The sequence below is a fragment of the Littorina saxatilis genome, linkage group LG8 (assembly GCF_037325665.1).
Source record: "Littorina saxatilis isolate snail1 linkage group LG8, US_GU_Lsax_2.0, whole genome shotgun sequence".
NCBI lineage: Eukaryota > Metazoa > Mollusca > Gastropoda > Littorinimorpha > Littorinidae > Littorina > Littorina saxatilis.
In genome coordinates, this window is record NC_090252.1 from 67,181,255 (window position 1) to 67,253,343 (window position 72,089).

The window sequence follows — 72,089 nt, forward strand, 5'->3', positions numbered from 1 at the left end:
GTGTGTGTGTGTTTGTGTGTGTGTTTATGTGTGTGTGTGTGTGTGTATGCGTGTGTGTGTGTGTGTGTGTGTGTGTGTGTGTGTGTGTGTGTGTGTGTGTGTGTGTGTGTGTTTGTTGGGTACTGTTTTTCGTTGGTTTGCATGTTTGTGCTTTTGGTTTGTTTGGTTGTTGAATGTATGATGTTTTTGATTTGTTTATGTTGCTGCAGTGTTGCAGCTCGACCAAAACTGCGGGAGTTTGACTCCAACAAGAAAATGTGCAGATGACCTAGCGTGCCACGAAAGAGTTTGTAGTATGTATACGACTTGATTCCTGTGATCTGAAAATGTTTGTTTATTTCATTCTCTCTTTCTTGTTTTCCTTCTTTCTTTCTTTGTGTTTATGTCTGTCATCGAGTTGCAGCCAAACACCCATTGTCCAATATGATACAAACTGTGAAAATGCACTACACAACCTGTTTATATATTTCCAACAGTGTTCTGCTTTTTTCTGATCCCAGAGTCAAGGTCGAACCGATAAGAAATGACACAAGTAATGAATTGACACGAACTTACTGAGGTAGTCTTTGCTTAAAGGCATATGTACTCGATGACTATACACGCTAATTGCTTTACCAACAGCTGGAGACATGCTAAATTAAGTTCCCTGCAAAATATTGTGGTCTAGGACCCCTTCAATGTTGAGATATGTTAATTTTCATTTTGATCTGGATCGTCCTATTTATAGATTTGGCAACACATGTAACGTTGATGCAAGGGAGCTAACACCGCGGCTTTGTTGACATCCTCACTTTTTCAGAGGCTAGAACAAGCTGTAATGCATGTATTATGGTCCGCGCATGGTGACATATCGTCATTATATGGTCTTATGGTGCGTTTGACATCGATTATGGGCAAACTACACTTTGTAAACACGGGAGCACGTACATATGCCTTTAAATCTTGCTGAATTTGAACTCTCAATATTGGAGATAGCTTGTCATCTATTGGCGAGGAACCCTAACTGATTAGTAAGGTGAACAATCACAGGGCTTTTTATTCAAGGGCACGTTAAAGGTGCCGTGCTTGTCAGTCCCTTGTGTACGGAGGCTCTAGGGCGTTCACTCATGCCTTAGGTATCTATCCATTTATCTTATACCACATTCCGTTGACCTTTTTGTAAGGAGTTGAACCCTGCATTTTTGTGTGCACATTAATTGTCACTATTGTTGTTACGGGCAAGAACTACTCCAAAACCCTACATGGAAGTATATTCGTCTCAACAAAAGAGTTTACTTCAAGATATTGTGTTTGATAATGGAATAACAATGTAAAACATGGTATTTGGCTCCATTTCGGCATACCCCACACATACTTTTGCCCTAGAATGTGATCGCGGTAATCTTCATTACAATTTAAACGTATGTGTAGTATAATCTGTGGGATAGCTGTGTAAATGTTTTGGTTGTTTATATCGTAACCTGCGACAAAAAAGATAATTCGTTGTTTGAACAGTGTTTTGACCGGGAGCAAGAATGAGAGTGCCCTTATTTCGTACATGTTGATACACACAGCAACCGTTGTTGTGTTTCTTGGCAAAACACCACGGTTGAAAGTTAAACAATGTTTAAGCAATGCTTGTGTTGGCCGCCTCAAATTGACACTGACACAAAATGTAAGGGGTACCCTTTGACATTATGGGGGGGGGGGGGGGGGGGTGAGGCGGAGGGATGAGGAAGGGGGTGTTGGTGGGAGGGAGAATGGGGATGGGGGTGAAATGTCGCGGTTGCGTGAACGAGCAAATGCTACAAATGCATTGTAGACCTTAAAAGACGAATTTCGAAAATAACTCTGTCGGTTTGAATGGGTTGTGAAAGAGAAACACTAAGTGAGCCAAACTGTCAACATGTGCTCCTGTCCACGTGTTCAGACACGCCCCTCGCGAGTGGCTGGCTCTTAATGTCACATATAAAAGTTTGACTAACTAAAAGCTCGAGTACACAAACTATACAAACCTGACAGATGTATTTCAACCGCTTACTTCCCTTTGGTTATTTGAGATGTATGGGCACGTTGAAGAGATGACAGTCGCTTGTTCAGTTCAATGCTTGTTGTTATCTCATGTGCCAGGAGATTGGTTCCGTATAACTCTCGCTTACTCCATTACACTTGCTTCCCTTTGGTTATTTGATATGTATGGGTACTTTTCAGAGATGTATCTCTATGTACCGTTCCAGAGTATAGCATAGATGGACAGATGACTATGTATGGGTACTTTTCAGAGATGTAGGCAGGTTTCACAATCTTCAATCACAGACTTCCTTTTTTTTCAACAAAATCAATCTTGACAGAGACCTTTGAAATAATGTTTTTATTAAAGCCTTACATCCTCCTGGATGGAATCAAGACAAAAACTTGTATGCAGACGCATTCTTGTCGACATAATGTGATATCTTGTTACAGTACTCTATCAAACAAAGGGATAGACTTAAACAGAATTGGATAACCATTTATTCAAAGAATATTGTCCAGAGGCTTTAATAAATTAAGCAATAACAATGCAAGCAAAATATCATTTCCGAGCTCAGTGAAAAAAGCAGCAAATAAGGACTAATTATGGGAATTCCGTTCTTCTGAACTGCTATTTCGCTGTGATGCACGTCATGAGCATACCTTCAAAAAGTAACAATGTTAATTGCACTCCATTTCTCTTTTTTTTTTTTAAAGTAGAATCATTGACCAATGAAAATAAAACGATCTTGGAAAAAAAGTTGCATATTCTTAGAAATAAATACCTGAAAATGTAACCCTACCCTCTAAATGGTGACATCATGACAGCGAAAAAAATACCGAACAAGTCATGTGAAGCGATAATAAAACATTAAGTTGATTTGAAACTAAAAGATCAACATTGGAACCAGGGACGAGTCATTAACAATGCTAGTGAGATTTGGCTAGCCGAAAGCAGAAGACCGAGACGGGTTGCCTCTGTGATGCATATGAACAAAAAAGGCGATTTTTCTCATTTGAGCAGATTTTCACACTAAGCATGACATATCTGTTTATACATTGGGATCCAGGAAATCGAAAGGATACAATGCAATGACTTTTGAATCTGTAATCAAAAGTGTTATTATTATTTGCAATTTTTAGAATGTTATGTAACAAATTTAATAATACAATTCTGAACTTACATAACTTGACGAAATGTAAAACAAGTCGCGTGAAGCGATATATAAACCTGTAGTCAATCTATAGGCATCAAATTGAAGGATAAACTCAAAAAAACAGTCATCGGCGAGACTAAATTCAGATAGTCTTGGTTAACCATACCCGAAAACCGTCACGGGTCACACTCATCTCCGCGAAGCATACTCCACCTGTTTTCTTTAATTCTGAACGCGTTTTTAAAGTAAACATTACATATGTATATATATTTTAAATCAGAAAAAGATAAGAAGTACAATGCAGTAATGTTTGAATCTGTAATGAAATATTTGTTATTGATGACAATTTAATGAGCGAACTTATTCGCTTATTTTCAAGCTACATAGCTCTAATGCAATATCAAAGTCCCGACTGAGTCAAAGATTACTTGACAGTTCCGCCCCAACTATCACAAAAACAGAAAAGATGTCCTCAAAGACTGTGGCAGAGTACCTTAACGCAGTCCTAGTATATCCACTACAGACTGAACTGTGGCATAGTACCTGGACGCAGTCCCAGTATATCCACTACAAACTGAACTGTGACATAGTACTATAGTACCTGGACGCTGTCCCAGTATATATCCACTACAGGCTGAACTGTGGCATAGTAATTGGACGCTGTGTCAGTATATCTACTACAGACTGAACTGTGGCATAGTACCTGGACGCTGTCCCAGCCCACTGCAGACTGAACCTTAACCCCTTTTTGCCGAGATTTTTTTTTTCTTTTTTTTTTTCGTTTTTTAATAGCAAATAAAATTCTAAGACACAATATGTATTTCTTTTCTGATTTTTTTACTTTTTCTTGTGTCTACAGCATTTTTTTCAAGCGTCCTTTAAAAAGGACGCTAGGATCGAGAGGGTAGAGGTTTATCAAACATATACAATAGTGAAAGGAACAAGTTTCTAAAAGTTTTCAATGAAATTTATTAACACAAACACTTGTTTTCAAAAAAGTTTTTAACTTTCGGTTTATAAACAATACAAAGTAACGGATTAACTGTCCATTATTCTAAAAAAATAAACAAACAAAAAAACAAAAACAACCTCTGAACATGGTGCAAGTCACTCTCCTGTTACCCTGCCAATGTGAATAATCTGTGCAAACAAAATTGCTTTCAACGATTTTTGTACAGCTTGTCAGAGCTTTTCACTTTCATTGTGAGTGGTCAAGTGGTCAGTTACCGATTACACAGGAGTATGAAATGCCACAAAACAGTACTTTCGGTGCAGAGGGACATTGCACTTCAGGCAGATTTGTTTGACCTTTTTGCCACATTGTGCGCATCTTCTCTGCTTGGAGATGTGCTCCACCAGGTGATCCAACCCATCACATCTGATTGCTGGTGGAACTCTTCTGTCCAGCTTTGCCACACGTCCGACAGGATGGTTAGGGAGCTCCAGGCGGGCAGCAGTGTGTGACCTCTTGAGGTAGATGTCCGCGATGGCACGCCGAACTGCCAGAAGATCCATGGGAATGTACTCTGAGGCAGGTGTTGCCCTGTACATGTGCCATGTTTGCTGCACACACAGGTCAAGACAGAAGCTGAAAATGGCCCACCACCATTTCTTGGATCGTATGGAGACTCGGTATTTGGCAATGTTCTGGTCCATTCTGTCGCACCCGCCCATTGTCTTGTTATAGTGTTTGATCAGGAAGGGCTGCGAGATCTTGACTCGTTTTTTTCTCTGCCTTGGAGCACCGGGAGGCTGACTGCAGAGGGTTGACTCCTGCTGCATTGGAGACAGCGTTGACGATGTTGTTGTCGTTCCATCGAACCACTATCACTCCTGTGTTTTCGGCCTGTTGAAAGTCGTAAGTGCCTCTCTTGGTATTCTTCATTTCATTGATTGACTTCAGTGGGCACTGCTCGGTCCTGTTGGCACGAACTGTTCCTGTACATCCAATCTTCTTGCTCATGAGGACGTCAACAAGCTTCAGACTTGTAAACAGGTTATCAAAGGTCAGATGGTAACAATCTTCCGGCTCCTCTTCCTCCAGCTCAGAGATGAGGTCAACCACCACGGCTCCACCCATTCCAATGCCTGGATACGCATCTGCATTAGCTTGCCTGCCATTTGCTCCTTGGTAGGGTTCAAACTGGACGCAGTACCCAAGGGGTGTGGCCAGCACCCACATCTTGTATCCGAAGCGTATAGGCTTCCCTCTAATGAATTGCTTTGCACCGTGTCCCCCATAGTATGGGATCATGCTCTCGTCGATACTCAAATGTTGTTGCTTCATGATTTTTTTGAAGTACATGAGGCATCTCTCATTGAGCATGGTAATCAATGGCCTGATTTTGGCCATATCCATCACCACCAATGTTCTCCTCTCCCAATGTAGTTCTGCCACTGAGTCCCACAATAGTAGCTGTGGCACTGGCAGTTAGTTGTCGTCCGGACAAGTTGTGGACAGCACACTCCCCATCTTCTTCACCACTATCTTCATCAGTCAACTCATCAACTTCAGGAGGGTCGAGAAAGATGTCAGCTCTTTGAAATAAGTCATCATCTTCAAGCATATCTATTACCTCGTTCACAGTGAATCTGAAACAAACCCAACCCGTACATGAAAAAACCTCTGGCCATTTAGCCCTAGCGTCCTTTTTAAAGGACACCAGATCGAAACTGCCTATAACACAAACTATGGACTATATTCACAAAAAGAAAAATATGTTTCTAGATTATGCCTTTGTCTTCAAATTACCTTCAGTAATGATATTAAAAATGTTGATAATTACACAAATATAGCCTTACCTTCTTTTGGAACTCATCTTGATCTGCTCAGCATGTGGATTTTGAATGATGTCCACCAAGAGAGATAACTTTCTCCAACTCAGCTTCTGAAACGTTGTTACCTCCCTAACACCAATCAGTGACTTAGACCTTTCTCAGAGTCTGTGTTGTAAATCAGGTGGGGAAAATGTAAGCGTCCTTTTTAAAGGACGCCAGGCTTAAATGGGATAATTGGCACAAGAATCAGAGACGAAGAGGTAACCTTAGCCAATGGTGAAAAAGTGGTTAACAACAACCAAGGGCTGTTCTCTGATTCGAGTCTTGCCATTTCCACTTGAACATCAGCGCACACTTTGATCTTTTTTTTTAAATCCAAGTTGAGGAAATGCAGACCATCGAGAGTGTTGGCCCTACTTAGAGCAAGATGAGATCATTACACCCTAAAAGTGTGCACAGTTTTAGAGGTCTAGCTTGAAAAACATCAGAGATAACCCCAACGTTAAGGTTTTTTGTCTACGTACATGGGGATGGATACATGTGAATCCTAATACTCACCATTACATAGGTGAGTCAAAACCACTGCCCTAAAGTTTGGCATTTGGAAAGTTAAAACAAGTCGCGTAAGGCGAAATTACTACATTTAGTCAAGCTGTGGAACTCACAGAATGAAACTGAACGCACTGCATTATTTCACAATGACCGTAGTCCACCGCTCGTGCAAAAGGCAGTGAAATTAACGAGCCTGTTTAGTGCGGTAGTGGTTGCGCTGTGCTACATAGCACGCTTTTCTGTACGCTTCATTTTAACTTTCTGAGCGTGTTTTTAATCCAAACATATCATCTATATCTATACAGGGCTTGTGTCTGTCTGTCTGTCTGTCTGTCTGTCTGTCTGTCTGTCTGTCTGTCTGTCTGTCACTTCGCGATGCACGGCCAAAGTTCTCGATGGATCTGCTTCAAATTTGGTGGGCATATTCAGGCAGACCCCGGACACAATCTGGTCGATGAAAATTTTCAACACGTGCTCTAAGCGCGGCGCGGTGAACCGATTTTGGTTTTTCTGTAGATCCATTTCCAGTAACTCTTCCTTATCTTCTCCAGTGTTTTGCGCATTTATCGTCCTTCCTTCGTGTGGCGTCAATCACGTCAACATGTGCTCTAAGCTGGCTAAGCCGGCGAACCGCCACGCCTGCATACTCCGTCTCGCGATCATTCCGGCGAAGCAGGTGCGAACCGCAACGCTGCATACTCCGTCTCGCGATTCACCCGACGAAGCGGGTAATCCTCTAGTATCTATATGTTTTTGGAATCAGGAACCGACAAGAAATAAGATGAAAGTGTTTTTAACTTGATTTCGTAAATTTTATTTTAATCATAATTTTTATATTTTTAAATTTCAGAGCTTGTTTTTAATCCAAATATAACGGTCTTCAGAGTCGGGTATGTCCCTGACTTTGATATTAAATAAAACGTTTCGTTTTGCGTATGTAAAGCCGAGCGGTCTTAGCTTCACATTAACTCTAACTGTCTGTGTCTGTGTCTTAGATGTTATACGTGTTTGAAGGTCATTTGTCAGGATGGCAATCACACGACAGGACAAACAGACACACAGAATATAAACTCAAGAAGAGGCAGGTAAAGTTCAAAATTGTATTGAATCAAAACAAATCATAAAAACAACTCAATACAAGGCGTAGTTCTTTTCAGAAAGTATATCTGTACATTGGTTCACTCTATTCCTGTAATTTTCCTACTACTTAAAAATATATTCTAAGTCCTAAAATGGCTGAAAATTTGGGCATGACCCGTAGGTACCCTTAGCAAAATACGCTACTGAAAGCAATATCCTATGTCCTAAAATGGCTGAAAATTTGGGAAGAGGTTCGGGGCCTGAGTGAAAAATAAAGTAAAAGAGTAAAGCGACGCCACTTTACTCGCCGTGTGGTAACCTGGGACTGCGGAACGTTTGTTTTTAACCCTGTCAGTTCAGTCCACAGGGCGGAGTCCGGTATACCGTTTAGACACAAAGTCAGGTTGGTTGCTCAGACCCCGGAGGACAGTTTAGAGATGACAACAAATACTTCTCAGTACTCAGGTTGGAACTCATCCACAACCATTCCCAAAGAAGCAATGCTGTAACCCTAAGTGGTGGTGGGGAGTCCGGTATACCATTTAGACACTTAAGCCAGGTTGGTTGCCAAGACTCCCGCCGAACCTTGAAAACTAGCAGCTTATATACCTTCCATGACTGTCCCTGACGTCAGTCCACGTGCAAAAACAAATTCGTGGCAAGTGACAGGAGCGTGACTTTGGGTTCACAACCCCGCCAGTCAAGCCGGCGCGATCGTATCAACGTCATAGAACAAAATGGGGAGGGAGGGGGGGGGGGGGGGTAGAGTCTCGAGGCTGCTGTCAGCCTCCATAGAAGCTACAGTTAAAATCCCTCAAAAATACACAAAAACTTCTGTACAAAGAAAACTACATCAAAAACGCTATAAAGATATACATCAATAAAATGGAGATTCTATGACGCATCATTTGATACCAAACACTCATAGGTTATCAACACTGTGAACAAAGTGCAAAACCTCTGACTATTATCTCGCAAAATAGTCATGTCACACCAAAAACGTATGCAGTTACAAGTTAACCACAATCAAACACAGTGTATATTGAACAGGCTTCTCATATGTAGATGATAAACATAAAATCTACATTCTACTAAACAAATGAATACAGAATACATGTTTATATTGAATACATGGGTAAAAGAAAGAATGATATAAAAGCTACAGAAAAGAAAAGAGAGAGAGAGTAGAGAGAGTGTGTCTGTATGTGTATGTGTGTCTATGTATGTGTGTTCGTCTGTGTGAAACAAGTATTATCATAGACCTGTATTAGAAATAAAGAATCAGGTCAAAAAAAGAAAGGGGGTTGGGAAGGGAGGTGAATATAGCAAAACAATGCCCTCAGTCGTTAACGGCCCACGTGCATAAACATTCGTGACAGGAGAAACGACCTAGGGGTCATATCCCGTCAGTTCTGTCGGCGCCATCGTGTCAAAACCAATTAACCAATTAATTCTACCGCAAGAGAACAATAGAAAACGGGACCGTATCATACCTTAATCTCCGAACAATTTACTAGGGGAAAGAACAAATATGATTTTAGAGTGTGAATCTTAATTCCACACAGTTTCAATACTAACCTAGATAATATATTCTGCTCTCTACACTTTCTCTTCTTCCTCACTCTATAAACTTTAAGAAGAAAATTGCATATGGAGAAAAGACAAAAATATTCCTGAAGTCGCTTTTCTCCACAATGCCCCCCTCCACAAAAACAGTTTGCCCTCAAACTGAAAATGACCGAGGGTATTGAAACTTCCTGAAGCAGAAGCAAAAATATAGTCCTGCTGCTAAGTATACATCAAACACTATAAGTACTCATCCTTTTACACAAAGCAAAACTCATATTTACAGAAAACCAGTGAAACACCAATATCCTCTCTTTCTTTTGCTTCTGACACCAAATGTAAAAAAACGAGCGGAAGAATAAGATATGCGTTAGAAACACCATCAGTAACGCCGAACCAACAACCTCTGTTCGTTCTTATTGGATTCCAACTCAAAATAAAATGAATTCGGCCCAAACCAAATAAAAACACCTCTCTCAGCTTCTCAGTTCTACAGTCTACTTCGTTTATAACATCGCCGGATATAACGTCACCCCGTTATATCGTCACCCAAACACCGGTCCCGGCTCAATTCCTTCTTTCCAAGACTATTTTAACCTCGGATATAACGTCACCGGATATAACGTCACCCAGTTATAACGTCACTCATCCATGTCGGTTATAACGTCATATCAATCCCCATACGCAGCACTGAGTTTGCAAAATCATCGATTACAGCGCTTCACAGAGAAGATGGCTATAGTAGGGACATACCTGTTCCTTATACAGAGTCAGCTCTTGTAGCATTGGAAGAAATAGGGAGATACAACTTGGAGTTAGCGTCTCTTTCAGAAACACTTCTCAGGTCCCGCGACCATTTTCTGCCTACTTAGGGCGCGACCTACAGGAATACCTGGTGGGAGGTGGCTCTCCATTGCAGCCCATGACATGGGGCACTGACGTGGAAATTCTGGCTGCAGCCACCCTCCTTCAGACCCCTTTGGTCGTGTATTCAGCATGAAGACGGTGGTTGACATACAAACCACTGTTCGCACTGACTGACAGCAGGCTTGAATCACTCTCTCAGAGTGCGCGAAATGAAAAAGTCTATTTGAGAAATTTCTGCGCACATTTTGAGAGAGTGATTCGAGTGTGCTGAAGAGCAAAAACTGGCAACCACCCTCTACATGCTGCTCACTTAGTCCACCCTGTTATAGTGAAGTCAAGTTGAGCCACATAAGTCCAAGCGATGCTAAGATCCAAGTCGACAGAAGAACGCGCGGTTTTTAATGTTTTATTTCATTTCGTTTTGTGAGTTCCTGTTCTATGTTTTTAGTCAGTAATGAAAAATGTTTCATTTCATTTCGTTTTGTGAGTTCCTTACTTAGGTTCCTCAGTGTTCTAGGTTTTTAATTAAAAGAAAAATGTTGCATTTCATTCTTTTTGTGAGTTCCTGTCTTGGTTTTTAATTAATTTTTTTATTTTTCAAAGTTTCATATTGAGCATACATGGTTACTCCTGCGCGAGCGCGTGCGAATGGCCCTGTCTACTTCTGTCCTTCAATCACACGTACAAAAAAAACCACCTCGATTATTGAAATGACGGTAGGAGAAGGTCGAGAGGATGAGAACAGACAACGACGTTTGTTTGTTTGTTGGTCCGTAGTATACTGACTACAACTGCCCCCGACGAGGAGGCTGAGCTTCACTTTCAACTGGTCGTTGTCGACAGGTTGAGTAGGTCGGTCAGGCTAAATTGTAAAGGTAAACACTAAGTGCAATGAACCGACAAATTGAGAAAAGTGATACTGCACTCTTAAAGCACTATTTTGACTCTACTTGGAAAGCCTAGGACGTTATATCAAGTGACGTTATAATGATAATAATAATACAGTAGTAGTCTAACGAGTAAAACGTCTCGCTCACTAGATGTGGTGGATATGGGGGAAAGGGGGTAACTATGAACCCAAAGTTGTTACCACCAGAACGATTGTGCGTAAAGGTGGGAAGCCACTTTGCTGTTGACGAGAAACTTCTTCGTTAATAATAATAATATAAGTCAAATAGACAGTAATTACGTATAAGGACCCATGAAGTTCTCGTCATTTTTATTTCTTCGGACATCAAGGACAGGTCAAGATCTAGCAGACTATGAATGAACGACAGCCATGTGCGTGCGTGCGTGCGTGCGTGCGTGCGTGCGCGTGTGCGTGTGTGTCCTGAAAGCTAATAACGTCGGACACTATAAAGACTGAGATTGTCGATGGAACCAGACGGAGCTTGACACTCCAACACTAGCAATCTGTCTCAGAATCAGCATGTCGCCTACAATACTGTACGTTGATACGATTGCCGAATTTCGGGGAAAATTTTGTGTATACAATTTTGTATTCATGGCCTAGACAGGTTTTAGAAACACGCAAAGAAGAGAATAGTCCACAATTCTATATATGAGGAAGTGAATTAAAGATTATTGTAATAAGTTAGTTTAAAACTTACAATATGTTGTTGTGATTTTTAAACAACACTAATGCTGCACTTTCCATTTCTGCACAGTTTTATTAAAACAGTCAGTACTTTAGAAAGGGACTCCGGATATAACATCACCCGCGCGTAAAAGTGACGTTATAACCGATGAAACGGATACAGCGTCACCGCGTATAACGTCGCTCAAAAACATCCCCCGAGGGGTGACGTAATATCCGGAGTCGACTGTATTATGATTATAAATTTCAAGCAGAAAAAGAAAAAAATATATTGTTACAAAAAAATATTAGAATTATGCGATTATAATTTCTTTCACCGACAACAAAAGGAGGGAAGTTATGAGAAAAAAACTTGGAATGATTTGGTTCTTCGCGACCTTCCCAATGACATAAGTGATGTATTTTACAGTTTACACGGACAAAGATATAAAAATGAAGGGTATAAAAACTTCTGCAGCTATAGTCCAACTTTTTTTTTCTCACAAAAGAACGTTAGACTTTCCACTCTAGTCTTCTGTTCCATTTAAAAAAAACAACCACACACCGATTTACTTCGCCATGGTTACTCAGCATTGAAATCAAAAACATGTGTAAACGAAATTCCCAGCAACATTCAAAAGAGATAACAACCGGTCAAACCTATTTCTGTTCAACATTTCAACAAATACAAGAAACAATGAACAGAATAAAAAGACAAAATGTGTATTCTTACCGGTCGTAAGTGTACACTCACATCTGCCCCCATTATCTTTAAAACACACACACGGCGCAATAACTCATCTAATGTCTGTCTCTTTCTTCTTTTAAAAACAATCCTACATGACTCATGTAACTAATTAACTCAATGTCTTTGATGCTCTAAATAATAAAACCTTCGATCGTTGACGTCATCGTTGTTGGAGTTGTGGCGACATCACGGATGCGGCGTTGACGAAGATGATGTTACGTCGCTCTGACGTCATCTCGTCACAGCATCGGCGTCGACATCGGCTGGCGCGTCCTCGCGGCGCCAGACAGCTCCCTCCGTCACAGCAACGACATCAACCTCGACTGGCGCGTCCTCGCGGCGCCAGACAGCTTCCTCTGTCGTTTCTGTCACTACAAAAGCGTCGACCTCGGTGAAACATCCGCCCCCGGACGACCCCCAGCTGGAGCATCGTTTAACGCTGAGACGCAGCTGGCATCCCAGGTCGACCGCCGTGTCTTCACCGGGACAGAGGTAGTGGTGTCGTTGACTGCCACCGTAGATTCTGATAATGATTTTCGAAGAGATTTGAGGTTCTGTGTTCTTCTCTTTGACAACCTTCTCGGTTTCTGCAATAAATTCATGGACTGGTGACCGATGCGTGTCTTCGAGACCCCTCGTTGTAATCTAAGTCCCCTTCCGAGAAGTCCATCTCTCAGGCTCCCTCGCTGCTGGATGCACTTAGCTCTCCAGTTGATCAGCCCACCCGACCTATGTGGCCGCATAGGTCCAGCACACGCCGCTCAAACCGCTCTTTCGGTTATGCTTGCCTTGCCTGTCCTCTGGTAGGTCTTCTGTACCATACCCGCCAGTGCCACCTAGTGTGACACCAGGTCAAGACGGTTCCCAATCCAATTCCCCGCAGGTTGTTGGACTACACCCATGGCAGAGTGTATATGACTCTTCTGTAGTAAGTTGTTGCAACAAGAAAAAAACCAAATGTTTCATCAGCTCTGGCCAGACGCTGTCTACTCCATCGTGAACCCCTCAGTCTCCTCTAATGGTCAAATCTCAGTCTCTCCAGCAGGCGATGACGTCTGTCTCTCCTTTTGTTATCTGCATCTCTTTCGTCGTTGGTTATGCTAATCTATGCTTTTTAACAAAAATCAGAACAAAAACATCTATCGAGCTCCCTACCCTTATCGATCACGAAGTCACTGGTGCCTATTTCCTGGGTGCTTACGTCTGACGCTTGAGTTGTCGCTGATGTAGCCTCGCTCCGCGGATTCCGGGAGAGTGGTACCTTGCCGACATCAGGCGCGTCCTCGCGGCGCCGGACAGCAACAAAGGACCAGATGACACCCGGCGCGTCCTCGCGGCGCCGGAGAGGAACGCAGGAACGGGTGACCTCTGTGACGACTTCTGTGGCGGTGATAGGACTCGAGACGCACCAGCTGCAGCGTCAGACAGGTTCCCCTGTCTCGTCAGACAGAGGCAGGAATCGCGGCCTCGTGGCAGCGCGCCGTAAAGCTCGCTCGCCGACCGGATCCCCTGCAGCGCACTGGTCAGCTGGGTTGTCCTTGTCAGGTCGATGTACGGTGTTGTTGGTATCGGCTGCGTTTCGTGATGACGTGGTTCTTCCCTGCCGTCGCTGGAATCTTGTGGGCCGAGATGTCCGACGGTGTAGTTGTTGGGACGTACACAGAATCCCTCTGTATCTTGCATGCAGTGTCCCACACTGCACACGGAAGCAACCTTCAGCAGGTTTTGTCCCCTCCTTGTCTGTCTTCTCTTCAAAGATGCGCTGATCTTCGGAAAATTTGTTGCCTGACGTAACTCCTGACGTCAGTACAACCCCAACCACCTGTGCAGCCGTCACAGGTGTAAGAAGACCAAAACATCTCCCTCCTCGATGGCCCGTCTCCAGCTACTGTCTTCTCTTCTAGCTGCCGGATAGACTATCTGTACCAGGCGCCTGACGTCTTCCGCTAACGCAGGCAGACTTTCATCTTGCTGACGCGTTCTGTTCTGAAGGTTCGTCCGTAAAAGTTCTTTCTCGTGTATCTGTATGCTGAATCTCGCTTCAAGGGCCCGAACAAGCGAGCCATATTCCCGTCTGTCTTCGGGTCTCACGAGTTTCAGCGTTGCCAGAGCTGACCCTCGTAGACAAACAGCAAGCTGAAAACCCATGTCTGCCTCTGTCCATCTGTTCGGCTCTGCAAACATTTCGAACTGAACTCGGAACGCCACCCAATCCGCCTTTCCGTTGAATGTTGGCGGACATCTGTTGAACTCGCTTCCGCCGGTCAGCGAAGCGACGTTCCTTCCCTCGAGTTCCAGACAGTGTCCCTGTCTGTCCAGAACTCGACATCTATGCCAGCAGGAAAGGTTTTCCCCGCCCGGCATCTGTTGCTTTCCCAGGTTACACACGTTAGGATGACCGCGTGTCACCGAGGCTGCAGCGTCAGAAAAGCTCGATCGTCCTTGGACCCCAGTGACAAGCTTCGTGTCACCTCTGTCGCTGTCTCGTCGCCTCTCTCGCTCTTCTTCTGCAGTTGTAGTTGTCTCGCCAGCTGGCTGCTCGTCCCCCCCTGCCGTTGTTCTGTGCGCGCTGTGATCCGGGGAGACAGAGACTGACTCCAAGACCGCTGTCAGTCCCCGAATATTCTCCTTCGGCGTTGTCGCCTCGTGACGCAGAGCGCTGCATTCCTGGCGTTGGCTGCTCTGCTTCTCTTGCCAGCAACACGTGTATCGTGTCGCCGACAGTATGCAGCTCTGGCTTCCCAGTCCAGGTCTCGAGTTGGAGAGACGGACCGGAAAGCCACTCTGTACTGCTCCCGTGTGCAGTTGACTGAAGACGACCCCTGCTGTGTTGTCCGGATGGTTCCTTGCTTTTCCTCCAAGCGCCGTGTAGACCGTGTTCCTCGTTGCCAAGACAAAGTGCCGTGTTGTCCCTGCATGCCCTCTGGAACACTGCCTCATTGTCCGCTTCGGTCCGCAGCCATCAGCAGGAAGGGTGATTTTCAGGGAGCAGACGAAAAAAAAAGTTTGCCCAGCAAAAGGAAAAACCAGCCTAAAGCTTTGAACACTAACAGCCCCATCTCTTTAAAGTACACAGAGAAAAAGACCTAACTCTGATAGCAAAAAAATATGCTAGTGTTTGCATTATGCTGTTTCAAGGGAGGTAGGCGACGACCCTTGTCAGTACCGCCTGACGCCCGCAGGTCTTCTTGTGAACCAAGGTCAGACATCTTGTTTTGCAGCAGTCCAGAAAAATAAACAGTCACTGACTAAGTGACTGAGAAAAATAAAATAAAAACAAAGGGATGGGAGGGGATCTTCTCTCTCTAAGTAAAAATAAATCGGAAGCTACCAAAACTACAGTGAACCAATCTTTATCCCACTTCTGACACCATTTGTAAAGCCGAGCGGTCTTAGCTTCACATTAACTCTAACTGTCTGTGTCTGTGTCTTAGATGTTATACGTGTTTGAAGGTCATTTGTCAGGATGGCAATCACACGACAGGACAAACAGACACACAGAATAGAAACTCAAGAAGAGGCAGGTAAAGTTCAAAATTGTATTGAATCAAAACAAATCATAAAAACAACTCAATACAAGGCGTAGGTTCTTTTCAGAAAGTATATCTGTACATTGGTTCACTCTATTCCTGTAATTGTCCTACTACTTAAAAATATATTCTAAGTCCTAAAATGGCTGAAAATTTGGGCATGACCCGTAGGTACCCTTAGCAAAATACGCTTCTGAAAGCAATATCCTATGTCCTAAAATGGCTGAAAATTTGGGAAGAGGTTCGGGGCCTGAGTGAAAAATAAAGTAAAAGAGTAAAGCGACGCCACTTTACTCGCCGTGTGGTAACCTGGGACTGCGGAACGTTTGTTTTTAACCCCGTCAGTTCAGTTCACAGGGCGGAGTCCGGTATACCGTTTAGACACAAAGTCAGGTTGGTTGCTCGGACCCCGGAGGACAGTTTAGAGATAACAACAAATACTTCTCAGTACTCAGGTTGGACTCATCCACAACCATTCCCAAAGAAGCAATGCTGTAACCCTAAGTGGTGGTGGGGAGTCCGGTATACCATTTAGACACTTAAGCCAGGTTGGTTGCCAAGACACCCGCCGAACCTTGAAAACTAGCAGCTTATATACCTTCCATGACTGTCCCTGACGTCAGTCCACGTGCAAAAACAAATTCGTGGCAAGTGACAGGAGCGTGACTTTGGGTTCACAACCCCGCCAGTCAAGCCGGCGCGATCGTATCAACGTCATAGAACAAAATGGGGAGGGAGGGGGGGGGGGGGGTAGAGTCTCGAGGCTGCTGTCAGCCTCCATAGAAGCTACAGTTAAAATCCCTCAAAAATACACAAAAACTTCTGTACAAAGAAAACTACATCAAAAACGCTATAAAGATATACATCAATAAAATGGAGATTCTATGACGCATCATTTGATACCAAACACTCATAGGTTATCAACACTGTGAACAAAGTGCAAAACCTCTGACTATTATCTCGCAAAATAGTCATGTCACACCAAAAACGTATGCAGTTACAAGTTAACCACAATCAAACACAGTGTATATTCAACAGGCTTCTCATATGTAGATGATAAACATAAAATCTCTATTCTACTAAACAAATGAATACAGAATACATGTTTATATTGAATACATGGGTAAAAGAAAGAATGATATAAAAGCTACAGAAAAGAAAAGAGAGAGAGAGTAGAGAGAGTGTGTCTGTATGTGTATGTGTGTCTATGTATGTGTGTTCGTCTGTGTGTAACAAGTATTATCATAGACCTGTATTAGAAATAAAGAATCAGGTCAAAAAAAAGAAAGGGGGTTGGGAAGGGAGGTGAATATAGCAAAACAATGCCCTCAGTCGTTAACGGCCCACGTGCATAAACATTCGTGACAGGAGAAACGACCTAGGGGTCATATCCCGTCAGTTCTGTCGGCGCCATCGTGTCAAAACCAATTAACCAATTAATTCTACCGCAAGAGAACAATAGAAAACGGGACCGTATCATACCTTAATCTCCGAACAATTTACTAGGGGAAAGAACAAATATGATTTTAGAGTGTGAATCTTAATTCCACACCGTTTCGATACTAACCTAGATAATATATTCTGCTCTCTACACTTTCTCTTCTTCCTCACTCTATAAACTTTAAGAAGAAAATTGCATATGGAGAAAAGACAAAAATATTCCTGAAGTCGCTTTTCTCCACACTTAGTCGTGAATTTTCACTGGTCTATGTCGAATGTCCTCGGAATTTACATATGAAAAATAAACTTTGATCGAATTCAAGTCAAGTTTGTATTCCCCACCTGCGAAAGAGGTAGGTCGGTCGTGAGAAATGAGACGGACACGATTTCCCTTTTTAGCCACATTGCAATAGACAAAGGCACCAGTACAAAAACTCACAAAGAAATCCAATTAAAAGTACATTAGAAACCAAAGAACAGAGATAGATGAACACACTTAATTAAAAAAAACACAATGAATGTGTTAATATTTATTCGATACAATCGCATGCGAAGTAAACGGTCTTTTTTCTAAATGTGTCCGTCTCAAAAACATTAATTACAAATCTGTTCAGTTTGAATGGCTGTCAAAAGGTTTGGACGTAAAATGCTTTTAAATAAGTAGGAATTTCCATCAAATCACGACATGGTTATTTGATATGTATGGGTACTTTTCAGAGATGTATCTCTATGTACCGTTCCAGAGTATAGCATAGATGGACAGATGACGTGTCCGAGTCGATGGTTCAACAACACGCCAGTGACCTTGAGATGTGAGATCACCAAGTCGAGTCTATCCAGATGCCTCTACAATCAAAACCGGACATTCTTCAATCTGTGAGATATGTTTCATATGGTTTCTGTTTCGGTTTGTGTGTGAATGTAATTTATGTATTGAATGTACTCTAGCCAAGCAACATTCCCATACAGTCCTGTGTCTTATGTCGTGGTTGCCTCAGATGCACACTCCTTCCCAGACGTGTACATGACATACCGTGCTAATTCTGTCATTTGGAGTTTACATGACATACCGTGCTAATTCTGTCATTTGGAGTTTACATGACATACCGTGCTAATTCTGTCATTTGGAGTTTACATGACATACCGTGCTAATTCTGTCATTTGGAGTTTACATGACATACCGTGCTAATTCTGTCATTTGGAGTTTACATGACATACCGTGCTAATTCTGTCATTTGGAGTTTACATGACATACCGTGCTAATTCTGTCATTTGGAGTTTACATGACATACCGTGCTAATTCTGTCATCTGGAGTATACCAACATTAAACAGCCTGATACATCTATGCACACATTGGGATGTATCAGAAGTGGATCAAACTAGAAGTGCTCAACTATCATTACCTGGTACTATCAGTCAACACGCGGTGATACATATGCCCTTTGACCTTTTCTTGGGATTAACCGTACTAAAAATAGAACACAGGATTCTCGGAAAGCTATTTAAGGGGGATCCTAACCCAATTAAAACTCAAAATTCAAAGACAAAGTACGGCTACAAAACAGATCTGTTTTCAACCATGTTTGCCCCCAGTCTTCCTAAATCTAAAGCAAACCTGCAGACATACAGTACTACTTCAAAAACTACACTGCTGCTGTAACGGAATTAACGTTCATAAATTATGAGCTACCAGTACCAAAATGTTTGAAGCGAAGTAAATTCATCTGTATATATACACACAGTACAAAACTCTGATGCCCGATGTGTAAAACGAAAGTCAGTATCTACTGTGGTTTGATCTTGAAAGACTGTGCTTTCGTTTTGTCCGAGGTCATAATGTTCGATGAGAGCAGTTTCTCAAATGCGAGGTGAATAACGCATGATCACGAACAATATAGGACATTTACTGAAAAGGAAACTCGGAACTTTCATACCACTGGCTTCTGGCTACATGAGCGGATAGGTGTTGATGCATAAAAGTAATGATAAATTAAAATAAGTGAACACATTATTTACTTGAAAATTCGCGAACCGTCATTGGGGCCGCCATATTGATTATTAATTCTACGCCAAACAGATGTCTATTAGACTGCTATATCTGATAACCGTGGCAGTGCTTCGGAGTGACAAGAAACTCAATCGGCTTGGGATTGTTTTTGATTCATCTGTTTTTATCAAGTGACTCTTGTATTTTTGTATTATTTCCGGGATTATCTTTTTCGGCGCCGCTTCCGGTGAACATCGAGGTTGTGCTTGGGAATATCCTGTCGCCTGCTAGACCTACAGACAGTGTTGACGAGTCCGTGGATATGTGATGCTTTCCGTTTCCGGGGGTTCAACATTCGACTCCTTGAAGCTGCTTGCCCGAAACAGACCCAACTGGCGCAGTCTGCTTCATATATACTGATGGCTAGACCGCTAAAAACTGCTGATGCAAAGAGAAAGTGCTCACTCGTTCGCAAAGGCAGGGATGCGATGGTTCGCACAACCAGTACCTCAAGTGTGGTACCTGGCCATGTCACATGATGTGTGCGTGCTCTACATGTGGCAGAGGATTCCGACCCTACAAAGGCCACGTCATCCACCTCCGGACACAACCGACCAAACACACAAGCCGATCGTGAGCCTTGGTCAGCGTGACAGCGAATGACAAACAACAACAACAACAACAACAACGAACCGGATTCCAACAACAACAACAACAACAACGAACCGGATTCCTAACCCATGGGGCTTCATCAGGCACCTTTGGACTTACCAGCTAGACCACACACACAACCCAATTCTGATCCATGGTCATCTTTTACAATTAAGGATATACAACAACATCAACACAGCGACAGGTGTCTTAGCTTTGACAATGACATGCAGGCCTGATCCGACATCTTCTGGCTCACCCTATCAAACACACCAGCCAATCCTGAGCCATGATCATCTTCGACAACAAAGGACGAACACCAACAACAACAACAACAACAACAACAACAATAGCAATGACCAATACCTTGTGATCTTCCAGAAACTGACTTTAGATATCTAGAAGCTATTTTCATCACCAGATTGCTTGTATTTTAACCTAAACCAAAGGTAAGTCCTTTTACACCCTTTTTTATGTATTATTTGTTCTGGTGCTTCAAGCCCACCCTTTGGAGTGTGTTGTTGTCTCAAGTAGTCCTCTTTGTGCATGCAATTGTTTGTACTTCTCGGTTATCATTCTAATCTCAGTTATTTAAATTCATTATGCCTATGTATAAATTGGCAATCATACTGTCATGTGCTTGTCCTGTATGCATGCATGGAACACACTGGCAGACAACAGGGTACAGTGTCCACAAATTGGGTTCACACTTCTAAATATTGTTATTCTAAAATGAAATAGTGAACAATCAAAACAAAAACAAACAAAAAAACACCAAAGACTTCTTTGTTTAACTTAAACTGTAAGCTATGACAATGCTCTTGAGTGTAATCATCAGAAATTTCATATTTTTAACAGAAAACATTTTAGCCATTCATTTAAACACAGTGTGGTTAAATTAGGAAGAACAAAGATATAACCTAATCCCCCTGAGCATACTTTCAAATTGTAATTGAAGAATACAATTGTATAACATTTTCATTCATCTATCGACTCAGTATTCTTTACTTCATTGTTGCACATGAACTACCCTCTCATTCATCTATCGACTCAGTATTCTTTATTTCATTGTTGCACATGAACTACCCTCTCATTCATCTATCCACTCGGTATTCGTTACTTCATTGTTGCACATGAACTACCCTATCATTCATATATCGACTCAGCATTCTGTATTTCATTGTTGCACATGAACTACCCTCTCATTCATCTATCGATTCAACATTCTTTACTTCATTGTTGCACATGAACTACCCTCTCATTCATCTATCGACTCAGTATTCGTTACTTCATTGTTGCACATGAACTACCCTCTCATTCATCTATCGACTCAGTATTCTTTACTTCATTGTTGCACATGAACTACCCTCTCATTCATCTATCGACTCAGTATTCGTTACTTCATTGTTGCACATGAACTACCCTCTCATTTATCTATCGACACAGTATTCTTTATTTCATTGTTGCACATGAACTACCCTCTCATTCATCTATCGAGTCAGTATTCTTTACTTCATTGTTGCACATGAACTACCCTCTCATTCATCTATCCACTCAGTATTCTTTATTTCATTGTTGCACATGAACTACCCTCTCATTCATCTATCGAGTCAGTATTCTCTACTTCATTGTTGCACATGAACTACCCGCTCATTCTACCTGGCACTTTCACCACTGTTCTGCTTCTTAATGCTTGTTGATGTTTAAGACGCAGTGCGATTTCCATGTGCCTGTTTTATATGTTGCATGTATGTCTGGCTGAGTTTCTTATTCTTTGTTTGTTGAACTGTTTAGCATGTGAGATTGATCACTGTTGCTTTGATTTGTTGTTGCTTTGTTCCCATTGGTTCTGCAGTGGCTTCCATATCTGATTTTATTGATCTCCCTTCAAGATGCATTTTTAGTGTTTGTTATATTTAGTCAAGTTTTGACTAAATATTTTAACATCGAGGGGGAATCGAAACGAGGGTCGTGGTGTATGTGCGTGTGTGCGTGTGTCTGTGTGTGTGTCTGTGTGTGTGTGTAGAGCGATTCAGACTAAACTACTGGACCGATCTTTCTGAAATTTGACATGAGAGTTCCTGGGTATGAAATCCCCATACGTTTGTTTCATTGTTTTGATACATGTCTTTGATGACGTCATATCCGGCTTTTCGTGAAAGTTGAGGCGGCACTGTCACGCCCTCATTTTTCAACCAAATTGGTTGAAATTTTGGTCAAGTAATCTTCGACAAAGCCCGGACTTTGGTATTGCATTACAGCTTGGTGGCTTAAAAATTAATTGATGACTTTGGTCATTAAAAATCTGAAAATTGTAAAAAAAAATAAAAATTTATAAAACGATCCAAATTTACGTTTATCTTATTCTCCATCATTTGCTGATTCCAGAAACATATAAATATGTTATATTGGGATTGAAAACAAGCTCTGAAAATTAAATATATCAAAATTATTATCAAAATTAAATTGTCCAAATCAATTTAAAAACACTTTCATCTTATTCCTTGTCGGTTCCTGATTCCAAAAACATATATATGATATGTTTGGATTAAAAACACGCTCAGAAAGTTAAAACAAAGAGAGGTACAGAAAAGCGTGCTATCCTTCTTAGCGCAACTACTACCCCGCTCTTCTTGTCAATTTCACTGCCTTTGCCATGAGCGGTGGACTGACGATGCTACGAGTATACGGTCTTGCTGAAAAATGGCAGCTACTTGACTAAATATTGTATTTTCGCCTTACGCGACTTGTCTTTTTATGTGTGCTTGTTCTCAACAAAAAGTGCATGCACCCCTAAGGTCAAGTTTAGTCTGATTGGCACTCACTGTTTGTGTATAAAAAGTCAGTATGATACAGTAGACTCCCCCCCCCCCTCACCACCCCACTTTTAAGACGTAACAATCTGAGAAAATCATGCAGGCCTGAATCAAGATTCAGAGACTCAAAATGGTGTAAATTTAAATTTGCAGAAGTTATAACTAAGAAATCTGAAAAATTGGGTATTGAAAGGGGGGGGAGCCTAAACAGGATGTTTGTACAGTATGTAGAGTGGTTTTATGGAGAAAAAATATGCCAGGGGTACATCCTCATCCTGACATATAGTTCTTGACTTACTTTGACTTATTCCTGTAGACTCCCTGTGGAGCATAGGGCCGCTTTTGTTGCGGTTTCTGTAGCAAGTTGGTTTTTTGGCGGGGTGGAGTTGCTAACCCCACGCCCAACCCTCCTGCTTTATCCGGGCTTGGGACGCCCAACCCTCCTCCTTTATCCGGGCTTGGGACGCCCAACCCTCCTCCTTTATCCGGGCTTGGGACGCCCAACCCTCCTCCTTTATCCGGGCTTGGGACCGGCTGAAAGACATTGAGGGTGCATCCAGGCGGAGTTGACATGTAGTTCAGCTTGCAATAATGTGTTGCACATGTGAGTGTTGTTGCGCTTAATTTTAAAGGTGTGTTTTTTTTCTCAGAAATTCAGATAACATGTTTTAGATATTACTGGGCTGACAGAATCATGCAGAAATGAACATAATCTGCCATCATACCTGGTTCTATCGCATTATATAATTATCTCTCCACATCCATCCCAGCCTGTAAAAGACAATGAGAAAAACAATAGTCAAGTCAAACAGTCTATTTACCAAATGCAAAGCACAGGATTTTGTTATGGTGTATGCATCCAAACTTCACACTCCTTCCACACGCATATTATATCATAATAAATATGTACAGATAAAGTGTTCAATTTCACTGGGCCTATTTACATGTGTACACCAACCAGACAGTTCAAAACGGACTGGTTGTTCTTTTAGCACCAATTTGACAGGAGTAATCACAGGTTGCATGGATAAAGATAAATGAATTCCCTAAAATCATATCTAAAAATATAGTCATCAATATAATAAATCCGAGTACATGCTAACACAGTTATTCAAAGGACACAACCCTTACATCTATTAAGATATTTCATTTAAGGATACTCGATCCCTTTCCAAACTTTATACATGTTCAGTGTATGGCTTGTTGCATTTGGACTCCTGCATTTGTGCATTGCTCTGATTACTTGGTTCCCATTGATAGTCCAAACTTGTTGTTACTGCTCTTTTAAGATTTCTAGAACTTTGTCTCAAATAGTAGCTAGTACCTAAAGTAATGTATTTGTTATGCAGGTCTTCTGGCAGTTTATTTTTTTCTTTGTAATGCTGATTTGGTGTTTTCTTTTTGCCTTTGTAATTGCTGTGGATCTTTAGAATTTGGAAGAAAAGAGGGCATGTGTCTCATAATTTGTATGCTTTTGCCTTATTCTACTCTGCAGAGGGAGTATGCAATCAGATCTGGAAAAAAAATGTGTTACAGCTAGGTTAAACCTCAATCTCTTTTAAAGTCTGATGTTGATTCAAAGCTAATAGATATAATACATGTATGTATGTCTATCTGGTTCTTCAAAAAATTATATCAGTGGGTAACTTATGTGACTTTCAATTGTGGTATGTTGTGCTCAATCTTGGATTCCCTAAATAAATACACATTCCAAACCTGTCTTATTGTTTCTTAGCTTGTGTGCGTAGAATGGTATGTGAGAGAGAGAAAGAGGGAGAGAGAGAGAGAGAGAGAGAGAGAGAGAGAGAGAGAGAGAGAGAGAGAGAGAGAGAGAGAGAGAGAGAGAGAGAGAGCGAGAGAGAGAGAGAGAGAGAGAGCGAGAGAGAGAGCGAGACAAAGAGAGAGAGAGAGAGCGAGAGAGAGAGATAGAGAGCGAGCGAGAAAGAGAGAGAGAGAGAGAGAGAGATGATGATGATGCTGATGATGGACCTTTATTTTCAAGGATAGATGTTTAAGGCGACGCCTTTTCTTACAACGGTCCTTACTTCTAATACAAATGTCTAATAAATGATAAACAAGTAAAGCAACATGAAAAATAAACAAATTAAACGAACGACCCAGCAAACAATCGACAAGTAAGCAAACAAGCAAATAAACACAAACAACAAAATGACAAAGTAAGCAACATACAAATCAAAAGCGAAACATGCAACATGTTAATTGAGGTTACACATATAAGTGATCGACGGCAAAATTCACACAATACCAACGTTTACACTAATGCGTACAATGATTATATGGTGTACATGATGATGATGATAATGATGATGATGATGATGACGATGATGATGATGGAAAATCGCTATATAAATTCCACATAATACATGTAATAAAGAACATATTTTTTGTAATTCATAAAGATTTGCCAATTGTTGACAGCTACTTGCACATGTTAAGAGAGAGAGAGAGAGAGAGAGAGAGAGAGAGAGAGAGAGAGAGAGAGAGAGAGAGAGAGAGAGAGAGAGAGAGAGAGAGAGAGAGAGAGAGAGAGAGAAGCAAGCATGGATATGTCTGTTCTATACAACATTTAAAAAAACATGCACACAGCATAACTGAAACAAGTACAAACACACACTCACATACACATGCACAAACATCTCTACCACCACCACCCTGACACTCATTCAATCCCATTTCAAACAATTTCACAAAATGGTATGCTTGTTCTCAATCATTATCAAACTTGAACCAATGACAGGTGCATTTAGAGCATTGGCACATAAACAGAGGATAACATACTAAACAATTGGAAAGCAGAACAAGGACACAGACATTAACTAGTTTTGTGTTGTTTTGTTGTTGATATTATTTCAGCACTGGTCAAAGAGGATTTGCTGACTTGCTGCAGACTCGCATGGTTAGCTCTCACAGAAAATATGCATGACTTACGTAGAGGTTACATGCCGAGTCTCAGTGATTATTAAATATAATGGTCGAAGTTAGCGGATCATGAAAAATGCGAGCTTTAGCGAGCTTTTTCATGACCGCGAACTGAGACCATTATTTTTTATAATCACTGAGACGAGGTGTGTAACCTCTTTATTCCTCCTTTCTTCAGTTATTCAAAGAAAAGAGTTTTTTTGCGAAAGTTTGATCGAATCCTATTCTCTCAACCAGTCAACCTGCGCAGGCGATCGATTCATGCGCGGTTGTATAGTTCCGTGCAAATCATTCCATTCTGTTAACACTTCTTGTCAGTTTTCCTATTTTGGACTAAAATCAAGTACACAGATATGCTGTTATTCTGCTGTGGCGGCAAAGGCAGATATTGTGTGTTCTGTATATGTTTTGGTATCGCTTAGAATAATGTTTTTTCGTCAAATGGGACTAGCAGACGAACTTTTGCACCCGTGTTCCAAGACGGTTAAAAACTGTATGAAGTTCAGTTTTCTGGAGAAAATAGTGTATGAAACCCCTTTATGTTGTTTAAATTGATGAGATGTGTGCATTTGGTTGCGTGTGATCTGTTTATTAAATGAAATATTGTTGAAAACTGACCGTCGGATTGCAGTCTGTTGTCGAAGAAACTGAGTGAAAAGAAGGGGAACTACTCTTGTCGCTAGACAAAGTATGAGTTACTTGCCTTGGGAAATTGCTTGTGATGAACGGTTTGAGCACGGCAGATCTAGATTCAGAAAACAACCGAACTCATGGATTCTATATGGAGATTCGTGTGTTCAGGCCTGTAGTTGTTAATTTAAATGCGGTATGTTTGTATTGTTTGCTCCAGAGATGTATACTTCGTACGTTAGAGCGTTCGGAACTTTTCAGTCGCAAAAAGTAGTACCGAAACGGAACAACTTTTCAACCCATTGCACTATCGAGGATTCAGGCTGTTGCTGGGTCGTTATTTGTTTGGTTGCTGGGTCATTATCGAAAAATAACTACCCCTACAAGTTTACAGAGGTAAAGAAGCAGAGGGGGGAATAATACATTTTACTGATGCAATATTCATGTACAGTGGAACCCCCGATTTAAGACTCCCCCCTTTTAAGACCTTGATGTTTCAGATGTCCTGTTCATAACCTCTGTAAATTTACCTCCATTTTAAGACTCTTTTTTCAGACCTGATTTTCTCAGATTGTTGAGGTCTTAAAAGGGGGTTCCACTGTATGTGTTTATAAAAGAGTGGAACCCTCCTAATAAGACCTGAAGGTCAGAGCAAATCAGGTCTAAAAAGAGGTGGGGGGGGGGGGGGTAAACAGAGGTAAACTTGAATAGGTTATGAACACACTCACACACAAACTCAAGTTTCTATTTTATTTAAAGATGCACACCCCGCGCCCCTAGCAGGTTAGGGTTCGCATCCTCAACTAATGTACCCATACCACAATTGGGACCCCCCCATCCCCCCTCACCCTACGTATGTACGGCCCTGCCGGGAGAGTCTTATATTGTAGGATCTAAAAAGTGGGGTTACACTGTACTGGGACATGTCGAAGGCGAGTCGTATAAGCATTTGCTTTTTAGTCTTGTTTGACGCGGACGGAAGGCGAAGATAGTCTGGGACGTATACAGCTGTCACAGAGTATGTAGTGACTGACTATAGTGCATTCTTTTTATCATGAAGCATACCGGCACGGTTGGCCTAGTGGTAAGGCGTCCGCCCCGTGATCGGGAGGTCGTGGGTTCGAACCCCGGCCGGGTCATACCTAATACTTTAAAATTGGCAATCTAGTGGCTGCTCCGCCTGGCGTCTGGCATGATGGGGTTAGTACTAGGACTGGTTGGTCCGGTGTCAGAATAATGTGACTGGGTGAGACATGAAGCCTGTGCTGCGACTTCTGTCTTGTGTGTGGCGCACGTTATATGCCAAAGCAGCACCGCCCTGATATGGCCCTTCGTGGTCGGCTGGGCGTTAAGCAAACAAACAAACAAACAAACAAAACCATGAAGCATGCAACGACGGACAATGTAGTTCACCGATCACTTACAGCTTGCAGATAATCTAAAAATGATTCAAGTAGGTGATGCCGCAAATCGAACCATACAATGTGTCCATTACAGTCCAGATATATATTTCGAAAGCATTCGTTAGTTAAAGGGAGAACTGTGAGGTATCTCCTTCAAAACAGCAACATCTGCACTGTATTTCTTTTTCTATGAGTAGGGCACAATGTCCGCAAATGTTACTGTCATCAAAATCTTGATGGTGCAACTTTTTCTGCAAAAGTTCTTTTATTTCAGTCTCTGAGCACTTGAGGTCAATTTATAGTTGCACGAAATGTGTTATGTCTCGACTCTTGATGTTGACACATTTAAAGCATGAACTAGCCGTCACAACAGCACAATGTCACAATGTTGAGTTCAAACAGCATCCCAGATTGTCGACAGTCGTGGATAACCACTGAGGTGATCTCTCTTGAACTCTTGACAACCACTGTTGACAACAGAAAGTAGTTCCTCGTGGTCGCCATCTTTGCTTTGAGGTGCATTTCAAAATAAACTTTTAATTATTTATTCACTAGTCTTCAAAGGAAAATGTACACGTGGATGGGTCCATGTGTTTGCTTGGTTATCTAAAATGTTGTAGATGTCATTCTCCAATGCTAGTTTGTTCAGTCCCTTTTCCGTTAAGGAATTAGCCGTTTATCGATGATTAACTGTATTGCCCTGCCAAACATGATACATTTATTGTATCTAGAGGTTATAGGCATCAATCTGTGGGAAACTGGTTTGATGAAATGGTCAGGGTTAAACATCTGATTTTTCTGTTGCAGAGATTTGCCTGGTTAATATCCACCTTAAGGGCACTCACGCACTATAATATTATTCCTTTTTTAGTACACGACTCAAAACCTTTGAACTAAATCAAAAGGAATACAGTACAAGAATAAAGAGGTCGGAAAAAAAAGAAGAAACAGTTGAAAAATTGAGAAACAAAACATAAAACAGAGTTACTATCCTGGCACGAGGGGCACTTATTATGTTTTGCAACCTGGGTTTTCTACAACACTTACAGCCAATCTGTCTACTCCAGTTTTTGGCAGAATCTCTCTTCAGCTTGTACACATTGCACCATCATCTTAAATCAGCTGCCCATGACACCCCAACACGTTGACTGGGGTATGTCAAAATTAACGCCCTCGGGAATGCTCGGGCATCTTTGGTGTTCTGGAACTACTTTCCCTTGAACTGCCTCTTAAGGCCATGTGAGGGCCAAATCGCTATTTTCCATATATGATGATCAGCACTGTTTGTGTCGCTTTTGTTATAATACTGATGGTCTCTGAATTAAAAAACGTTAATGTGTTTGTTTATTGTGTATGTCGTTGCTATAGAAACAGGAAAGTAAACAGCAGCCATATTGGATTTTAGGAACCGTTTTTTCCATATCCAAATGCTCGATTTCTGTCCAATATTTTGCATAAATATAGATTTAGATCATATCTACAGATTTACCATTTATTTTTTCTGTGAGTATCAGTTATTTAAAAAAATTTGTTTTTATCATAATGTTGAAATTTTGCGTAAAATTTAATATTAAAAAAATCGTAAAGCCAACATTTCTTTTCCGATTCATTATTCAAATGGTAACTCTGTAGATAGTATGTAAAAGTACAAGTATGCAGAATTTCACAGAAATCTAACAAGTAGATTTGAAATCATGTTGTTCCCAAATGTCAAAACATGCAAACTGAGGAAAAGGCAAAAACGCACACAATTTGTTTTGAAACCATTGATAGTTGTAATTAAACCCAAAATACATACATGTATCACCAAATTCCACACTGAGGAATGTTTTTCACACCTTAGAGACACCGTTTAAAAGTTAGGGAAGACATAAAACATAAGTTATTTCAAACATGTGCAGTACACCTGGAAAATTGTTTGTTCCGAGTTACAAACAATGCATACACACACTCCCAATCACAGCATGCACACCAAAAAAAGCTCGCTCACTCGCTCACATTCACACACACACACACACACGCAAGCTAGCTCCAAATTACGAAACGTACCCAAGTCATCAATTGCACGCGTACAATAACCACAATATATATGAGAATAATGTTAACCACAATAACAATGACAAGTCGCCTAAAGCGATATAAAAACATTTAGTCAATCGGTATGAAACTTAAATATCAACACCACAAACCAGTCATCACCAAGACTACGAGATACATTTAGATAGTCTCTGCTAACAATACCGAGACGGATCACGCTCGTCTCCGCAAAGCATGAGACCATATATGTAGTACTTACTAAACCCATTTTCTGTAATTATGAGCACATTGTTAGAGTGAACATGACATTTCTATATATTTTTGAATTCAGGAAAAAATGAGGAATGCAATGCAGTCAAGGTTTAATTTGTTACTAAAAATTAGATTTTAATGACAACTTTAACAAGCAAACTCATTAATTTATTTTTAAGATTTTGAGCTGAAATGCAATACCATAGTCCGGACTTCGTCGAAGATTGCTTTACCAAAATTGCAATCAATTTGGTTGAAAAATTAGGGTGATACAGCGCTGCCTCAACTGCCTAAAAAAATCCGGATATGACGTCATCAAAGACATCTTTCCAAAAAATGGAAAAAAACATCTGGGGATATCACACTCAGGAACTCTCATGTTAAGTTTTGTCAAGATTGGTCCAGTAGTTTCCTCGGAATCACTTTATACACACACACATACACCATGACCCTCATCTCAATTCCCCGTCTAAGTTAAAACATTTAGTCAAAACTTAGAACATGCCTGCAGCATATGCAGGGCCACCTTCCAGCTGAACAAGTTCTTCCAGTCTCTCTGACTTGGCTGCCCGCACTTTGTCTCTCCTTTTACTTTGCTTGTCTCTCACAGCCTTCAGACTGTTCCGCACCCTCTTGTGCATCCTGGCTGCTCCAAGCCTCTTCATGTGATGTCCAGTCTAGAATCCGAAGAACTGGGCAGAGTCGGCAGCAGCAGCAGGTCCAAAGTTGAACTCTCTAAGAGCTGTACCAAGTCGTTTACTCACATGGTTCGCACACTCTTCCTTGTCAATGTGAATATCCTCACCATAGGGCTTGATGTCGTTGAGCTATGTAAAAGTCTTGGAGTCACCGTCCGACAGTAGTGTTGTGTAGCGAAGCTTGTTGGTGTTCACCGATCGACGCCATATGACACGGGCTGCTTCCACCTCCACCATCCCTGATGAGCCTGCAAACAAGAACAAAATAAGAAATGTAATTTGCAAACAGAGTATTTTTTAAGTGTGTGTGTGTGTGCGCGCATGTGTTATTCACAGTCATTGTCCAGCTAATACTTCAATTATAATTAATGCGGAAAAAAAATGAAATAAACATGGAATTACCAAATTACTGAATATTAAATTTCTAGCAGCAGGTATAGGTGCACTGAACATTGTTAGATTGTAAACGTTAAGCATAATGCATTAATTGATACCATTTGAACGTTTTTAAATACACTTGTATTGTGCCACACATACATGTACTATTTGCCTTCCCCTGACCACTATTCTAGCTCCCTCAGTTCTGGGAAGCCCGTTGATTCTGAAGACTTGTGAATCTCTCTTGATGCTGTAGATACAGCTCTCTCTCTCTCTCTCTCTCTCTCTCTCTCTCTCTCTCTCTCTCTCTCTCTCTCTCTCTCTCTCTTTCTCTCACTCCCTCTCGCACTCTCTTTCTCTACCTGTGTGTGTTTTCTTATTATTTTCATCACACACATGCACTCCCCCATGCCCTGAACTATTCAAGATACAAATTGGATTTTTACGCATGTGTTACAACTTTCATTATTATTATCATAAATTGATGATCTGTCTTTATGACGCTTTTTTTTTTAATCCATCATCCATGCCTTTGGTTTTGGTTTTCAGTTTCACTGGAATGCATGGAAAATAATATCCACTCATCACTATTACATTTACTTGTAATTTGCTATATATTATTTGAGTAAGTTGCTTAAATTTGAAATAAACTCTATTCAAATATGTCTGTGCAAACAGATATAATTTACCTTTATAGTTCACCTCACACTTGTCCAAGTGGTCCACGAGCCAGGCCGCATACTCCTCTGGCTTTTCCTGAAACAGCTTCTGCCCCGTAGACTCCACACCTGGCAGTAGGTACACATGACATGGGCATCAACACAGAGTCCAGTAAGTAAGTCCACAACACACCCAACTCCAATGTGCGAAGAGTGTCCACGAGTAAGCCAGGTGCCATCATAGCTCACAATAATGTTCAGGGTGTCGTCGACACCAAGAGTAGTGCCACAGTATCTTGCATGAACTTCTCGAACATATGCAACAGTGTCACTGAACACATGCTTCCGGAATTTCTCCAGTTGTGTGAATAGTTGGCTGGCATGAGTATGACTATGAAAGGTCTTGTGGTGAAGTCCAGCTAAATCCATATTTTCACAGAAATTTCTGAATGTGGTGGCTCCCAGTCCACAAGCAAGTGAGGAATACACTGCCTGTCTGTTCATGTCGAACACTTTTGTCTTGGCCTTAAATTTTGTCGCAAGATACTGTTCATACACAGGCTCTTCGCACGAAGAACAGTTCACCTGGGCAAATACTGCCAAGCCACTTGTTGGTCTGGAGTCTGTGCAAAGAGACAAGCACTTGTTTTTACACTGTGGACAGCACAGACTTGCAACCATACTGTCTACTTCGGCAAAGTCTACAACACCCCTCTGGGTTTTTACCAGGGTTTCAGTAGCAGCAGATGACTTAGTGTCAACTCCACCGGACACAAACCTCTCATACGATTCTTTTTTGAACTCACTTCTTGTCTTCGTGCCGAGAATGTTTTCAGTCGAAGGAATCGACGCGGAAAATGTAGCACTAGCAGACCACCCCAAAACCGGCACTAATTCTGCCACGTCAGCCAGCACAGAAGCTGATTGCGCTGATTTCTTCGCCTTCCATTGATTCTTCACTTGATCTGTCCTCTTTTTCGTAGATTTTGGGGCTCCTCTGGTTGTTGATGGCTTGGTGCGAACCATTTTTGCACAGGAGCGTGTACTTTCACTGCTTGTAAACAAGCGCCATTGTTGTACCACGTGACCCCGGTTGAACGAATCAAGATCACATCATACGTCATACTCTCCGTATAAGGAAGTTGGCGTAGATTGACCTACATTGAAAATGTTCCGTTAGAGCCGAAGTAGTCCGGAAAATAACGAAACAACGGTCACATGCAAACAGGGGAGGCTATGTAGCAAGCAACGTCATGCAGTGTTCGCCCTGTCGTCTGCTCAAATTTGCTGATCAAGGTGTTGAAAACCGGCAATAATAAGGCAAGTTCAAGACAAATGAACGCAATCAGGCGAGGGTTGGTGTATTGAATTTATTTTTATTGCACACAAAAAAAACATGTATATGCAACATCAACGGCAGAAATTGAAAGAAAAATGACCACAGTTTTCCAAACAGTCAAAATGTATAAATGCCCAAATCTGCCCAAAAGCTCAAAAATCACCCCCGCACATCCCCTTAAAGGAAGGGAACAAAAAACAGTCACAGGGGTCTAAGGCGTGTGCATATGGTAGGTAGGCGACACGCTGAGCATCATGGGCGGCTAGAAAGTCAAGAGTTACAGCTGGATTTTTCGTGATGGAGCAGTAGACCACGGACACCCGGTCGGGGACGTCGTGCGCAACATACCAGAAAGAAATTAAGCAAGCAGTGACTGACATACCATTCAGCAGTTATCGGTTGTCTTTCCTCAAGTGATATGGTGGCAACTTGGCCGGATTTTGCAAAGATTAGTAAAATTGGTTTAATTTAAATATGTGTAATGGTAAAATTGTGGGGGTGATTTGGCCTATATGGTCCGCTGGACCAAAAAAGCAGCGACTAACTAACTAACTAACTAACTAACTAACTAATTTTGCAAAGAAATGCACTATCATGACGTTAGGAAGCACTTCTGTTTCTTTTGAATTTTACAGGTGAGATCTCATCTAGGAAGACCCACACCGCCAACTGTTGCTTGTGTCCTTTTGGTTTTCCTATGTTTGGTCTTCTGTTACCATGTCCCAAACGCAAGGAAACCTTCTGCCGTCAAATGTTCATAGCATTTGGGTGCACCAGTCCACCCTACCCCGCTTTTACTCAAGTTCTCAATGATTTGCTTTTGAAATTTAAGAAGTTATGACCGATAGGCTGACCAAAATCTGTATTGCTTTTGGGGAATATGTATACTTAGTGTGTCGTATTACGTAACTTTTTCAAAAGAACTCAACACATATTCATATAAATTCAGGGTTTTAGATTACACAATCGTGACTTTGCATGCTAAGCAAAAAATGGTTGAGGGGTGACATTCAGATCTACCCCAACTACGTGCATAGATCTGAGCAGTAAAATGTAGATGCGATAATCTGAAAATATATCTTCGCATGATCGCTGCCACATTGTCCTCAGTTTGATGTATTTACCCAGAACAGGGATTTGATTTGAGTTGATAACTGTTGCTTTTTGGGTCCAGCGGACCATATAGGCCAAATCAGGAATACACTCTTTCATCAGCAGTTTATGTTCATCCGCAGAGTGCTTTTCATTACTTGTCGTCTTGTCAACTGACACGTTCCCACGCATGACAGTCATGTTGTAAATGCAAGTTCAACGATTATTTTTTTATTGAACTGATAGAACATTTCGATATTTGTAAACCTTTGCCATTTCCAAATGTTTATTTCATTATTTTGCATATGAGTCACTAGAATGAATACCCGCTTCGCCGGGTACCCGGCCTCGCCGGGAAGAAGTAGAGCCGAATGATACCCGGCTTCGCCGGGAAGAAGTAGAGCCGAATACCCGGCTTTGCCGGGATGAAAGCGTTGTGGACAGTGACCTTCTAAAAATAGTAACGGGAATATGGATTGACGCCACACGAAGGAAGGGAGATAAACGCGCAAAACACTGGAGAAGATAAGGAAGAGTTACTGGGAATGAATCTGGGAAGATGAACAGACAAACCAAAATCGGTTCAGCGCTGCGCGCTGAGACCACGTGTTGAAAATTCTCATCGACCAGGTTGTGTCCGTGGTCTACCTGAATATGCCCACCATATTTGAAGCAGATCCATCGAGAACTTTGGCCGTGCATCGCGAACACACACACACACACACATACACACACACACACACACGCACATACACACACCCACACACACACACACACACACACACACACACACACACACACACACACACACAAGTCGTATATATTATACTAAAGGAACACCCGGCTTCGCCGGGTGAATCGCGAGACAGAGACAGACAGCGTGGCGGTTCACCACAATCACATTTGAAGGCAAAGTCCTCTCAAACGGGATTGAGAATTCAAGAGCTTATGTCTAAGCCCTATATTAACTGTTATGGCTTCTTAAAAGCCGGAACATACAGACAGACAAAAGCAGCCAGACCCCATCACAAACAGAACTCTACAATCCACAGGTGTTGCATCCACACACACACACATACACACACACACACACACACATAATCACACTCATGCACACAGTGACACACATACATACAGTCACATTCATGCACACAGTGACACACACACACACACAGTGATACAAGTCTCGCTCACACACACACACACACACACACGCACACACACACACACACACACACACACACACACACACACACACACACACACACAACAAATGCACAAGACACTGATTTCCTTGACATTGTTCAGAGGGATAAGTATCATTTCTTCTCGTTTGGGTTACTATTATGAGAACATATAATTTTCAGAGCTCCCTATTTTTCTGAAACATGAATGCGCTTTGCATTAATAACATTAATACACAAAGGGAAGCAACTTTCAAGGGATGATCTGAATAACTGGCGACCAATATCTTTACTAAACTCAGATTATAAGTTACTGGCAAAGTGTCTAGCAGTACGCCTAAAAAATGTGCTTGAAACAATAATTCATGAAAATCAGTTTGGTTTTATGAAAGGCAGAAATAGTAGCACAGCAGTTAAAATGATTGATGATATAATTACACATCTCAAACAAACGAACAAACCAGGGCTACTCCTAGCTCTAGACTACAAAGCAGCTTTCGACACAATATCAAAAGAATACATAATGTATGCATTTAAACGCTTCAATTTTGGTAACACTTTTGTTAGATGGGTCACTACGCTCATGAACGAAACAGTAAGTTGTGTAAATTATATGGGGTGGTTGTCAGAACCTATAGAAATGAACGCTGGAATTCGACAAGGCTGCTCATTCTCACCAATGGCCTTCGTGCTCGCCTTAGAGCTGCTGGCAGTCAAGATGAGGGCAGATCAGTGAGTTAAAGGGGTATTCTTGCCATCAGCCAATAGTACTAACACTCTTGCCTGTGCCTTTGTTCTTTGTTGTTTTTAAACTTGACTACTGCAACTCTCTTCTCTCTGGCTGTCCTCTGTACCTTATGCATAAACTACAAAAAGTCCAAAACTCGGCAGCACGCCTCATTCTCAAAGCACGAAAACGAGATCACGCAACACCACTTCTTCACACACTGCACTGGTTACCTATTCAAGCCCGCATTGACTACTAACTGTCCACCCTCTGCTTTAACTTCTTTTCTGGCTCGTCTCCTGCTTACTTCTCTGAACTCCTCACCGTCTATTCTCCAGCAAGACAACTCCGTGCCTCTTCTGACTGTCGCATCCTTACCATTCCACACACCAAAACCAAAACATACGGACAACGCACTTTTACTTTCTGCGCACCCACACAATGGAATTCTCTCCCCTTTCACATCCGCCACTCTCAGTCACCCCAAGCATTCAAACGAGCACTTAAAACGCACCTCTTCAAGAAATACAACCCCTGATTTTGTTTTCTCAGTCCATCAGTAGGCTACATGTAGTGTATTTGTTGTTTTAGTGATAATGTATATAAACATCTAGGACTGTTTTCAGCATTGTTGATAACATGTTCTGTTTGATTAAGGGTATTCAGCTGGTATTTCCTTGTTTTTTACTACCTATTTTATTCATGTTTTTATTACTTAGTTAGTGGAAGAATCTTTTGTAATGTATGTGTGATGGTGTATGCTTTTAATTAAAGGCTTACTAACTTACTCCCGTGTTTACAAAGTATAGTTTGCCCACAATCGATGTCAAACGCACCATAAGACCATATAATGACGATATGTCGTCATGCGCGGACCATATACGTGCATTTCAGCTTGTTCTAGCCTCTGAAAAAGTGAGGATGTCAACAACGACACGGAGTTCTCTCCCTTGCGTCAACAGCGCATGTGTTGCCAAATCTATAAATAGGACGATCCAGATCAAAATGAAAATTAACATATCTCAACATTGAAGGGGTCCTAGACCACAATATTTTGCAGGGAACTTAATTTAGCATGTCTCCAGCTGTTGGTAAAGCAATTAGCGTGTATAGTCATCGAGTACATATGGCTTTAAGCGTTGTTGACTATGAATGTAGATGTAAATGCTTGTATAACTGTGTTTTAATTTTAAATGTGTCAAGCGCAAAGAGCATAATTGTAAAGTTATGATGTTGCGCTATATAAATGCTCATTTATTATTATTATTATTATTATTATTAAGAAAGACTATTGAAAATGATCTTGTACGCTGATGATATTACGCTTTTTTGACTCACATGCGAAGCAAAAGTGAGTCTATGTACTCACCCGAGTCGTCCGTCCGTCCGTCCGGAAAACTTTAACGTTGGATATTCCTTGGACACTATTCAGTCTATCAGTACCAAATTTGGCAAGATGGTGTATGATGACAAGGCCCCAAAAAACATACATAGCATCTGGACCTTGCTTCAAGGTCAAGGTCGCAGGGGCCATAAATGTTGCCTAAAAACAGCTATTTTTCACATTTTTCCCATTTTCTCTGAAGTTTTTGAGATTGAATACCTCACCTACATATGATATATAGGGCAAAGTAAGCCCCATCTTTTGATACCAGTTTGGTTTACCTTGCTTCAAGGTCAAGGTCACATGAGCTCTTCAAAGTTGGATTGTATACATATTTTGAAGTGACCTTGACCCTGAACTATGGAAGATAACTGTTTCAAACTTAAAAATTATGTGGGGCACATGTTATGCTTTCATCATGAGACACATTTGGTCACATATGATCAAGGTCAAGGTCACTTTGACCCTTATGAAATGTGACCAAAATAAGGTAGTGAACCACTAAAAGTGACCATATTTCATGGTAGAAAGAGCCAAAAAGCACCATTGCAAACGTCAAACCAGCCTTATTTAAAGGGTTGGGGTTGATTACAAACAAGTTCTGGAAAAGAGTTTTAGAATGTTGGCTTGACAACCATGAAAAGATATTACCATGCGTGCAAAAAATGACCCAGCTGGAGAATTTATGCCTATGGAATAACTCTCTAATTGCTTATCGTGGCAAGACAATGTTTCTACGTGATTGGGTTGCATCTGATATATGCTATGTGAAGGATTTATACGAGAATAATATGTTTTTACCATTTCACAGGATTTGTGAAAGAGTTGGGCATAAACCAACAAGACTATTTGAATATGGGGCAATTCGCACAGCAATAGCATCCCTTTTTTTGAAGATGAATGATAATGGAATACAAGCTATGAAGGTAATGGATTATCAAAAAATAAGTACATTTAAACCCAGGCAGTTTCGTAAATTAATGGTAGACGCTTATCAAACTGAGACTATTGCAGTCAGTTTCTGGAAAAGAAAGATGGGAATTGAAATAAACAAGGACATTTGGCAGATAGCAAGCAACGCATCAAAAGAAGTAAGATTGAGACTGCTACACTGGAAAATAACTCATAACATTTATCCAACGAACATTATATTGTATAAACTGGGCATTGCAGAGAGTATTAGTTGTACACATTGTACAGAAGAGACAGATTATATCGAACATTTCTGTTATTATTGTAGACAAATAAGCAAAGTGTGGAATCTTGTTGAAGAAGCCTTCTTCACCGCTTGTTCGAAAAGAATTCATGTTGATGTGCGGGATGCCCTATTTGGCCTAGTTAAAATGAATTCTATTTCATCCGCTGAAGCAAACTATGTCAATTTGCTGATCTTGATTGCAAAAATGTGCATAGGTATTTATAGATACGGTACCCCTTTAGAGATCGGATGTATTTTTGAAAAAGAGTTAAGTTTAAGAAAAATAATTGACTTGTGACTCGCATATATGTTGCTATCTGTGAAATTGAAATAAAGAAACGTTAGGTAACAAAAGGAGAAATGATGACGGAAGAAAATATAGGACAAAATGTATCCAAAAAAAAATAGTAAGTGCAGAGAGAGAAGATAGAACGAGAGGAGACAGTGAGAGAGAGAGAAAGAGAAAGAGAGAGAGAGAGAGAGAGAGAGAGAGAGAGAGAGAGAGTGAGAGAGAGAGAGAGAGAGAGAGAGAGAGAGAGAGAGAGAGAGAGAGAGAGAGAGAGAGAGAGAGAGAGAGATTGGCAGACTATGAGAGAGAGGGGGAGAGAGAGACCGACAGAGTATGGGGGAGAGGAGAGAGAGAGAGAGAGAGAGAGAGAGAGAGAGAGAGAGAGAGAGAGAGAGAGAGAGAGAGAGAGAGAGAACGAACGAACGAACGAACCAACTTTATTTTTCGAGGGTAATGGAGAGAGAGAGAGAGAGAGAGAGAGAGAGAGAGAGAGAGAGACAGAGACAGAGACAGAGACAGAGAGAAAGAGGGAGGGAGAGAGAGAGAGAGAGAGAGAGAGAGAGAGAGAGAGAGAGAGAGAGAGAGAGACGAAGCAAAAAAGAAGAAGACAGAAGAATCCGAAGAACAAAATTCAGAAAAAAACAGACAAGTCGAAGAGAAAGAAAGTGGATGCAGAGAAAGACAGACTAGGGAGTGAGTGAGAGAGAGAGAGAGAGAGAGAGAGAGAGAGAGAGAGAGAGAGAGAGAGAGAGAGAGAGAGAGAGAGAGAGAGAGATGTTGTGTGGACAAGTGTGAGAGAGAGAGAGAGAGAGAGGGTAAATGTAAATAAAATTAAAAAATAATAAAAAAATTAAAAAAAATAAAAATTGTCCATGATCTGTTTACTGTTCATTGAGTGTGAAGCTGAGAGAAAGAGTGAGACTGAAGGTAATGATAATAAAAAATAAAAAATTAAATAAAAAATTAAAAATTAAAAACTTCCGATATAAAAAAAAAACGCCCGCACATGTGTGATTAACAATGTCTGATCTCCTAGAAAAAAAAAAAAAAAAAAAAAAAACAAGAGGCGAAGCCATCAAGGCTCACGTAAGAAATCGACAAACAGTAAAACACAAACTCAATCACTCCGTCACACACACACACACACACACACACACACACACACACACACACACACACACACACACACACACACACACACACACACACACACAGAAAGAGCATCTAGGTGAAACTGTGCAAGAAAGCGAGACACTAGATCTAGATATGTCTGTCTGCATGTAGCCTACTTACAAGGACACGACTGCCAACTAGTCTCGGCGCGCTCAAAATAATAATGACCGAGACTGTCAGTTCTTCCTTCGCGTGACGTCTAACCCTCTTACGTCATAATGTGACGTCAATGTAATGTGACGTCTTCAAATGTTAGAGTTTCTACCACAGACATACACACGCACAGACGCACGCACGCACGCACGCACGCACGCACGCACGCACAGACAGACAAAGTTACGATCGCATAGGCTACACTTACGTGAGCCAAAAATGAATGCGCTTTGCTTTGAACTCTCGCACGTTTACTGAACATTCCCTGTGTTCGATTAGTGACATGAATGGAATTTTAAACAAATGCATAAGCTTATAGGTAAAAGCGTAACTTAAGAGACACATATTTGAAATGATCACCAACAGGCAACACACATGTCCAAGATAATCTGACTGAGTACTGCTTCTAAAGTACGAGTATGATCTTCGTCAAGGCGAATCATTTTGAGTACTACAGGGCTTTTTGACTCGCATCATCGATTTCTTTGCAGTCCTGCTGGGAGCAACTTGTACACTGATACTGACTGTCCTATTGAAAGCTGTATTTCCTGTCAGACAACGTTAACTAAAGCTGGAAAATGTAACACTTACCTTGTCAGACTAAAATGATCGCAGGAATACGCCATTGTTGACACATTTATTTGACAAGGGAAATCACCCAACCATTGCAAGAGTGCTCTTTCTTTGGATTCCTTTACGACAATAAATTAGCTATCAAAACTGTTGAATTTGCAAAGTTAAGTTATTCCTCATGGATGGTAGCATTATTTGTAACGTAGAATCTTACGGTGATGCTTTGAAATCGATCTGAAGGCCTTTTTCCGGTGGATACTATCCCCAAACAAAATAATCTTTAAAAAAAAAAATTTGAAATGAAAAATTGAAAAAAAAGAAATAAGAAATTGGAAAACCCTCCTGATAGATGCTTATCAAGCACTAATGAGCACAACATTCAATTACTTAATATGACTGCATAATAAACAAAATTGTCTCACAATGATGAAACAGCCCCCACCCCCACCCCTCCTCCTCAGATCCCTCTAATTTGTCAGAAAAAGTATTTCTTGCTTTTTCTATTCTTGCAAATTGTCATTCGGATAACAAAGAACCTTGTTATCATTAATTCAACTCAAATTGATCAAGCTTTATTTTTGGTCCATATTCCCACTTTGTTACCCAGTTTTGGAGAATGACTCGTATGGATAAGGCTAATGACTGGATTATTTGTTACGACACACAAAGCGTTCTATTTTCGAAAAGGGAGACTACTCCAACGTAGTCTCAGGTGTATTCGCCAGCCTTAATTGTTTTCAAGGGAAAGAGTTTGCCTTTAATATTGTTATGGTTATACTGTTCTGATGTTTAAGTGATTGCATTTTGTTCCCCTCTATTTAAATATACCAACCATCGTGCGTCCACAAGCATGCTCACCTGAGTAGTCGGTGAGTCATAGTACTGAGCAGTGTCCGCCCGTCCCGCAGTGAACATCAAACTTAATGTTGAGGTTATCTCGAAAGGTTTTTAACATATATACCTTTGAAACTGTGCACACTTCAAGGGTTTGATGATCATCCGACATCACACAAGTTTAGTTGACCCTTGTCAATATTTGGGGTCACAGCGGGGTCATGTTTGGTTTATGAAAACTTGACACTGCTTTTTGACTCACCTGAGTAATTAGTGAGTATTACGATTCATATTGTGTCCGGTGGTATGGACGGCCGGCCGGCCGTCTGTCCGTGGACAAAAAACTTAACGTTGAGGTTATATCGGATGTTGTTAAAGCTAGACCTCTGAAACTTTGCACACTTTTAGGGTTTGATGGGTTCACGAAGTGACTCCAGTTTGGTTGACCCTCGTCAAATGTGTGGGTCACAGCGGGGTCATGTTCGTTTCATACAAACTTAACGTAGAAGTTATCTCAGATGTTTTTGAAGCTAGAACTTTGATACTACGCACACTTCTAGGGTTTGATAATCTACCTACTTGACGTAAGTTTGATTGACCCTCGTTTTGGGGTCACATACTGCAGGGGGTCATGTTCGATTCATAACTTAACACTGATGTTATCTCAGGTATACCCTGTAACAAAGTCTTCCAACTCACAAATCTTGCAGAATAAAAAGGTACTTACTCGAATGATTGAGTTTGGAGGAGGGGTGGGGGTTGAGGGGGGGGAAGCAGTGAGCATGAGCTAGAGCTTCGAAACTGTGAACGCTTGAAGGGTTTGATAATATACCGACGTGACCTTAGTTTGGTTGACACCCGTCACATGTTGGGGTCACAGCGGGGTCATGTTTGTAAAACGTTTACAATGAGGTTTTCTCATTTATTTTGGGAGCAAAAAACTCACAGTCGGACGAAATTGTAGGTGTTGGTAATCAGCAGACATGACCAAAATGTGGCCTGTTTTCATCACATGTTAGAGTCCCAGCAGGAAAATATTTGCTGGAAATGATGTTCATCACTGAAAATGTCCCCTGAGCTACCAAGGATATCAGTCTTGACCTCATTAAGCTATAATCAGATGTCATTTGATTTGGTCACAGTCTTGGCTACGCTTGGTGATGACATCATGTTATGACCTTTTGTGCCTCGACCTTTTGACTCTCGACCTTTTGGTTCTCACCCTGCGACAAAAGGTCGAGTTTTACAATGTCGAGGCACAAAAGGTCGAGGACATTTGGTCAAGAGTCAAAAGGTCGAGGGCGACAAAAGGTCGAAGGTGACAAAAGGTCAACAGCAAAATGTATAAGGGACAAAAGGTGAAGGATTGAAAAAGGTCGAGGATTAAAAAAAGGTCCAGGATTAAAAAACAAACGGTCGAGGATTAAAACATTGTCGACACAATTTTCTGTTTAGGTGTGTGTTAAATTCTTTTTTCATTTTTTTGTTATTGCTTGAAGAAAACGCTGCTTTGTGTGCATTTATAAATGTTGTGTTATTTGTTTAGTTATTCAAAACAGTGTTCGTACAAAGAGTGCCTTGAGTGACGGGTGTTTGTGTTCACAGACACACGGCTGTGTCGGTAAATGAAGCGTAGTGTGGTCAACGGTGAACACAGCTCGACACTCAACAGATTGTTGTTGGTGAAACATCATGATGTCACTGATACGCTTAAAGCTTGAGGTTTTTTTTCTTTCTTTTTTCTCTCACATATGTAAACTTTAAAAGCATTTACAAACGAAGAGAGAGTTACATTCGGACAGGGACACAGACACTGAAATGAGCTCGTCAAATCACAGAAAGGAAACGACAAGGCAGTGCACAAAGGTTACTGCTGTTGTTTTGTCTTACATCCGAAAATGTGAAAACATATACTAAGAATGTGTCTGTACGTGTGCGCGCGTTCGAGCGTTAGTGTGTGTGTGTGTGTGTGTGTGTGTGTGTGTGTGTGTGTGTGTGTGTGTGTGTGTGTGTGTGTGTGTGTGTGTGTGTGTGTGTGTGTGTGTGTGTGTGTGTGTGTGTGTGATCATATTCACAAATCACCACTGTGTTACGCATAATAGGCACTCGAAGCAGGATTCTCTTCGCGAATGGACACCGAAACTTAAATCGACATTTCTGATCCTCGACCTTTTCGTTAATCCTCGACCTTTTTAAATCCTCGACCTGTTGTCGCACTCGACCTTTTGACTCTTGACCAAATGTCCTCGACCTTTTGTGCCTCGACCTTTTGACCCTCGACCTTTTGGTTCTCACTCTGTCAGGCTAGTGATGGTGGTGGGAAGGAGGTTGGTTTGAATATGTGAAATATTCTTAGAGTTGAATGGATTGATACAGTCCCCCGTTTCTCACAGGCGAGATTGGCGAGTGGGGCGAGGAAGTACCGTTTCTTGGGCACATCTCGCCGCGAGTGACGCTAGGCTTCTTGCCTCGAACGCTAAGTAGCTTTGGACTTGCTCGCGCAGCTGCCAATCCGATTGGCTGTCCATTGTTGTTTATTGACCCGTGCAAACGACCTTTTCGATATCAACCAATGGTTTTTAATTTTTGCGTAGCTAGCCATAAAACCGTTTCATAGACACTCTCGCCTTCTTGCTTCGCGAGCGGCTAGCCAAAAGAATATTTCACCTGAAAGAAACACGTGTCAGGTCACTTAGGGATCAAGTTTGTGTCAATCAGTTGGACAGTACAAAGTTCTCTTGAACATTATTTTATGAAACATAAACAGGTTTTATTTTTCATTCTGTTAAAAAAAAATGTTAGGGGTTGGTGGTCGGGGGGGAGGGGGGGGGGGTTGGGGGGTAATGTTACATAGACTTAGATGTGAACCTCTTTCTAATAACTCACGAGCACGCGATGCGAACCTTGATTTGAACTTCTTTTTATGTGTTTTGTTTGCTTGATTTTTCCATCTCTTAGCTTTTCAGGCTTGTTATGGCAGATAAAACAATCTTTTAAGAAAAACCTGATTGAAGACTCCCTCTCTTTTCAGAGAATGTTTTCTCAGATTTTCTGTTCACAACCTCTATACGAGTACCCCTATTGTAAGACCCCACCTTTTTAAGACCTGGTTTTCTCAGATGTGTTGATGCCTCACAAGCTGGGCTCCACTGGACCACGTCAGTGTAGTTGGTTGGTTATTATTGTGTATTCCCCCCTGTGCTTCTTTACCTCTGTAAACTTGTAGGGGTAGTTATTTTTCGATAATGACCCAGCAACCAAACAAATAACGACCCAGCAACAGCCTGAATCATCGATAGTGCAATGGGTTGAGAAGTTGTTCTGTTTCGGTACTACTTTTTGCGACTGAAAAGTTCCGAACGCTCTAACGTACGAAGTATACATCTTTGGAGCAAACAATACAAACATACCGCATTTAAATTAACAACTACAGGCCTGAACACATGAATCTTCATATAAAATCCATGAGTTCGGTTGTTTTCTGAATCTAGATTTGCCGTGCTCAAACGTTCATCACAAGCAATTTCCCGCAAGGCAAGTAACTCATACTTTGTCTAGCGACAAGAGTAGTTCCCCTTCTTTTCACTCAGTTTATTCGACAACAGACTGCAATCCGACGGTCAGTTTTCAACAATATTTCATTTAATAAACAGATCACACGCAACCAAATGAACACATCTCATCAATTTAAACAACATAAAGCGGTTTCATACACTATTTTCCCCAGAAAACTGAACTTCATACAGTTTTTAACCTTGGAACACGGGTGCAAAAGTTCGTCTGCTAGTCCCATTTGACGAAAGAACATTATCCTAAGCGATACCAAAACATATACAGAACACACAATATCTGCCTTTGCCGCCACAGCAGAATAACAGCATATCTGTGTACTTGATTTTAGTCCAAAATAGGAAAACTGACAAGAAGTGTTAACAGAATGGAATGATTTGCACGGAACTATACAACCGCGCATTAATCGATCGCCTGCGCAGGTTGACTGGTTGAGTGAATAGGATTCGATCAAACTTTCGCAAAAAAACTCCTCTTTTCTTTGAATAACTGAAGAAAGGAGGAATAAAGAGGTTACACACCTCGTCTCCGTTATTATAAAAAATAATGGTCTCAGTTCGCGGTCATGAAAAAGCTCGCTAAAGCTCGCATTTTTCATGATCCGCTAACTTCGACCATTATTTTTAATAATCACTGAGACTCGGCGTGTAACCTCTACGTATTGTTTCTTCAGCAGTTAATGATATTCCAAACCGATGCAAGTTTGTTTTCTTTTTTCCATTCACCACTTCAGTAACGAAGACAAATCTGTTCTAAAACATGCTCTGCAGGAGGAACAGGGGTGGCGACTTTTCCCGGTGCGCGGTACAGGATGAACACTTGGGCTGTAGCTCCCAGGCAGGCCCCATTGACACGTGTTGGTGTGAGGAGAACAGCACTCACTACAGCTTTCTCTATCACTTCACGGCTATCAGGAGTGCACATGAGGGGTTCTGGTACTGCCGGAAGTATTGCCGGTCATCAGATGGAGGTCTCTTTGGCCTGCACATGGACTATCACCGCGAGTGTCGCCACGTTCGGATCAACGATAGATGTATGTATGACCACTTTGTCATCCGAATGCATTGTATGTACTCACTGCAAATAGAGCCTGTACATCGCAGAAGCAGGGTGTCAATCATACAGCACTTGCAATAGAAGAACTACGGAAAAGAACTCTGAGTTGTGGAAGAGTGAATACTGTTTTGTAGGCAAACTTTCCACAGTCCTTGTCCACGTATTTGAGACACACCCCTCGCATCCCTCGCTAGTGACTGGCCTACATTGTCCCATGGGAAAGTTTGCCTCACTAAAAACAAGACTATTCATTTTCAGAACCCAAACAAACCAGACACAGTAATAGTTGAGCATTGTCTTCTTTGCAGTATGCAAACTCGAAAATAAAAGGCATTATAAACAATAGATGTGTTAATGTCTGGCAAACAGGCTTTGAGGGCCATTAACATTCAGGGGGGGTTATCATTTCCGGTACCAGTGACTTCCATGACATGTAAGAAATCATACATCACATCTGAGATGTGTCTAGAGTTATACATGGGATAAGTCTCGCGTGTCCTCACACCTACATGCATGCCGATTAACTGCAGTGTGGCTCATTATCGTACAGAACAGACTTTTGTTCACACTTTGGATGTTGCAGTGTGCTTTTAATTTCAGAAAAAAGCGATACAAAAATAAGAACAAATCATGATTGACAAATTATTTTACAAAGGAATGAGCCAGACGCTTGATGTTGGGTATGTGTCCAGGCGGACGAAGATCCTTTTACCAAGCACACGCCGGGTGGGATCTGCAGGGGTATACATGATCTGTCGGGAGGGGGGGGGGGGGGGGTTGAAGAGCCAGCAGGTCTACAGGTCGTCTAATGATAATTGAGAAGTAGTTTATTAGGTTTTCGCTTGTAGTGACTGCACAATTTACAGTACAGAGATGTCTCTGATATGTAATGAAAGAAGACTCCTCCTTTTAAGACCTAAAATACATTTGAGAAAAATGGTGTCTTTAAAAATGTTCTTAATTAAAATGTGGGTAAACTTTCAGAGTTTATGATTAGAAATTCTGAGAAAACTGGGTCTTGAATGGGCGAAAGGTCTAATCGGGGAATGGGGGTCTTAACATGGAGTAACATCTATCCAAACAATGTAGTCATTGTAGGAGTTACTAAATCTGTTCTCATACAAATAAAACATGTTTTATGATGTGTTTAATCATTGCTTTTTTATCTTTTTTTGTAGATTTTTCAAGATATTCTTTGTCGGGAGCCCTTATCCTAGGTATGAACATTGTTTTATTAAGATCAAACTGTTGTGTCTATTAGAGTTTCTTTATGTCTATCAGAGTTTCTTTGTTTCTATGCATTGGCGTTTTTGTAGTCAACCATGAGCACACTGTCTCGAAGTGGTCCTGTGATTTTCAAAGAACAAAACGTCTGTAAACAGCTGAACTATAACTAAATTACTACAGACAAATTGCTACTGTGTTTGATTATTATAGTAATTTGAAACTAAATCTAAAATCCTCGTTTAAAATTGGTTAGTTTATCTGTACGATTTGATTTGTAGAATTGTTGATATGTTTGCTTGTTTTCAGCTTTATCCCTTGTTGTGTTTTTTTTTGGTGTGTTTTTGTTATGTTATCTCAGTTGCATGCAGGCTGCTTCAACCCTTTCTTTTTTTCCTTTTTTTATATTTAGTCAAGTTTTGACTAAATATTTTAACATCGAGGGGGAATCGAAACGAGGGTCGTGGTGTATGTGCGTGCGCGTGTGTGTGTGTGTGTGTGTGTGTGTAGAGCGATTCAGACTAAACTACTGGACCGATCTTTATGAAATTTGACATGAGAGTTCCTGGGTATGAAATCCCTGAACGTTTTTTTCATTTTTTTGATAAATGTCTTTGATGACGTCATATCCGGCTTTTCGTGAAAGTTGAGGCGGCACTGTCACGCCCTCATTTTTCAACCAAATTGATTGAAATTTTGGTCAAGCAATCTTCGACGAAGCCCGGACTTCGGTATTGCATTTCAGCTTGGTGGCTTAAAAATTAATTTATGACTTTGGTCATTAAAAATCTGACAATTGTAAAAAAAAAAAAAATTTATAAAACGATCCAAATTTACGTTCATTTTATTCTCCATCATTTGCTGATTCAAAAAAACATATAAATATGTTATATTCAGATTAAAAACAAGCTCTAAAAATTAAATATATAAAAATTATTATCAAAATTAAATTGTCCAAATCAATTTAAAAACACTTTCATCTTATTCCTTGTCGGTTCCTGATTCCAAAAACATATAGATATGATATGTTTGGATTAAAAACACGCTCAGAAAGTTAAAACAAAGAGAGGTACAGAATAGCGTGCTATCCTTCTTAGCGCAACTACTACCCCGCTCTTCTTGTCAATTTCACTGCCTTTGCCATGAGCGGTGGACTGACGATGCTACGAGTATACGGTCTTGCTGAAAAATGGCATTGCGTTCAGTTTCATTCTGTGAGTTCGACAGCTACTTGACTAAATATTGTATTTTCGCCTTACGCGACTTGTTAATTTGTTATTTTGTTGTTGTTGTGGTTGTTGTTGTTGTTGTTGTTGTTGTTGGTGGTGGTGGGGAGCATCCTTCTTCATAGATCTTTTTTCTTTTTTTTTTCTTCTTTTTATATTAATGTTTCTACTTTAAATATACGTATATCATTAACAATACTATATCTAAATGTATTTTCAACAACTTTTCTATATAACAATTCCCTCTCAAAAATGCATACAATATCCAGAGGGGAACCATATCTATAAATACCAACACACATGTTGGCTATCACAATCAAATAATTCACATAACTTATTAGTGCCTTGGAACTGGACCCGAAAAGCAACAGCTAACTAACTAACTAACCTCTCCTTTTAGCGGATCCAGAGACAGACCTGATTTCCACCACTACCAAAGATGAATCTGCAACCACTACAGGTATGATGGAGTACATCTTCAACGTAACCGTCACATCCTGACAGTGTCAAAACAATCCATTGTTGTTTTTTTCCTGTAATATACAGCGCTTTCTGTCATTGTACACTTCACACTTGACGCAACACCTCCCGATGGACACCTACATCAGTAGAAAGGGAATACTCGTAGTAAACAAATGACACACTGTCTGATTGAAAGACAAACAAACCCAACATTTGTTTTTCAAACTACAACCAAACCACAGCTGTCATACAAACACAAACAAATAAACGAGTGAAACCCAACCGGATTAACAAAGCCCCTGAGTGTGTTCACCTGTGTGTCACGTTCTACATGCAGGTAGAAGGCAAACTGATTGAGTCCTGACGTGTTCACGTGCTTACCCTGACCCTACAGGCTAAAAGCCCAGTTGCTTTATCCATAAACTAAGCACTTACCTAATAAACTAGGACACATTTTCCACAATGTCATGAACTCAAAACACTTCAGAAAACGACTTTGACAGACTGACCTTCAGAGAACATTCTAATAACTTGTCGGTTACCGCAGCGCTATTCAGCTCCGAACATCCACCTTAATCAACTGGGTTCACAACTTGGCTCACTTTTCATGATTTTGCAAAAGTACAAACGTGGAAGGCGCGCGCACGCACGCACGCACGCACGCACGCACGCACGCACTCACGCACGCACGCACGCACGCACGCACGCACGCACACACACACACACACACACACACATATGCGTATATACACACACACACGTTATATATGTACATAATTTCATTTTAAATTCATTTCCACTTTCTTGAATAAACACGTTCAGATTTACAACTCATCGGTATAATATGTCATCAATTGTACATACACCCGGTCAGCCTATTTCAATTGCTGTTGCTTTTTTTTTTTTTTATTCTCTTTTTGTGGAGTTTAAAAAAAATGTTTTAAATGTATAGGCTTTACATTACAGTACATCACATAGACACGGGGGCACATTTAGAAAACAGTACACACTTGGACAATTACAACACACATGGGGGAGGGGGGGGGGTGTGGTCATGGCTTGGTGGTCGCAGTTTCAAAAATATGTAAAGGAAAAAGAACCTAAGGGTTACATCAAAACATGCATATACAAGCGCCAATCCTTGTAAAATGTATCAAGTGTATCATTCATAGCTGCGTTGTACTTTTCCCAAATAAATATTTGCTTAACATTTCTATTAAATGTCTGAAATTGAGGGATATTTTTGTTCATTTTGGAAATATATTATATGTGGTGTTTGGCACAAATTACTAACATCAAAAACGTTATCGGTGACTACATTTTTCGCAAGTCCAAATAGAACCAGTTCTTTGGACAGTGTTGTATTGTTACAATGGGTGCAATTCGCCTTTACAAATTCTATCCAAAAAGTCTGCACTTTAGCACACTCCCAAAACATATGTGTGAGGGTTTCTTCATCTCTACCGCACAATGTACACATAATCATCACTGTTGCTGTCATCATTACAACTACTGATAATGCTACTTCACGTGCTGTTGCTGCTATAACTAATATCACGACTAGAACACAGTCATAATGACCTTTCATTTAAATCAACACTTAAACTACGGAGCCATGCAGGTGCTTCAGTGTATGACATACTGGTATTCTCAAATGCTGCTCTGTTAAAAAAACAAAAAACATTTACATTTCAAAAATATATTTCAGATCTATACATATCTCCTTGTCTGTCTCTCTGTCTGTTTGTCTCTGTCTCTCTCCCTCTCTGTCTCTCACTCTCTTTCTTACACACACACACACACACACACACACACACACACACACACACACACACATACACACACAAATTACTCTTGGAGATCTGACTGGTACGGTGGTAGTCACGATAGAATGGGTCAAATGTGACCTGATGTGTCAGTTGTATATGCATTTTTACATGGAACTCGGATAATTTCAAAGCACATACATGGTGTTATTTCTTTCAGTAAATGTGCCTGAGGAGCTTTTTGACTCACATGCGAAGCAAAAGTGAGTCTATGTACTCACCCGAGTCGTCCGTCCGTCCGTCCGTCCGTCCGTCCGTCCGGACGTCCGTCCGTCCGGCCGTCCGGAAAACTTTAACGTTGGATATTTCTTGGACACTATTCAGTCTATTTGTACCAAATTTGGCAAGATGGTGTATGATGACAAGGCCCCAAAAAACATACATAGCATCTTGACCTTGCTTCAAGGTCAAGGTCGCAGGGGCCATAAATGTTGTCTAAAAAACAGCTATTTTTCACATTTTTCACATTTTCTCTGAAGTTTTTGAGATTGAATACCTCACCTATATATGATATATAGGGCAAAGTAAGCCCCATCTTTTGATACCAGTTTGGTTTACCTTGCTTCAAGGTCAAGGTCACAGGAGCTCTTCAAAGTTGGATTGTATACATATTTTGAAGTGACCTTGACCCTGAACTATGGAAGATAACTGTTTCAAACTTAAAAATTATGTGGGGCACATGTTATGCTTTCATCATGAGACAAATTTGGTCACATATGATCAAGGTCAAGGTCTCTTTGACCCTTATGAAATGTGACCAAAATAAGGTAGTGAACCACTAAAAGTGACCATATCTCATGGTAGAAAGAGCCAATAAGCACCATTGTACTTCCTATGTCTTGAATTAACAGCTTTGTGTTGCATGACCTTGGATGACCTTGACCTTGGGTCAAGGTCACATGTATTTTGGTAGGAAAAATATGTAAAGCAGTTCTTAGTGTATGATGTCATTGCTAGGTTTAGGTCAAGCATGTGAGTCGTATGGGCTTTGCCCTTCTTGTTTCTTAATTATAGACATAAGTTAAAGGACATTCAAAAACTTTGAATTGATGGACCAGAAGAAACCTAACACCAGCCATGCGTTGCTCAGAATCACAATAGCCCGCTCAGAGAAACGAGTTCCATGTAAAAATTCATATTAGGCATGAATCTTCTTTTGGAAAACTTTAAAGGTCCTAACCAGACTACAATTGTTTTATCATAATATATTCTCAGACCTGACAATGACGCAAAATGTTCTAACACTTTTATACTTTCGCAAAATGATTGCTCTGTACCATCAAGAAACAGACTGGTATCATCGGCGAATTGTGACAATGCAATATTTTCGCCAAAAATAGTCATACCACCAATCGTTTTGTTTTGGCGTACCACAAGAGACAATATTTCGGCACAAATAAAAAATAAAAAAAGGTGACAGCGGATCACAATGCTGGGTACCTCACCCTACATTAAACCATGCTGAATACCGACCATTAACTGACACACAAGACTTAATTTTACAAAGTATGATATATTCAATTGTTAGATCATTATCGCAAAGTGGAAAACAATAAAAACATTAAAACAAATTCAGAACAACCTTAGGACATTTTAGTATATACATGATTTATTACAAATCATGTCATCGTTTTGCCAACTGTGAATAATCAACTGAATGATCAACTGTGAATGATCAACTGTGAATGATCAACTGTAAATGATCAACTGTGAATGATCAACTGTGAATGATCAACTGTGAATGATCAACTGTGAATGATCAACTGTGAATGATCAAGTATGAATGATCAACTGTGAATGATCAACTGTGAATGATCAAGTATGAATGATCAAGTATGAATGAACTATGCCATGTATTGAGGGATGCGTGCTATATTGAGCAAAATCCATACAATGATATACATGACAACATTTAAAAAATTAAAACAAAACAAAACTACAGCTAATGTGCTCTATAGTACAATGAAACAACATTCATGTTCGTTATTCTTTCTCTATCTGCTTAATTTATCATGTATCTTGCTTGCTCTCTTTCATTCTGTGCAAGTAATATGTACAATGCTATTCATTTCTCATGCACTTGCTTGCTCTCTTTTAATCTGTTCAATTCATAATAATATGTGCAAGGCTATGTATTTTTCATGTATCTTGCTTGCTCTCTTTTCATCTGTTCAAGTAATATGTGCAAGGCTATTTGTTTATCATGTGACTTGCTTGCTCTCTTTTCATCTGTTCAAGTTGTATGTGCAAGGCTATTTGTTTCTCATGAGTCTTGCTTGCTCTCTTTTCATCTGTTCAAGTTGTATGTGCAAGGCTATTTGTTTCTCATGTGTCTTGCTTGCTCTCTTTTCATCTGTTCAAGTTGTATGTGCAAGGCTATTTGTTTCTCATGTGACTTGCTTGCTCTCTTTTAATACGACAGCAAAGACGACCAACTCAGATGGCCAACAAACAGGCACCAAAGGTATTTAAATATGTGTAACTGAAACTGTGACAACAATGTCTGATTGTGTATTTATTGTTACATTAAGTCAAGTATTTACTATTTTGAGGGCAACCTTATTTCAGCGGCGATCACATGATCCCTGTAATGGCAATCTTTAATCCGTAGGGTAATCCAGAAATGACACGGAAATTAATGCAATCTCACTCGCTGTTGGTTTTCTGGAAAATCTTCGCCGACATTCTAAGCAGTTTCACGATCAGACGGCATGTTGACAGTCGCCCCTTCCCCCCACTCACTACTCCAGCCTTCTTGAACGTCTGCTTCAAAATCTCTGTTGTTTGGGGCCTGATCTAGGTCCATAATGTCCCCAACAAACATTACATCTTGTAAATCAATGTAAGTTGCTTCTTCCTCTACTTCGTCAAGATCGGGATCGTCGAAGAAATCATCAAAAACGTCTTGATAAACATTGCGATCACGCCGTGGATCTATGGGAGAAGCCATTACTTTTTTGGAGCATGTGCTACAGCTCAGCTGGGTGTCCTGTATTTTGGACACTCGCCTGCTCAAATGTGTTTGAGAACTTAGATATACAGGTTCAGGCCCCAACTGACCTCATTTCTAGTGACTACAGATCTAAGGATAGGTTTTCGCATCCATGGGAGGTAATAATAACCGACCAAACAGACTGACCCACCCCCACGACATATGTCGCGACAACCAGGTGACAGTATACGTAGAGTAGCGCGACATATGTCGCGACAACCAGCGTAAGGGTTAACTGCACAGTCTGAGGACGAACCCGTGATTTAAGATGGGAAAATAAACAACACAAGTAGCCCGAAAGAATAGTATAATGATCACATACTAAAATATATGTGGAAGCACAGCAACTAATCAGTGAAAAAACAACATGACTTCGATCTAGCATGCAGGAGGTAGCGACTACGAACTAGGGAGTCAACATCACACCAAAGACAATCACACACCATTTCTCATTGCTGATTATGCCGGCTCTGTTGCGGACAGTTCCTTGTGGTCTAGCCTCGCCAACATTTTGACGACGATTTTGAAACGTTTCGTTCTTCTCTTTTTACATTTAGTCAAGTTTTGACTAAATATTTTAACATCGAGGGGGAATCGAAACGAGGGTCGTGGTGTATGTGCGTGTGTGTGTGCGTGTGTGTGTGTGTGCGTGTGTGTGTGTCTGTGTGTGTCTGTGTGTGTTTGTAGAGCGATTCAGACTAAACTACTAGACCGATCTTTATGAAATTTGACATGAGAGTTCCTGGGTATGAAATCCCCGGACTTGTTTTTCATTTTTTGGATAAATGTCTTTGATGACGTCATATCCGGCTTTTCGTGAAAGTTGAGGCGGCACTGTCACGCCCTCATTTTTCAACCAAATTGGTTCAAATTTTGGTCAAGTACTCTTCGACGAAGCCCGGACTTTGGTATTGCATTTCAGCTTGGTGGCTTAAAAATTAATTAATGACTTTGGTCATTAAAAATCTGAAAATTGTAAAAGAAAATAAAAATTTATAAAACGATCCAAATTTACGTTTATCTTATTTTCCATCATTTGCTGATTCCAAAAACATATAAATATGTTATATTCGGATTAAAAACAAGCTCTGAAAATTAAATATATAAAAATTATTATCAAAATTAAATTGTCCAAATCAATTTAAAAACACTTTCATCTTATTCCTTGTCGGTTCCTGATTCCAAAAACATATAGATATGATATGTTTGGATTAAAAACACGCTCAGAAAGTTAAAACAAAGAGAGGTACAGAAAAGCGTGCTATCCTTCTTAGCGCAACTACTACCCCGCTCTTCTTGTCAATTTCACTGCCTTTGCCATGAGCGGTGGACTGACGATGCTACGAGTATACGGTCTTGCTGAAAAATGGCATTGCGTTCAGTTTCATTCTGTGAGTTCGACAGCTACTTGACTAATTATTGTATTTTCGCCTTACGCGACTTGTTACATTTAGTCAAGTTTTGACTAAATTTTTTAACATAGAGGGGGAATCGAGACGAGGGTCATGTGCGTATGTGTGTGTGTGTGTGTGTGTGTGCAGGGCCGGACCAAATGAGTTGTAAGGGGGGGGGGGGGGTTCCTCCTTTTTTGGGGGGGCAAATCAGCGAAGGTGGGGGGGGGGGGGGGGTACCTTTTTCTCATCGGATTTCACATTGAATAAGATTTGTTAGAGACACACACAAAATTTATTTACATTTTTTTTTTTTTTAAACACTCAAAGCAAGGTACATGCTTTTTCCAGGGGTGGGGTTCCGGAAAAAAAGCAAAAAAACGTCCTGGGATATCATACCCAGGAACTCTCATGTCAAATTTCATAAAGATCAGTCCAGTAGTTTACTCTGATTCGCTCCACACACACACACACACACACACACACACACACACACACACACACACACACACACACACACACTGTGCAGGGCCGGACCCAGGGTGTGTGTGTGTGTGTGTGTGTGTGTGTGTGTGTGTGTGTGTAGAGCGAATCAGAGTAAACTACTGGACTGATCTTTATGAAATTTGACATGAGAGTTCCTGGGTATGATATCCCAGGACGTTTTTTTGCTTTTTTTCGATCAATGTCTTTGATGACGTCATATCTGGCTTTTTGTAAAAGTTGAGGCGGCACTGTCACACCTTCATTTTTCAATCAAATTGATTGAAATTTTGGCCAAGAAATCTTCGACGAAGGCCGGACTTCGGTATTGCATTTCAGTTTGGTGGCTTAAAAATTAATTAATGACTTTGGTCATTACAAATCTGAAAATTGTAAACAGAAAAAAAAAATATAAAACGATCCAAATTTACGTTCATCTTATTCGTCATCATTTTCTGATTCCAAAAACATATAAATATGTTGTATTTGGATTAAAAACAAGCTCTGAAATTTAAAAAAAATTAAAAATTATGATAAAAATGAAATTTTCGAAATCAATTTAAAAACACTTTTATCTTACTCCTTTTCAGTTTCTGATTCCAGAAACATATAGATATGATATGTTTGGATTAAAAACACGCTCAGAAAGTTAAAACGAAGAGTACAGTAACGCGTGCTATGAAGCACAGCGCAACCGCTACCGCGCCAAACAGGCTCGTCACTTTCACTGCCTTTTGCACTAGCAGCGGACTACGTTCAATTTCATTCTGTGAGTTCCACAGCTTGACTAAATGTAGTAATTTCGCCTTACGCGACTTGTCTAAACATTCTCTCTCTCTCTCTCCCTCTCTCTCTCTCTCTCTCTCTCTCTCTCTCTCTCTCTCTCTCTCTCTCTCTCTCTCTCTCTCTCTCTCTCTCCCTCTCTCTCTCTCTCTCTCTCCCTCTCTCTCTCTCTCTCTCTCTCTCTCTGTCTGCCTCTCTGTCTCTCTCTGTCTTTGTCTCTATGTCTTTCTCTCTCTCTCTCTCTCTCTCTCTCTCTCTCTCTCCCTCTCTCTCTCTCTCTCTCTCTCTCTCCCTCTCTCTCTCTCTCCCTCTCTCTCTCTCTCTCTCTTTCTCTCTGTCTATCTCTCTCTCTGTCTCTCTCTGTCTCTCTCTCTCTGTCTCTGTCTCTCTGTCTTTATCTCTTTCTGTCTTTCTCTCTCTCTCTGTCTCTCTCTGTCTGTCTCTCTCTCTCTGTCTCTCTCTGTCTCTTTCTCTTTCTGTCTCTGTCTCTCTCTGTACTATACTGCGATTCCAAGCTATCAGACACATATTATACTGTCTCTTCCCTTATGATTTGTGAATTCACACATTTGAGAGCTGTGGTCTTTCTTAATTTATTTACATTCGGCATTTTGCTTGTGTCTATGGTACATAAGTGAAACCGGACTACAAAGATATCGACGAGTCCTGTGTCGTAGGCACTGACACGTGTGTACATGCAACTCTGCTCCTGGCCTGCGACCCCGTGGCTGGTGTGTGCTGTGAGTCGTTAACATTCAAGTAGTTATGCTTTCAATGATGTTTGTTCTGATTAAGGACATCCTATCCTAGCTCGTTTCATAACTACCAACTCGTATAGTAAATGTTATTTGTAATGTTGACCTGAATTTGACATTATATTTTACACAGATCGAGACAGTCAGTGACATATAGTCCTTTAAGAGAACAATGACTCTTGAGATCTGTGTAAAACAGGAGCGGATAATTTTTAAAAGGGGAGGGGGGGGGGGGGGGTAAACATTTTGTTAGGGACAGATCGACGACGCGAAGCGTTTAGTTCAGGGAGCGAAGCGCCAAAAACCTCGTAGGGGGTCCGAAGACAACCACCCCCCCCCCCCCCCCCCCCTTCCGTTGGGAAGATGTTGATAAAAACAAGGAAAATGGAGTAATCTGGTTACGCGAGCCTCTGCCTGTCGAGGGCAAATTGCACAACCAACATAATTATGCACAAGTGGCACGGCCTACACCCAAAATGCCGACAGTGGTCCGGAAACATTTGCTGCCCGCCATGTGTCAAGGTCAACTTGCTCACGATGACTTTAGTGTTGAAATTCTCATTACAATTTACATCCACATTTGTTCAACAAAGTGCATGCAATGTTGGCATGAGGCGCTCCCGTTATTGTTCTTGAATAATGCGAAAACAAATGTTTTGTTCAGTCCGCAAAAACCTACAATTTTAAATCTTTTTCTGACATGTCGCATAACAGCATAACGGATGTCTCCAAAGACGTAATACATTGTATATGTATGGAATGACTTATATAAGTAAGCACACGGTTTGGACTATTTGAAGGCAATACGTTAAGGAGTTACTGAAATGTACCGTGCACTTTTTGTAACGTTACCTGCTTAAAATGATTAAAAACATCCTTTTATGGATTATCAGAGAAATTATACCCACACTGTTCGGCTTTCAATAGCGTCGTGTTTACGACAAGACAGGCACACATAACTGACTGCTTTGGATACCGATTTGATTGTTCGTTCCAATGACATGCACAAGTTATTCAGTTTTAGCTGTTATGATTTGTGTTGCTTCTAGCGTGGCAATTAACCTTGCATGTATAATCATTCTGTTTTCTGATTGTGGTAATAAGGGACGGGATTGTTGGATTTACTCCTTCAAATATGACTGCTAAAAGGAAGCAACATTCCAGCGAAATTGTTTGAAACAGCGAACGCAATGAATTTTGGATTTTTGTCTGCTAAAGGTCAACTCTATATGCGTAGCGGAATTGTTGCCACGGAGATCTCACGACAATACAGCTAGGCATACGAATGACGCAAGGGTAGCTAACTACCAGTTTATTTGTAGTAACTACTGGGTGTTTCAGTGATCCAGGCAGGGCAGCGGTGCTCAGCAGATGGCTACGCGAACCTCTGCGTGTCGGGGGCAGATTGCACAACCAACCTGTGCACATGTGGCACGGCCTACACCCGAAATGCCGACAGTGGTCTATGTGGTACGTATTACAGAGGACTGTCCTTTGCGTCTCAGCACCCACACTAATAAGGAAGGCTGGAGAGGAACGGCTTAGAACTTCAGGTGCGTTCTTAAAGGCACACTGCCTTTGTTAAAAATAGTTCAACTCACCATCTCAGATCTGGTCGGCGCCTGGTTTGAGTAGCTTTTTAAGAAATTAATTCATTACAAAAAGTCCAACTCACCTGAGCAAGCAGTCAAGGTGTTGAATGGTGATATGTTTCCAAGTGAAGGAATGGTCTTATCCGATATAAAGGCCTGGTCGGATGAAACATGGTTTAATACGCAGCACGGAGCAAGAACCTTCTGTTGTGCTGCACCATGCACCACTCTGGAACTCTCTTCCCTTCTCTGTCAGACACTGCACCTCTCTCAGCTCTTTCAAACAACAGTTGAACACTTTCTTTTTGACACAATATTACACCAACCCGGCCTAATGTCTCTTCCATTCCATTTCTACACGTACCGTAAAATCCCTAGCAAACGCCCACCCCCCCCCCCCCCCCCCTCCGCACAGATTTCGGGTAAAAGTAGGGGTTGGGCGTTTGCTAGGTATACACTCCTTTGCAAGATAAAGTGTCATCACATTTTAACGAGAAAAAAAGTGATACAACCAGGTCAGGAAACAACAATGGGACAAGAAACACACACTGACAGACACACACACACAGACACACACAGACACACACATACACGCACACTCCTGCACATATACACTAACATGTATGGGTGCGTCTCAGAAACTGAACCTTTTGTGTGTGCCATAATCAAATTAGCCCACAATTGAAACATACTGAATTTTAAATCATGATATTGGTATTTTTGAGAAGTAAAATGAATAAAGAAATAGTACAAACAAAACTGAGTATTTTGCATGATTATTATGAAGGTTGTTTTTCGAAAAATGATTAAATGCGTGAAAAATGGAGGTCTGATCTGTGACATGAACCATCAACTAGTTTTGTACCTCACTACAAGAATCGTTTAGAATGTCCAAGGACTGCAATTTTTGTTATGTGTGTTTGGTTTAAGTGTACTTGACAGTTGAAATGTTATTTTGTCCACAAAATTGTTTTTTTTAAACGAAATTAATCGCTTGAAAGTTTGCCATCACTGTCGTAACATAGGTTTCCACACGCGTGCAACAGCAACAAGTCCTACATTTGAACTTTAGAATTTGCATATTCATCTTCAACACGATCTTGACATGAAAGGGCATAGAAACTCGCTAAGTTAAATGTTATTTAAGTATTATTTTCTCAAAATTGCATCTGCAAACTAAGTTGAAAGTTGCGCAATATGACATGCTTCTTCAAAATTCCGTTACGATGGTGAACGGTTTTGCAAATAATGTTCAGAGTTTTGAAGAAAGATTAGAACTAGTTTGCGCTTAGTGACTTAGAGGTGCGGGTGACTACGCATGCGCAGTTACAGAGAGAAATAGTTCAGGTTCCAGCAGCGAAGAAAGATTTCGAGAATGTTTCCGAAGTCTGTGATTTTGTTACGACAGTGATCAACACCCAAGGTTCTTAAGAAAAGGTGAGTTTTTGCTGCTATGATATTCTATGAAGTTAAAAATTAGGCTAAACATTTGTTAGTAATAGTTTTTCTTTCGATTTCACGTAGTCAAAACTTGACTAAATGTTTTAACATAGAGGGGGAATCGAAACGAGGGTCGTGGTGTATGTGTGTGTATGTGTCTGTTTGTCTGTGCGTGTGTGTGTGTAGAGCGATTCAGACTAAACTACTTGACCGATCTTTATGAAATTTGACATGAGAGTTCCTGGGTATGATATCCCCGGACGTTTTTTTCTTTTTTTCGACAAATACTTTTGATGACGTCATATCCGGCTTTTTGTAAAAGTTGAGACGGCACTGTCACACCCTCATTTTTCAATTAGATTGATTGAAATTTGTGTAAAGCAATCTTCGACGAAGGCCGGACTTCAGCATTGCATTTCAGCTTGGTGGCTTAAAAATTAATGAATGACTTTGGCCATTAAAAATCTGAAAATTGTAATATTTTTTTTTTTTATATATAAAACGATCCACATTTACGTTCATCTTATTTTACATCATTTCCTGATTCCAAAAACATATAAATATGTTATATTTGGATTAAAAACAAGCTCTGAAAATTAAAAATATAAAAAAAATATGATCAAAATTAAATTTCCGAAATCCATTTAAAGGAACGGTAAGTGTCAATGTTTTCTTTAATTGTAAAAGTTGTATGTTCAATGGAATGGTAAGTCTGAACAAAATAATTACTTTATTTTGTTTTTAGCCAGTGAATGTGGATGCATCAAAATCTTGATAGACATTAAACAAATTCATGTTAGTGAAACTAGTACACATATTGCATCAATCTTTAGTTGAAATCGCAGGTACTTGCATGTTTCAGGTGCAAGAGATTCGACCTGATGAACTGGTGGTAACGTTCCTTCGAAGGAAACCGGAGGGGAACTACTATTGCTTTCCAGGGATCGATGATATTTCCTTAGTCCCTACATCTGATGCAACCATGATTCGTGACCCCACCTTCAATGCCAGGGGGCATTATTTCTTTTAAAATAAATTAATTAACTGCAAGTGGCAACTGTTCTATATGTAATCAATGCCTTTGGTTTATTGTCTTAACAATTGAATGAACCACTTTTGAACATTTGCATTCTTCATGTCAAACCTTATAATACATGTCTGGTTGTTCGTTTCCGAGTTACGTCGGTGATGAACTTTTCATTAATGTTTCTCTTTTTTGGGGCAAAGTTTTCTTGATTTTGTCCAGCTTTTTTTCTTTCTGTTCCTGTTTTAGTGTTTGGCATTTTACCTAAGAAGAATCTGTTTGCAAATTCAGCTTCATTTAGTAAAGTTTGTGGGAAAAAGCATAACCGTTTCTTTGTTACAAAAGTGATGTTTCCATTTTACATCGGTGACCATTTTGCATTCTTTTGGGATAACTTTCTAACATTTTGTCTTAGAGCAACAAATCTTTGTATATATGCTATTGTGAAGGTTAAATGTCAATAAGACTGAATGAATGCCATGTATCAACATGTTCTGATCAGGATATCATTAATTAATTTTCATTTTTGTATTGAAATTTTGACGAATGCATGGAACTTTGAAAAAAACATTATTTTGTTGTTTGCATGTAGTCATTTCATATTGAACTCTATAATGGCTTGTGATTCAACAATAATAACTGAATAAAAGTCGTTTTCAGCCTTATAAATGCAGTTTTTTTGTCTTTTATTGTTTCCATGTTACACGGGTGATTTTGCACACATGGTCCAAATAATGCTCAATATATGGCAAACTAAAGGCAATGTTATATTTTTTCTTGTTTAAACTGAAAAGGTACACCCTGAGAAGTGTGTAAATAGTATTATCAACGTTTTCTGGGAAGATTTTACTTTTGGTGATAATGTCACAAACAGAGGACGAGATTCTGAGACGCACCCATATACTTCCACATCCACAAACACGCGCACGAAGTACGAGAGCACACACACACACACACACACACACACACACACACACACACACACACACACACACACACACACACACACACACACACACACACACACACACACACACACACACACACTTTGACAGATGTTGAGGTTGGGCTTACTTTATTTTTACTGAACAAGTCATTTTTAGCAGGGTTAAGAGGCGTGGGTCGTTAGCAAGGGAATCATCTGTTTACTGCATGATCGTCATTTTGCATTTGGTATAACACATGTCAAACAGCAACAGGGGATGGGTACGCTCCCGTACTTACGCCATAACGCAAAACAGTAGCAAATCAGCTAGTTGTGATTATACAAAGGACTATGAGTAAGCGTATGCCTGCCTGACTGACTGACTGCTTGAAACAATGACTGAAGCAACTATTATTCGTGCATTAACGATTGGCTGGCTGAATGACCGATTCAAGGATCCATGGACTGACCACACTTGTCATTGTTTTCAGAGCTAAGTGATTCCACAGCTTTGCACGGAGGGTCCTGCTCAGACACAACACCTTGTGTGGTTAATTCCAACCTTCAGTGCGTGAACTTCATCTGTCTGTGTAATGCTGATTTTAAGCTTAACATTCACACTGGGACATGCGGTGAGTCTATAATTGCTTGATTGTCAGTGAAAATGATGATTGCTACTCTTCATCTCTAGTCTTTCGATAAACTGTTTTCATTGGTTTGTTTGATTTTCAGAAATCACAAAACTTTTGTCATTGTCTTTTAATATTATGTTAGGGATGCTTTAGCCTACTAAATTGTCAGTGGATATTGCACTTTGGTCATAGTCTGTCGACAATTTTGTTTTGAATGCTGGGTTTTCAATACAAATCACAACCACAAAGCGTCTACCATAGTCCTTCTATATTGTTTTTCGAATATACTTAACTGGATTTTCAGAGGCTATTACAGAAAACACTGTTGGCCATAGTTGCACCTCGAGTGACACAGATTCGTGTGACGACACAATGACGTGTGCGGGTGACGCCGGGTCTGAGATGTGTGTGTGCAAAGCAGGAACAGCGGGAAGCCCAGGGAACTCTTGCGGTACGTTAAGCCAAGTTGCACAATCAAAAGTTGACAGACATCCCGCAAGGCATGATGTCAATCACAGGCACTCGTCACGAGGTGGGCGGGGCCTATGTCTTGGCTGTCACTTGTGATCGACGGGGGGTCTTTTCTTATGGTTTATACAAGGTATGATACTGAGTCTCTCGACCTCGTCGGCAAACTTCGCATTTCTGCCATACACAGCTTAGCAAAGCAAAACAACGGCGATGATAAAATCAAGCAGACATTAAACTATCGGACATTGACCTATTTATACCAAATAGACGTTGCTACTGCTGTCATTTTGCAAAACGGCACGGATTTTGACACAACGGAAGTTACGTATGACTTACTTCCCCTTATAATCAAACCGAGACAACAAGCTGTGTCTTCATTGGCTGAAGGGAAAATATTGCGCGAAATCTGACATGTAGATCTGTTGTAGATTTGAGAAAACACAAGAATTTTGGTTTGTATTAACATTGCAATATTGAATAAAATAGTAAGATTGCTTTTGTTGCTCCAGACTGATATTGTTATGGAGCTTGTCTCCGTCCAAAATTGCGCACCGTAAGAGAGAGGGAGGGAGATTGAGAGGAAAGAGAGAAACAAATTTTAAGGAAGCAAAATGCTGCAATCAAGGGCCACCTGAGCTCAGAAACTGTCATTTAATCATCTCTCTCGCTCTTCTTTTTTTTCCTGAAGAAGGGCCCGTGCACCCACCCACCCCCCCCCCCCCCCCCCATTAAATCTGCCGCTGGTTTGGTTGTTGATGAAGAACGATAGCAAAGGAGTCAGGTCAGATCATAGAGAGAGAGATGGAATTTTACTCATCAGGGTTCTTGCATGCTAACAGTGTCATCAATGAACATAAAGCCACAGCAATTGTACTTAGTGGTTTAAGCTAGTTTATCCCTTTGCATGCTGAGAGTGAAATTAAGTTTTATATTTTCAATAAGTAGGCTCTGCAGTCAGCTAAGTTCAGGCTATCCATAGATGTGTATTGACAGGATCGCCAACTCGTTGCGCGCGCTCAGCAAGTAGCGGAAAGCGGAAAAGACGATTTTGACAGTAACTTTACTTCCGGTGCAGTCTTTCAACACATGGAGAAGAAGGAGAATTTCGAAGGGGCGGTGGAGTTTGTGGCTGAGGTATGTGAAAAGCAAACAAACCAATACAAAAAGATCATTGCTGATGATTGAAATGAGTCATGTGAATCAACAATAAAGATTCATTGTGGACGGCACGTCATTATTTTTGTTTTTAACACTTGAAACGTGAGAGCATCTGACACACTGGTAAATCCGAAGCTGTGCACGCAAGCTGATCAGCAGATCGTTTTTCTGCAGAATTCTCGCTCACATCGGCCACTATTTTAGCTCAGCGAACCGACAAATTTGCAGCAGAACAATTTCTGAATGTTAGAAATTCGGCTGTAGATTTATAGATACCCTTTCTATTCCATGGTTGTTGTTTTTTCAGGGGGAAAGTACCGACATCTCAATCGCTGAAAAGATGACAGCATCACCACAAAAGAAACTGCAAGAATTGCCAAAAGTAAGTAAAAATATTGACAGATCTATGTAAAAGACTATGAAAATCAATCAATGGTTCAGTTATAATATATCACTTATCGGTTATTTCTTGAATATCTGTTTGTTTGCTTTTCACATACCTCAGCCACAAACTCCACCGCCACTTCGAAATTCTCCTTCTTCTCCATGTGTTGAAAGACTGCACCGGAAGTAAAGTTACTGTCAAAACCTCTCGCAGCCGCAGACGGGAGTTCGAAACAGGGCCAGCGTTGGCGCGCGCGCAGAGTTGGCGATCCTGTCAAGGGATATCTATGGGCTATCCAAATTATTTCATTTGCAGGCTTATAGGTTCCCAGTTAGCTAGCACACAAAGAGCACCAAGTGCAGTGACATCTGTGCATGTACAGTACAGAGTATAGTAACCGAGCTTGATTCATTTGTGCAATTCAATTATAAGTTGATCAAAATGCTAATTGAGTCGATTGAAAATTAAGCAGATTTATGTACACATTTTTTCAACAAAGTAACTAATTGTTTACAGGTTCCAGTGTTCATCACAAGACATATTCTTATTTTTATTTTTAAAAGTCATATAATCAGGATCATTTCACATCTCATACCTGCATGTGCATACTTCCAAACCATTGAAGAAGTCAAACATGAGTAATTATATCATGATCCTTCAGATATATTTATTTCAAATTAAATCTTTCAGTAAACACCTCCAGATATTACTAATTCATACCAATATACTTTATTGAAATTTAGCAACAACAATATAGAGAAAGACACACTTAACTGATAATCTACATTCAAAATTATCACAACACTTCTTTCGACACACACACACACTTGTTGGAATCCTGCTGCTAAAGCTGAACGAACACATTTCACAGCAATATGCAAGCATTCATTCTTATATTCAACAAACATGTAAGTATACACTCTTCTTTCGATATGGCATTTTCTGGAAAAGATTTTGTTTGAGTGTTTATGGAGTAGTTGTATTTCATTTTCTGGATAGGGAGTCAAGATACAAACAACAACAAAAACATATGCTGATCGTATAATAGTGAACAATAATTATATTGTGCATATTTTGTCAAAGTGTTGGTGTCAGAAATATGCACTCATTCACTGCCAGTATGATCGTTTTGACTATTGATTGAACAATTCAACACATGATAGTTAAACGACGTTAAACACCAAATAAAGAAAAGAAACACATGATAGTAGTACTCATTAGCTTGGATGTGCAGGTTTTTGGAAAGAACATATTTAATTGCAGAAAATGTGTATTGGGACCGTGAGGCCTTTCATCACTTGCCTGAACATTATTATCCCTTGACATAGTTAAGGTTTATAAGGGTTGGCGGTCAATAAACCCTCAGTGGATTTGTTTCCAAACATCGTCAACTGTAGTGTTGCTCCTTGGCCTAAGTTTTTTGTATTAACTGGTCCATATTTTTTTCTGATTTGAAGCACTGTTGTGACCACTGGCTAGTCAGCCTGTTGTCCGATACACTTTTGAGATGTTGGAGGCCCTCTGATTGAAAACAACCTATACATATAATAAAAGAGAGTGTCTGTCTGTGTGTCTGTCTGTCTGTGGTCGCCATACCTCAGAGATGGCAAAAGATAAGCACAAGATATTTTGCATGCACACTGCCCTGGACCCACAAATGTGCACCTGGGTTTTAGTTTCTCCAGACATTGTTTCCTTCCTCGGATAATGACCCTCCCCATCTATCAATACAGTCTACATAGTGCAAGGGAGGTAAGTCATGCTTTGTCACCCACGGAAGGGAGGTAACTCTCATCAAACCAGTATACCGTGTCATTCTCAAGGGTTACCCCCCGCCCGCTATCATCCTTTAGTTTCTTGATTCATTGTTTCCTTTCTCAGATTATGGACCTCCCATTTATTTATTGAATACAGCCTATATGGTGCAAGACCAGTTCAGTGCCTACTGTTCACCTGTAGCAAGCACATCATGCCAGTGATATTAGAGACTCGCTATAATTGCTCCTATGAGGGGAAGAAATGAAGAATGAAAAATTAACTGGACAGTTCCGGAAATTTCTAGAAGGTAAGGGAGATAACTGTTCACCTGTAGCAAGCACATCATGCCAGTGATATTAGAGACTTGCTATTGCTCCTATGAGGGGAAGAAATGAAGAATGAAAAATTAACTGGACAGTTCCGGAAATTTCTAGAAGGTAAGGGAGATAACTCTTTTTTGTCTGTGGTCGCCATACCTCTGAGATGGCAAGAGGCAGGAACAAGATAGTGTGCACGTACACTCCCTAGGTGCCGCAGATGTGCACCTGGGTTTTAGTTTCTTGATTCATTGTTTCCTTTCTCAGATTATGGACCTCCCATTTATTGAATACAGCCTATATGGTGCAAGACCAGTTCAGTGCCTACTGTTCACCTGTAGCAAGCACATCATGCCAGTGATATTAGAGACTCGCTATAATTGCTCCTATGAGGGGAAGAAATGAAGAATGAAAAATTAACTGGACAGTTCCGGAAATTTCTAGAAGGTAAGGGAGATAACTGTTCACCTGTAGCAAGCACATCATGTCAGTGATTTTAGAGACTTGCTATTGCTCCTATGAGGGGAAGAAATGAAGAATGAAAAATTAACTGGAGAGTTCCTGAAATTTCTAGAAGGTAAGGGAGATAACTCTTTTTTGTCTGTGGTCGCCATACCTCTGAGATGGCAAGAGGCTGGAACAAGATAGTGTGCACGTACACTCCCTAGGTGCCGCAGATGTGCACCTGGGTTTTAGTTTCTTGATTCATTGTTTCCTTTCTCAGATTATGGACCTCCCATTTATTGAATACAGCCTATATGGTACAAGACCAGTTCAGTGCCTACTGTTCACCTGTAGCAAGCACATCATGCCAGTGATATTAGAGACTCGCTATTGCTCCTATGAGGGGAAGAAATGAAGAAAGAAAAATTAACTGGACAGTTCCGGAAATTTCTAGAAGGTAAGGGAGATAACTCTTTTTTTGTATCCAAACAAAGGAGGTAAAGCTAATGATAATGGGATAGCGAGCGTCTTAAATTGCTACAGGGCTCCGCTTACTCCCGGGCGAAGCCGGGCTTAACTGCTAGTATTGGAATAAATCTTGAAGAAGGTGTCCGTTTAGTGAAATACACTTCCTCTCCGTTGTATAGTTCTTGCTGAAACAATCAGTTCAGAAAATCAATAGTGTGTATAATCTTAAGCCAAAACACTGCAGATTTGTTCTTTCACATCTCCATCTACTTATTTGTTTAGCTTTTGTAGTACACTGACTCTCCTTTCTCAAGTAAAAAAAGAAACAAAACTAAAAACAGAGGAAACAAGCAAACAAACCCCACCACCACCACAAACAAGAATAACCTAGCTGAAGACAAGCTGTTTTGCACAACGCAAACATGTGCATAGCTCAAAATGGTAATTAGACAAGTAATTAATCATGTCTAACAGTCAATTCCTAGAAGTGTGTTACTTTAATAACATAATTATAACAACTGAATGGAAAGCTCGCGTGGATCACCTTCATCTTAGATTATTAGACTCAAACATGATCCGGCACTTTGACTCCACAAACAAACGATAAATATCTGCTTCTTATATAACCCTTCTCTTGAAACTTAAACGAGATCAACTAGACGTGATTCATAGCTAGAAATGGAAGTGTAATATGTTTGAAAACTCTAGCTAGCTAAATACAAATCAAAGAAAAGGACAATTCCCCATAGTTTTATATACTGACCTTATTTGCTCTCACTTTGACATTTCATTATGGCGTACCAATTGTACATCATGACTGTAGGTTATGAAACCTAAGAGGATGTGAAGTTTAAAAGATGTAGGTTCAAAAACGATTTTTTTTATATATGACTGGAACATTACCTTTCTGCCGGCTATACAGACGGCCACTACTCAGTACTAAGACTCCAACAATTGGCATGTGTCAAGACAGGCGCTTTCCCATCCCACTGCAAAATAAGACATTCTGAGTTTTAAAAAAAATCAGCTACAGCACAAGCTCAAAAGTATGATCAGCTGCGAAAAAAAAGCATACGATACTAATTGTACAAACTTAAATAGATATGAAATGAAAACAATGCACAACACCTGAAATTAATGCTCATTTTTGTGTGTCATACAGATAAAAAAAAAAAAAGCTACTAGAACTAAGAAGTACTTGTTTCATTTAACACAACTATTGAAAAGCACAGGATTATTTCTGAAATGTGTAATTTGGAAGAATACTTGGCATTTTGGGGTGTTAGATTTACATTCATTCATGATATAAGCAAGTCACATTTATTTGTTTCTTTAGTCACCCACATTCTCAATTACTACCTTTACTTTAAGTTGGTGTCAATTACCAAATGGAGACACAAGAAAGAAACTAACCTGTCAAAATATGGTTCCATGGCATATGTGTCGTCACAGGGACATGCTCAAGCACTGTTCACAGGTCGTGAGAACTAGTACATGTACTGTTGTAAAAAAAATCCAAAAGAAAGAGCATGAAATACAAATTAAAAATATAATGCAACAGAGCATTGAGTGTGTTTCAAACTCAAAATTTAAAATAAAAATGTATCACTTGAAAACACACACACACACACACACACACACACACACACACACACACACACACACACACACACACACACACACACACACAAATGATCTTGTATTGTTTGTATAACATCTCCTAATTAAACCTTTGAAGAATAGGTGTCTGAACTTACTCAGAGATGAAGAGTTGACCTTCTGTTGTTACTGCTCAAGAGATTAGTACTGCTCATGCTTACCGCCTCGGGTTTTCTGTGTTCGGCCTGCGTTGAAGTTCCCCAAGCATCCTCTGTGTAAAGGGAAGTCTCTTTGTTACGTCTGTAGCTCCACTGGATATGATTGAGGCTTCGTGTAAAGTTCCTCTGCAATTTGCTGTTCCAGCACTATTAGTCATCAATATAGAATACTCCACCTGCAAAAATGCCAATAAGACCCCTTATAGTTATGTGTAAAATAACTTCGGATTCATAATGTAGATCTACACCGGAGAGCCAAAATTGTGTGACTGGACAACTGATGGGTAAACCTGATGAAATATAACCTGTATTTGGTATCACAGGAAATTGCTGCTTCCATATTTAGCTATGAATCTTCAAATTACAATTTTATACTGATTTACCCTTCACCTTCGTTTCCAAAAATCACATCAATCTAAGAGAGGAAACATAAAATCACATATCTTGTTATTTGCTTCTGGCCGTTAGATCTGAATGCAGTATTACAACTGCACTAGGTGCACAGACTGAGTTTAAGATCTACTTCAATGAGTGAGCTGCCCTACCAACGCAGCCTCTCTCAAATAGGCTGCTGCAGTGCTGAAGGGATTGGGATGATCTATTCGAAAATTTGCTCACCTTCAAATGTGGACTCCGTCGCGTCTTCAGCAGAACTCAGTCAAACCATGGCTTATAATTATGTTTCGTGACGTTCAACAACAGGCTTTGAATTAGTTCATCGCGGCAGTGAACAAACAATTCTCTCATCTCTGCTCCTGGTTGAAACAAAACCACAACCCCTGTCAAAACAGACTTTCCAGTTTTCGAAAACTATCCGAAGACTTGATGCACTGGCCGCACTGGCCAAATCAGTTATATATTTTCTCTGGCGAATCCATGATTTCCAACTCCATCACAAGGATGAGACTATCTAAAGGTATGTTTGCATCACATTATCTGGAAGTTGCAAGAAGAATCAATGAATAAGAAAGTTGGCGGTGAACAGACAGATCGACTGACGAACGCCGCTGACAACTTTTTAATTATGCCTGGTCACGGGGTCACATGCGCAGGAAGCATGCGCAACCTGTCTGTCGTCTGCTGCAATCTCGGTTTCTGATAACTTCACTACTTCCGTTCGGTCTAGAGCCACGAAGAGAGTTATAATATATAATATACCTTGTAATAGTAGTAGTCTTGAGAGCGCACAGGCCCCGCCCACTTTGATCCCGACCCGATCGTGACGAGTGCCTGTGATGCCAATGTTCACAGTTGTGTCTCTTTGGTGCTGTGGTTCCTTAAACAAGTATACAAATTAAAAACAAGTGCAATGCCAGCGAAGGCCAAATCCGCTCTCTCTCTCTCTCTCTCTCTCTCTCTCTCTCTCTCTCTCTCTCTCTCTCTCTCTCTCTCTCTCTCTCTCGCTCTCTCTCTCTCGCTCTCTCTCTCTCTCTCGCTCGCTCTCTCTGTCTCTCTGTCTCTCTCACACACAAACACACACTCGTACACACCCCACGTCACTCACACACACATACACGCACACACACACCCACACACACCCACATCCACATGCACACACATGCACACACACACACACACACACACACACACACACACACACACACACACACACACACACGCACACATTGACTCATACAAAACTCATACACACAAAACACACACTCATACGCATATAGACAGACGGACATACAAGCACAAATTCACACACACACACACACACACACACACACACACACACACACACACACACACACACACACACACACACACACACGCGCGCGCGCGCCCACACGCACACTCATGTGAACGGCTTATATCATGGGTCATGTTTTAACACCTTCGCATTTAAATGCTTATCTTATAGTCATCCATTGAATTGAGAAGACAACAAAGCATACTAAACTGCTAAGCATGACATAAACAATAAGGAAACACAAATGAATCAACAGCATCGTTTTGTGTATGTGGGTAGTTGACACGTTTAATTCACAAAACACGGCGGAAAATGGCGACCAATTTGTTGCACAGCGACATGTCACTTTCTTCAACCAAGGCCAGTACTTTCATACATGACAAAGAAAAGCAAATGAGGCATGAATAATAACGTTGTAGTGTTCCTGTGTGTGTCTGAGTGATAAACTATCTTCTGAAACGTAATTGCACTCAGATCAGCAGATTGTTCTTCCGCTCAGAACTTTTGTGTCACACG

The 72,089-nt window shown here is 40.6% G+C and overlaps 2 protein-coding genes across 2 annotated transcripts; one reads left to right on the forward strand and one right to left on the reverse strand.

Annotated features, from left to right (window-relative positions):
• Positions 1-15,985: 15,985 nt before the first annotated feature.
• On the forward strand, positions 15,986-49,258 carry LOC138974418 (uncharacterized). Its single transcript, XM_070347133.1, has 5 exons — positions 15,986-16,010; positions 18,027-18,159; positions 46,022-46,284; positions 47,486-47,524; positions 49,158-49,258. The coding sequence occupies exons 1-5, from the start codon at positions 15,986-15,988 to the stop codon at positions 49,256-49,258; spliced, it is 561 nt and encodes a 186-aa protein (XP_070203234.1).
• Positions 29,463-32,942, reverse strand: LOC138974245 (uncharacterized). Its single transcript, XM_070346972.1, has 2 exons — positions 31,766-32,942; positions 29,463-30,946 (listed from the first exon to the last, which is right to left on the reverse strand). Exon 1 carries the CDS (start codon positions 32,759-32,761, stop codon positions 31,775-31,777), a length of 987 nt encoding a protein of 328 aa, XP_070203073.1. The 5' UTR covers positions 32,762-32,942; the 3' UTR covers positions 29,463-30,946; positions 31,766-31,774.
• Positions 49,259-72,089: the final 22,831 nt, after the last annotated feature.

What these genes read in the sequence shown, in the direction of transcription:
- LOC138974418 (XM_070347133.1), top strand. Translation starts at nt 15,986, where the DNA reads ATGGCTGAAAATTTGGGCATGACCC. An exon ending in TGAAAATTTGGGCATGACCC is followed by an intron (nt 16,011 to 18,026) that starts GTAGGTACCCTT and finishes GTACCGTTCCAG; the next exon opens with AGTATAGCATAGATGGACAG. An exon ending in CGTTCGGATCAACGATAGAT is followed by an intron (nt 46,285 to 47,485) that starts GTATGTATGACC and finishes CTTTTTTTGTAG; the next exon opens with ATTTTTCAAGATATTCTTTG.
- LOC138974245 (XM_070346972.1), bottom strand. Translation starts at nt 32,761, where the DNA reads ATGGTTCGCACCAAGCCATCAACAACCAGAGGAGCCCCAAAATCTACG.